Here is a 72,089-nt window from a genome sequence, read left to right as displayed (position 1 = left end):
ATAGACCCAAGGGAGCCCTACAAACTGACATCAGGAACCTGGACTGCTGAGTTTTCTTTCCCAGGAAAAATGGAAAAGGGATGTGCCCGGGGGCCCCTGGCCCCGACTTCAAAGAATCCTTATATCGAAGGATGGACCCCACACCGAAGTTGTCCCCACCTCAAACTTCTGCTGCCCTGATAGACTCAAGGGAGCCCTACAAACTGACATCAGGAACCTGGACTGCTGAGTTTTCTTTCCCAGGGAAAATGGAAAAAGGATGTGCCCAGGGGCCCCTGGCCCTCTGCTGAGACCTCACTGCAAAAAAATCCTTATATCGAAGGATGGACCCCACACCGAAGTTGTCCCCACCTCAAACTTGTGCTGCCCTGATAGACCCAAGGGAGCCCTACAAACTGACATCAGGAACCTGGACTGCTGAGTTTTCTTTCCCAGGGAAAATGGCCAAATGATGTGCCCAGTGGCCCGTGGCTGTGGGCTGGGACCTCGCTACAAAAAATCCTTATATCGAAGGATGGAGCCCACACCGAAGTTGTCCCATCCTCAAACTTGTGCTTCCATGATAGACCCAGGGGAGCCCTACAAACTGACATCAGGAACCTGGACTGCTGAGTTTTCTTTCCCAGGGAAAATGGCCAAATGATGTGCCCAGTGGCTTGTGGCCGTGGGCTGGGACCTCGCTACAAAAAATCCTTATATCGAAGGATGGAGCCCACACCGAAGTTGTCCCATCGTCAGACTTGTGCTGCCCTGATAGACCCAAGGGAGCCCTACAAACTGACATCAGGAACCTGGACTGCTGAGTTTTCTTTCCCAGGAAAAATGGAAAAGGGATGTGCCCAGGGGCTCCTGGCCCTGGGCTGAGACCTCACTGCAAAAAATCCTTATATCGAAGGCTGGACCCCACACCGAAGTTGTCCCCACCTCAAACTTCTGCTGCACTGATAGACCCAAGGGTGCCCTACAAACTGACATCAGGAACCTGGACTGCTGAGTTTTCTTTCCCAGGTAAAATGGAAAAAGGATGTGCCCAGGGGCCCCTGGCCCTGGGCTGGGACCTCACTGCAAAAAATCCTTATATCGAAGGATGGACCCCACACCGAAGTTGTCCCCACCTAAAACTTGTGCTGCCCTGATAGACCCAAGGGAGCCCTACAAACTGACATCAGGAACCTGGACTGCTGAGTTTTCTTTCCCAGGGAAAATGGAAAAAGGATGTGCCCAGGGGCCCCTGGCCCAGACTGCAAAGAATCCTTATATCGAAGGATGGACCCCACACCGAAGTTGTCCCCACCTCAAACTTGTGCTGCCCTGATAGACCCAGGGGAGCCCTACAAACTGACATCAGGAACCTGGACTGCTGAGTTTTCTTTCCCAGGGAAAATGGAAAAAGGATGTGCCCAGGGGACCCTGGCCCCGACTTCAAAGAATCCTTATATCGAAGGATGGACCCCACACCGAAGTTGTCCCCACCTCAAACTTGTGCTGCCCTGATAGACTCAAGGGAGCCCTACAAACTGACATTAGGAACCTGGACTGCTGAGTTTTCTTTCCCAGGAAAAATGGAAAAGGGATGTGCCCAGGGGCCCCTGGCCCAGACTGCAAAGAATCCTTATATCGAAGGATGGACCCCACACCAAAGTTGTCCCCACCTCAAAATTGTGCTGCCCTGATAGACCCAGGGGAGCCCTACAAACTGACATCAGGAACCTGGACTGCTGAGTTTTCTTTCCCAGGGAAAATGGAAAAAGGATGTGCCCAGGGGCCCCTGGCCCCGACTTCAAAGAATCCTTATATCGAAGGATGGACCCCACACCGAAGTTGTCCCCACCTCAAACTTGTGCTGCCCTGATAGACTCCAGGGAGCCCTACAAACTGACATTAGGAACCTGGACTGCTGAGTTTTCTTTCCCAGGGAAAATGGAAAAAGGATGTGCCCAGGGGCCCCTGGCCCTCTGCTGAGACCTCACTGCAAAAAATCCTTATATCGAAGGATGGACCCCACACCGAAGTTGTCCCCACCTCAAACTTGTGCTGCCCTGATACACCCAAGGGAGCCCTACAAACTGACATAAGCAACCTGGACTGCTGAGTTTTCATTCACAGGGAAAATGGAAAATGGATGTGCCCGGGGGCCCCTGGCCCTGGGAACGGACCTCACTGCAAAAAATCCTTATATCGAAGGCTGGACCCCACACCGAAGTTGTCCCCACCTCAAACTTCTGCTGCACTGATAGACCCAAGGGAGCCCTACAAACTGACATCAGGAACCTGGACTGCTGAGTTTTCTTTCCCAGGGAAAATGGAAAAAGGATGTGCCCAGGGGCTCCTGGCCCTGGGCTGAGACCTCACTGCAAAAAATCCTTATATCGAAGGATGGACCCCACACCGAAGTTGTCCCCACCTCAAACTTGTGCTGCCCGGATACACACAAGGGAGCCCTACAAACTGACATCAGGAACCTGGACTGCTGAGTTTTCTTTCCCAGGGAAAATGGAAAAAGGATGTGCCCAGGGGCCCCTGGCCCAGACTGCAAAGAATCCTTATATTGAAGGATGGACCCCACACCGAAGTTGTCCCCACCTCAAACTTGTGCTGCCCTGATAGACCCAGGGGAGCCCTACAAACTGACATCAGGAACCTGGACTGCTGAGTTTTCTTTCCCAGGGAAAATGGAAAAAGGATGTGCCCAGGGGCCCCTGGCCCCGACTTCAAAGAATCCTTATATCGAAGGATGGACCCCACACCGAAGTTGTCCCCACCTCAAACTTGTGCTGCCCTGATACACACAAGGGAGCCCTACAAACTGACATCAGGAACCTGGACTGCTGAGTTTTCTTTCCCAGGGAAAATGGAAAAAGGTTGTGCCCAGGGGCCCCTCACCCTGGGCTGGGACCTCACTGCAAAAAATCCTTATATCGAAGGATGGACCCCACACCGAAGTTGTCCCATCCTCAAACTTGTGCTGCCCTGATAGACCAAAGGGAGCCCTACAAACTGACATCAGGAACCTGGACTGCTGAGTTTTCTTTCCCAGGGAAAATGGAAAAAGGATGTGCCCAGGGGCTCCTGGCCCTGGGCTGAGACCTCACTGCAAAAAATCCTTATATCGAAGGATGGACCCCACACCAAAGTTGTCCCCACCTCAAACTTGTGCTGCCCTGATAGACCCAAGGGAGCCCTACAAACTGACATCAGGAACCTGGACTGCTGAGTTTTCTTTGCCAGGGAAAATGGAAAAAGGATGTGCCCAGGGGCCCCTGGCCCAGACTGCAAAGAATCCTTATATCGAAGGATGGACCCCACACCGAAGTTGTCCCCACCTCAAACTTGTGCTGCCCTGATAGACCCAGGGGAGCCCTACAAACTGACATCAGGAACCTGGACTGCTGAGTTTTCTTTCCCAGGGAAAATGGAAAAAGGATGTGCCCAGGGGCCCCTGGCCCCGACTTCAAAGAATCCTTATATCGAAGGATGAACCCCACACCGAAGTTGTCCCCACCTCAAACTTGTGCTGCCCTGATAGACCCAGGGGAGACCTACAAACTGACATCAGGAACCTGGACTGCTGAGTTTTCTTTCCCAGGGAAAATGGAAAAAGGATGTGCCCAGGGGCCCCTGTCCCCGACTTCAAAGAATCCTTATATCGAAGGATGGACCCCACACAGAAGTTGTCCCCACCTCAAACTTGTGCTGCCCTGATAGACTCAAGGGAGCCCTACAAACTGACATAAGCAACCTGGACTACTGAGTTTTCTTTCCCAGGGAAAATGGAAAAAGGATGTGCCCAGGGGCCCCTGGCCCTCTGCTGAGACCTCACTGCAAATTATCCGTATATCGAAGGATGGACCCCACACCGAAGTTGTCCCCACCTCAAACTTGTGCTGCCCTGATACACACAAGGGAGCCCTACAAACTGACATCAGGAACCTGGACTGCTGAGTTTTCTTTCCCAGGGAAAATGGAAAAAGGATGTGCCCAGGGGCCCCTGGCCCAGACTGCAAAGAATCCTTATATCGAAGGATGGACCCCACACCGAAGTTGTCCCCACCTCAAACTTGTGCTGCCCTGATAGACTCAAGGGAGCCCTACAAACTGACATCAGCAACCTGGACTGCTGAGTTTTCTTTCCCAGGGAAAATGGAAAAAGGATGTGCCCAGGGGCCCCTGGCCCTGGGCTGGGACCTCACTGCAAAAAATCCTTATATCGAAGGATGGACCCCACACCGAAGTTGTCCCATCCTCAAACTTGTGCTGCCCTGATAGACCCAGGGGAGCCCTACAAACTGACATCAGGAACCTGGACTGCTGAGTTTTCTTTCCCAGGGAAAATGGCCAAATGGTGTGCCCAGTGGCCCGTGGCCGTGGGCTGGGACCTCGCTACAAAAAATCCTTATATCGAAGGATGGAGCCCACACTGAAGTTGTCCAATCCTCAGACTTGTGCTGCCCTGATAGACCCAAGGGAGCCCTACAAACTGACATCAGGAACCTGGACTGCTGAGTTTTCTTTCCCAGGAAAAATGGAAAAGGGATGTGCCCAGGGGCTCCTGGCCCTGGGCTGAGACCTCACTGCAAAAAATCCTTATATCGAAGGCTGGACCCCACACCGAAGTTGTCCCCACCTAAAACTTGTGCTGCCCTGATAGACCCAAGGGAGCCCTACAAACTGACATCAGGAACCTGGACTGCTGAGTTTTCTTTCCCAGGGAAAATGGAAAAAGGATGTGCCCAGGGGCCCCTGTCCCAGACTGCAAAGAATCCTTATATCGAAGGATGGACCCCACACCGAAGTTGTCCCCACCTCAAACTTGTGCTGCCCTGATAGACCCAGGGGAGCCCTACAAACTGACATCAGGAACCTGGACTGCTGAGTTTTCTTTCCCAGGGAAAATGGAAAAAGGATGTGCCCAGGGGCCCCTGGCCCCGACTTCAAAGAATCCTTATATCGAAGGATGGACCCCACACCGAAGTTGTCCCCACCTCAAACTTCTGCTGCACTGATAGACCCAAGGGAGCCCTACAAACTGACATCAGGAACCTGGACTGCTGAGTTTTCTTTCCCAGGGAAAATGGAAAAAGGATGTGCCCAGGGGCTCCTGGCCCTGGGCTGAGACCTCACTGCAAAAAATCCTTATATCGAAGGATGGACTCCACACCGAAGTTGTCCCCACCTCAAACTTGTGCTGCCCTGATACACACAAGGGAGCCCTACAAACTGACATCAGGAACCTGGACTGCTGAGTTTTCTTTCCCAGGGAAAATGGAAAAAGGATGTGCCCAGGGGCCCCTGGCCCAGACTGCAAAGAATCCTTATATTAAAGGATGGACCCCACACCGAAGTTGTCCCCACCTCAAATCTGTGCTGCCCTGATAGACCCAGGGGAGCCCTACAAACTGACATCAGGAACCTGGACTGCTGAGTTTTCTTTCCCAGGGAAAATGGAAAAAGGATGTGCCCAGGGGCTGGGCCCCTGGCCCTGACTGCAAAGAATCTTTATATGGAAGGATGGACCCCACACCGAAGTTGTCCCCACCTCAAACTTCTGCTGCCCTGATAGACCCAAGGGAGCCCTACAAACTGACATCAGGAACCTGGACTGCTGAGTTTTCTTTCCCAGGGAAAATGGAAAAAGGATGTGCCCAGGGGGCCCTGGCCCCGACTGCAAAGAATCCTTATATCGAAGGATGGACCCCACACCGAAGTTGTCCCCACCTCAAACTTGTGCTGCCCTGATAGACCCAAGGGAGCCCTACAAACTGACATCAGGAACCTGGACTGCTGAGTTTTCTTTCCCAGGAAAAATGGAAAAGGGATGTGCCCGGGGGCCCCTGGCCCCGACTTCAAAGAATCCTTATATCGAAGGATGGACCCCACACCGAAGTTGTCCCCACCTCAAACTTCTGCTGCCCTGATAGACTCAAGGGAGCCCTACAAACTGACATCAGGAACCTGGACTGCTGAGTTTTCTTTCCCAGGGAAAATGGAAAAAGGATGTGCCCAGGGGCCCCTGGCCCTCTGCTGAGACCTCACTGCAAAAAAATCCTTATATCGAAGGATGGACCCCACACCGAAGTTGTCCCCACCTCAAACTTGTGCTGCCCTGATAGACCCAAGGGAGCCCTACAAACTGACATCAGGAACCTGGACTGCTGAGTTTTCTTTCCCAGGGAAAATGGCCAAATGATGTGCCCAGTGGCCCGTGGCTGTGGGCTGGGACCTCGCTACAAAAAATCCTTATATCGAAGGATGGAGCCCACACCGAAGTTGTCCCATCCTCAAACTTGTGCTTCCATGATAGACCCAGGGGAGCCCTACAAACTGACATCAGGAACCTGGACTGCTGAGTTTTCTTTCCCAGGGAAAATGGCCAAATGATGTGCCCAGTGGCTTGTGGCCGTGGGCTGGGACCTCGCTACAAAAAATCCTTATATCGAAGGATGGAGCCCACACCGAAGTTGTCCCATCCTCAGACTTGTGCTGCCCTGATAGACCCAAGGGAGCCCTACAAACTGACATCAGGAACCTGGACTGCTGAGTTTTCTTTCCCAGGAAAAATGGAAAAGGGATGTGCCCAGGGGCTCCTGGCCCTGGGCTGAGACCTCACTGCAAAAAATCCTTATATCGAAGGCTGGACCCCACACCGAAGTTGTCCCCACCTCAAACTTCTGCTGCACTGATAGACCCAAGGGTGCCCTACAAACTGACATCAGGAACCTGGACTGCTGAGTTTTCTTTCCCAGGTAAAATGGAAAAAGGATGTGCCCAGGGGCCCCTGGCCCTGGGCTGGGACCTCACTGCAAAAAATCCTTATATCGAAGGATGGACCCCACTCTGAAGTTGTCCCCACCTCAAACTTGTGCTGCCCTGATACACACAAGGGAGCCCTACAAACTGACATCAGGAACCTGGACTGCTGAGTTTTCTTTCCCAGGGAAAATGGAAAAAGGATGTGCCCAGGGGCCCCTGGCCCAGACTGCAAAGAATCCTTATATTAAAGGATGGACCCCACACCGAAGTTGTCCCCACCTCAAACTTGTGCTGCCCTGATAGACCCAGGGGAGCCCTACAAACTGACATCAGGAACCTGGACTGCTGAGTTTTCTTTCCCAGGGAAAATGGAAAAAGGATGTGCCCAGGGGCTGGGCCCCTGGCCCTGACTGCAAAGAATCTTTATATGGAAGGATGGACCCCACACCGAAGTTGTCCCCACCTCAAACTTCTGCTGCCCTGATAGACCCAAGGGAGCCCTACAAACTGACATCAGGAACCTGGACTGCTGAGTTTTCTTTCCCAGGGAAAATGGAAAAAGGATGTGCCCAGGGGGCCCTGGCCCCGACTGCAAAGAATCCTTATATCGAAGGATGGACCCCACACCGAAGTTGTCCCCACCTCAAACTTGTGCTGCCCTGATAGACCCAAGGGAGCCCTACAAACTGACATCAGGAACCTGGACTGCTGAGTTTTCTTTCCCAGGAAAAATGGAAAAGGGATGTGCCCGGGGGCCCCTGGCCCCGACTTCAAAGAATCCTTATATCGAAGGATGGACCCCACACCGAAGTTGTCCCCACCTCAAACTTCTGCTGCCCTGATAGACTCAAGGGAGCCCTACAAACTGACATCAGGAACCTGGACTGCTGAGTTTTCTTTCCCAGGGAAAATGGAAAAAGGATGTGCCCAGGGGCCCCTGGCCCTCTGCTGAGACCTCACTGCAAAAAAATCCTTATATCGAAGGATGGACCCCACACCGAAGTTGTCCCCACCTCAAACTTGTGCTGCCCTGATAGACCCAAGGGAGCCCTACAAACTGACATCAGGAACCTGGACTGCTGAGTTTTCTTTCCCAGGGAAAATGGCCAAATGATGTGCCCAGTGGCCCGTGGCTGTGGGCTGGGACCTCGCTACAAAAAATCCTTATATCGAAGGATGGAGCCCACACCGAAGTTGTCCCATCCTCAAACTTGTGCTTCCATGATAGACCCAGGGGAGCCCTACAAACTGACATCAGGAACCTGGACTGCTGAGTTTTCTTTCCCAGGGAAAAGGGCCAAATGATGTGCCCAGTGGCTTGTGGCCGTGGGCTGGGACCTCGCTACAAAAAATCCTTATATCGAAGGATGGAGCCCACACCGAAGTTGTCCCATCCTCAGACTTGTGCTGCCCTGATAGACCCAAGGGAGCCCTACAAACTGACATCAGGAACCTGGACTGCTGAGTTTTCTTTCCCAGGAAAAATGGAAAAGGGATGTGCCCAGGGGCTCCTGGCCCTGGGCTGAGACCTCACTGCAAAAAATCCTTATATCGAAGGCTGGACCCCACACCGAAGTTGTCCCCACCTCAAACTTCTGCTGCACTGATAGACCCAAGGGTGCCCTACAAACTGACATCAGGAACCTGGACTGCTGAGTTTTCTTTCCCAGGTAAAATGGAAAAAGGATGTGCCCAGGGGCCCCTGGCCCTGGGCTGGGACCTCACTGCAAAAAATCCTTATATCGAAGGATGGACCCCACACCGAAGTTGTCCCCACCTAAAACTTGTGCTGCCCTGATAGACCCAAGGGAGCCCTACAAACTGACATCAGGAACCTGGACTGCTGAGTTTTCTTTCCCAGGGAAAATGGAAAAAGGATGTGCCCAGGGGCCCCTGGCCCAGACTGCAAAGAATCCTTATATCGAAGGATGGACCCCACACCGAAGTTGTCCCCACCTCAAACTTGTGCTGCCCTGATAGACCCAGGGGAGCCCTACAAACTGACATCAGGAACCTGGACTGCTGAGTTTTCTTTCCCAGGGAAAATGGAAAAAGGATGTGCCCAGGGGACCCTGGCCCCGACTTCAAAGAATCCTTATATCGAAGGATGGACCCCACACCGAAGTTGTCCCCACCTCAAACTTGTGCTGCCCTGATAGACTCAAGGGAGCCCTACAAACTGACATTAGGAACCTGGACTGCTGAGTTTTCTTTCCCAGGGAAAATGGAAAAAGGATGTGCCCAGGGGCCCCTGGCCCTCTGCTGAGACCTCACTGCAAAAAATCCTTATATCGAAGGATGGACCCCACACCGAAGTTCTCCCCACCTCAAACTTGTGCTGCCCTGATACACCCAAGGGAGCCCTACAAACTGACATCAGGAACCTGGACTGCTGAGTTTTCTTTCACAGGGAAAATGGAAAAAGGATGTGCCCGGGGGCCCCTGGCCCTGGGAACGGACCTCACTGCAAAAAATCCTTATATCGAAGGCTGGACCCCACACCGAAGTTGTCCCCACCTCAAACTTCTGCTGCCCGGATACACCCAAGGGAGCCCTACAAACTGACATCAGGAACCATGACTGCTGAGTTTTCTTTCACAGGGAAAATGGAAAAAGGATGTGCCCGGGGGCCCCTGGCCCTGGGAACGGACCTCACTGCAAAAAATCCTTATATCGAAGGCTGGACCCCACACCGAAGTTGTCATCACCTCAAACTTCTGCTGCACTGATAGACCCAAGGGAGCCCTACAAACTGACATCAGGAACCTGGACTGCTGAGTTTTCTTTCCCAGGGAAAATGGAAAAAGGATGTGCCCAGGGGCTCCTTGCCCTGGGCTGAGACCTCACTGCAAAAAATCCTTATATCGAAGGATGGACTCCACACCGAAGTTGTCCCCACCTCAAACTTGTGCTGCCCTGATACACACAAGGGAGCCCTACAAACTGACATCAGGAACCTGGACTGCTGAGTTTTCTTTCCCAGGGAAAATGGAAAAAGGATGTGCCCAGGGGCCCCTGGCCCAGACTGCAAAGAATCCTTATATTGAAGGATGGACCCCACACCGAAGTTGTCCCCACCTCAAACTTGTGCTGCCCTGATAGACCCAGGGGAGCCCTACAAACTGACATCAGGAACCTGGACTGCTGAGTTTTCTTTCCCAGGGAAAATGGAAAAAGGATGTGCCCAGGGGGCCCTGGCCCCGACTGCAAAGAATCCTTATATCGAAGGATGGACCCCACACCGAAGTTGTCCCCACCTCAAACTTGTGCTGCCCTGATAGACTCAAGGGAGCCCTACAAACTGACATCAGGAACCTGGACTGCTGAGTTTTCTTTCCCAGGGAAAATGGAAAAAGGATGTGCCCAGGGGCCCGTGGCCCTGGGCTGGGACCTCGCTACAAAAAATCCTTATATCGAAGGATGGAGCCCACACCGAAGTTGTCCCATCCTCAGACTTGTGCTGCCCTGATAGACCCAAGGGAGCCCTACAAACTGACATCAGGAACATGGACTGCTGAGTTTTCTTTCCCAGGGAAAATGGAAAAAGGATGTGCCCAGGGGCCCCTGGCCCTCTGCTGAGACCTCACTGCAAAAAATCCTTATATCGAAGGATGGACCCCACACCGAAGTTGTCCCCACCTCAAACTTGTGCTGCCCTGATAGACCCAAGGGAGCCCTACAAACTGACATCAGGAACCTGGACTGCTGAGTTTTCTTTCCCAGGGAAAATGGCCAAATGATGTGCCCAGTGGCCCGTGGCCGTGGGCTGGGACCTCGCTACAAAAAATCCTTATATCGAAGGATGGAGCCCACACCGAAGTTGTCCCATCCTCAAACTTGTGCTGCCCTGATAGACCCAGGGGAGCCCTACAAACTGACATCAGGAACCTGGACTGCTGAGTTTTCTTTCCCAGGAAAAATGGAAAAGGGATGTGCCCAGTGGCCTGTGGCCGTGGGCTGGGGCCTCGCTACAAAAAATCCTTATATCGAAGGATGGAGCCCACACCGAAGTTGTCCCATCCTCAGACTTGTGCTGCCCTGATAGACCCAAGGGAGCCCTACAAACTGACATCAGGAACCTGGACTGCTGAGTTTTCTTTCCCAGGAAAAATGGAAAAGGGATGTGCCCAGGGGCTCCTGGCCCTGGGCTGAGACCTCACTGCAAAAAATCCTTATATCGAAGGCTGGACCCCACACCGAAGTTGTCCCCACCTCAAACTTCTGCTGCACTGATAGACCCAAGGGTGCCCTACAAACTGTCATCAGGAACCTGGACTGCTGAGTTTTCTTTCCCAGGGAAAATGGAAAAAGGATGTGCCCAGGGGCCCCTGGCCCTGGGCTGGGACCTCATTGCAAAAAATCCTTATATCGAAGGATGGACCCCACACCGAAGTTGTCCCCACCTACAACTTCTGCTGCACTGATAGACCCAAGGGAGCCCTACAAAGTGACATCAGGAACCTGGACTGCTGAGTTTTCTTTCCCAGGGAAAATGGAAAAAGGATGTGCCCAGGGGCCCCTGGCCCAGACTGCAAAGAATCCTTATATCGAAGGATGGACCCCACACCGAAGTTGTCCCCACCTCAAACTTGTGCTGCCCTGATACACCCAGGGGAGCCCTACAAATTGACATCAGGAACCTGGACTGCTGAATTTTCTTTCCCAGGGAAAATGGAAAAAGGATGTGCCCAGGGGCCCCTGGCCCCGACTTCAAAGAATCCTTATATCGAAGGATGGACCCCACACCGAAGTTGTCCCCACCTCAAACTTCTGCTGCCCTGATAGACTCAAGGGAGCCCTACAAACTGACATCAGGAACCTGGACTGCTGAGTTTTCTTTCCCAGGGAAAATGGAAAAAGGATGTGCCCAGGGGCTCCTGGCCCTGGGCTGAGACCTCACTGCAAAAAATCCTTATATCGAAGGATGGACCCCACACCGAAGTTGTCCCCACCTCAAACTTGTGCTGCCCTGATACACCCAAGGGAGCCCTACAAACTGACATCAGGAACCTGGACTGCTGAGTTTTCTTTCCCAGGGAAAATGGAAAAAGGATGTGCCCGGGGGCCCCTGGCCCTGGGAACGGACCTCACTGCAAAAAATCCTTATATCGAAGGCTGGACCCCACACCGAAGTTGTCCCCACCTCAAACTTGTGCTGCACTGATAGACCCAAGGGAGCCCTACAAACTGACATCAGGAACCTGGACTGCTGAGTTTTCTTTCCCAGGAAAAATGGAAAAGGGATGTGCCCAGTGGCCTGTGGCCGTGGGCTGGGGCCTCGCTACAAAAAATCCTTATATCGAAGGATGGAGCCCACACCGAAGTTGTCCCATCCTCAGACTTGTGCTGCCCTGATAGACCCAAGGGAGCCCTACAAACTGACATCAGGAACCTGGACTGCTGAGTTTTCTTTCCCAGGAAAAATGGAAAAGGGATGTGCCCAGGGGCTCCTGGCCCTGGGCTGAGACCTCACTGCAAAAAATCCTTATATCGAAGGCTGGACCCCACACCGAAGTTGTCCCCACCTCAAACTTCTGCTGCACTGATAGACCCAAGGGTGCCCTACAAACTGTCATCAGGAACCTGGACTGCTGAGTTTTCTTTCCCAGGGAAAATGGAAAAAGGATGTGCCCAGGGGCCCCTGGCCCTGGGCTGGGACCTCATTGCAAAAAATCCTTATATCGAAGGATGGACCCCACACCGAAGTTGTCCCCACCTACAACTTCTGCTGCACTGATAGACCCAAGGGAGCCCTACAAACTGACATCAGGAACCTGGACTGCTGAGTTTTCTTTCCCAGGGAAAATGGAAAAAGGATGTGCCCAGGGGCCCCTGGCCCAGACTGCAAAGAATCCTTATATCGAAGGATGGACCCCACACCGAAGTTGTCCCCACCTCAAACTTGTGCTGCCCTGATACACCCAGGGGAGCCCTACAAATTGACATCAGGAACCTGGACTGCTGAATTTTCTTTCCCAGGGAAAATGGAAAAAGGATGTGCCCAGGGGCCCCTGGCCCCGACTTCAAAGAATCCTTATATCGAAGGATGGACCCCACACCGAAGTTGTCCCCACCTCAAACTTCTGCTGCCCTGATAGACTCAAGGGAGCCCTACAAACTGACATCAGGAACCTGGACTGCTGAGTTTTCTTTCCCAGGGAAAATGGAAAAAGGATGTGCCCAGGGGCTCCTGGCCCTGGGCTGAGACCTCACTGCAAAAAATCCTTATATCGAAGGATGGACCCCACACCGAAGTTGTCCCCACCTCAAACTTGTGCTGCCCTGATACACCCAAGGGAGCCCTACAAACTGACATCAGGAACCTGGACTGCTGAGTTTTCTTTCCCAGGGAAAATGGAAAAAGGATGTGCCCGGGGGCCCCTGGCCCTGGGAACGGACCTCACTGCAAAAAATCCTTATATCGAAGGCTGGACCCCACACCGAAGTTGTCCCCACCTCAAACTTGTGCTGCACTGATAGACCCAAGGGAGCCCTACAAACTGACATCAGGAACCTGGACTGCTGAGTTTTCTTTCCCAGGGAAAATGGAAAAAGGATGTGCCCAGGGGCCCCTGGCCCAGACTGCAAAGAATCCTTATATAGAAGGATGGACCCCACACCGAAGTTGTCCCCACCTCAAACTTGTGCTGCCCTGATAGACCCAGGGGAGCCCTACAAACTGACATCAGGAACCTGGACTGCTGAGTTTTCTTTCCCAGGGAAAATGGAAAAAGGATGTGCCCAGGGGCTGGGCCCCTGGCCCTGACTACAAAGAATCTTTATATGGAAGGATGGACCCCACACCGAAGTTGTCCCCACCTCAAACTTCTGCTGCCCTGATAGACCCAAGGGAGCCCTACAAACTGACATCAGGAACCTGGACTGCTGTGTTTTCTTTCCCAAGGAAAATGGAAAAAGGATGTGCCCAGGGGGCCCTGGCCCCGACTGCAAAGAATCCTTATATAGAAGGATGGACCCCACACCGAAGTTGTCCCCACCTCAAACTTGTGCTGCCCTGATAGACCCAAGGGAGCCCTACAAACTGACATCAGGAACCTGGACTGCTGAGTTTTCTTTCCCAGGGAAAATGGAAAAAGGATGTGCCCAGTGGCCCGTGGCCCTGGGCTGGGAACTCGCTACAAAAAATCCTTATATCGAAGGATGGAGCCCACACCGAAGTTGTCCCATCCTCAAACTTGTGCTGCCCTGATAGACCCAGGGGAGCCCTACAAACTGACATCAGGAACCTGGACTGCTGAGTTTTCTTTCCCAGGGAAAATGGAAAAGGGATGTGCCCAGGGGCTCCTGGCCCTGGGCTGAGACCTCACTGCAAAAAATCCTTATATCGAAGGCTGGACCCCACACCGAAGTTGTCCCCACCTCAAACTTCTGCTGCACTGATAGACCCAAGGGTGCCCTACAAACTGACATCAGGAACCTGGACTGCTGAGTTTTCTTTCCCAGGGAAAATGGAAAAAGGATGTGCCCAGGGGCCCCTGGCCCCGACTTCAAAGAATCCTTATATCGAAGGATGGACCCCACACCGAAGTTGTCCCCACCTCAAACTTGTGCTGCCCTGATAGACTCAAGGGAGCCCTACAAACTGACATCAGGAACCTGGACTGCTGAGTTTTCTTTCCCAGGGAAAATGGAAAAAGGATGTGCCCAGGGGCCCCTGGCCCTCTGCTGGGACCTCACTGCAAAAAATCCTTATATCGAAGGTTGGAGCCCACACCGAAGTTGTCCCCACCTCAAACTTGTGCTGCCCTGATAGACCCAAGGGAGCCCTACAAACTGACATCAGGAACCTGGACTGCTGAGTTTTCTTTCCCAGGGAAAATGGCCAAATGATGTGCCCAGTGGCCCGTGGCCGTGGGCTGGGACCTCGCTACAAAAAATCCTTATATCGAAGGATGGAGCCCACACCGAAGTTGTCCCATCCTCAGACTTGTGCTGCCCTGATAGACCCAAGGGAGCCCTACAAACTGACATCAGGAACCTGGACTGCTGAGTTTTCTTTCCCAGGAAAAATGGAAAAGGGATGTGCCCAGGGGCTCCTGGCCCTGGGCTGAGACCTCACTGCAAAAAATCCTTATATCGAAGGCTGGACCCCACACCGAAGTTGTCCCCACCTCAAACTTCTGCTGCACTGATAGACCCAAGGGTGCCCTACAAACTGACATCAGGAACCTGGACTGCTGAGTTTTCTTTCCCAGGGAAAATGGAAAAAGGATGTGCCCAGGGGCCCCTGGCCCCGACTTCAAAGAATCCTTATATCGAAGGATGGACCCCACACCGAAGTTGTCCCCACCTCAAACTTGTGCTGCCCTGATAGACTCAAGGGAGCCCTACAAACTGACATTAGGAACCTGGACTGCTGAGTTTTCTTTCCCAGGGAAAATGGAAAAAGGATGTGCCCAGGGGCTCCTGGCCCTGGGCTGAGACCTCACTGCAAAAAATCCTTATATCGAAGGATGGACTCCACACCGAAGTTGTCCCCACCTCAAACTTCTGCTGCACTGATAGACCCAAGGGTGCCCTACAAACTGACATCAGGAACCTGGACTGCTGAGTTTTCTTTCCCAGGGAAAATGGAAAAAGGATGTGCCCAGGGGCCCCTGGCCCAGACTGCAAAGAATCCTTATATCGTAGGATGGACCCCACACCGAAGTTGTCCCCACCTCAAACTTGTGCTGCCCTGATAGACCCAGGGGAGCCCTACAAACTGACATCAGGAACCTGGACTGCTGAGTTTTCTTTCCCAGGGAAAATGGAAAAAGGATGTGCCCAGGGGCCCCTGGCCCCGACTTCAAAGAATCCTTATATCGAAGGATGGACCCCACACCGAAGTTGTCCCCACCTCAAACTTGTGCTGCCCTGATAGACTCAAGGGAGCCCTACAAACTGACATTAGGAACCTGGACTGCTGAGTTTTCTTTCCCAGGGAAAATGGAAAAAGGATGTGCCCAGGGGCCCCTGGCCCTCTGCTGAGACCTCACTGCAAAAAATCCTTATATCGAAGGATGGACCCCACACCGAAGTTGTCCCCACCTCAAACTTGTGCTGCCCTGATACACCCAAGGGAGCCCTACAAACTGACATCAGGAACCTGGACTGCTGAGTTTTCTTTCACAGGGAAAATGGAAAAAGGATGTGCCCGGGGGCCCCTGGCCCTGGGAACGGACCTCACTGCAAAAAATCCTTATATCGAAGGCTGGACCCCACACCGAAGTTGTCCCCACCTCAAACTTCTGCTGCACTGATAGACCCAAGGTAGCCCTACAAACTGACATCAGGAACCTGGACTGCTGAGTTTTCTTTCCCAGGGAAAATGGAAAAAGGATGTGCCCAGGGGCTCCTGGCCCTGGGCTGAGACCTCACTGCAAAAAATCCTTATATCGAAGGATGGACTCCACACCGAAGTTGTCCCCACCTCAAACTTCTGCTGCACTGATAGACCCAAGGGTGCCCTACAAACTGACATCAGGAACCTGGACTGCTGAGTTTTCTTTCCCAGGGAAAATGGAAAAAGGATGTGCCCAGGGGCCCCTGGCCCTGGGCTGGGACCTCACTGCAAAAAATCCTTATATCGAAGGATGGACCCCACACCGAAGTTGTCCCCACCTAAAACTTCTGCTGCACTGATAGACCCAAGGGAGCCCTACAAACTGACATCAGGAACCTGGACTGCTGAGTTTTCTTTCCCAGGGAAAATGGAAAAAGGATGTGCCCAGGGGCTCCTGGCCCTGGGCTGAGACCTCACTGCAAAAAATCCTTATATCGAAGGATGGACTCCACACCGAAGTTGTCCCCACCTCAAACTTGTGCTGCCCTGATACACACAAGGGAGCCCTACAAACTGACATCAGGAATCTGGACTGGTGAGTTTTCTTTCCCAGGGAAAATGGAAAAAGGATGTGCCCAGGGGCCCCTGGCCCAGACTGCAAAGAATCCTTATATCGAAGGATGGACCCCACACCGAAGTTTTCCCCACCTCAAACTTGTGCTGCCCTGATAGACCCAGGGGAGCCCTACAAACTGACATCAGGAACCTGGACTGCTGAGTTTTCTTTCCCAGGGAAAATGGAAAAAGGATGTGCCCAGGGGCTGGGTCCCTGGCCCTGACTGCAAAGAATCTTTATATGGAAGGATGGACCCCACACAGAAGTTGTCCCCACCTCAAACTTCTGCTGCCCTGATAGACCCAAGGGAGAACTACAAACTGACATCAGGAACCTGGACTGCTGTGTTTTCTTTCCCAAGGAAAATGGAAAAAGGATGTGCCCAGGGGGCCCTGGCCCCGACTGCAAAGAATCCTTATATAGAAGGATGGACCCCACACCGAAGTTGTCCCCACCTCAAACTTGTGCTGCCCTGATAGACCCAAGGGAGCCCTACAAACTGACATCAGGAACCTGGACTGCTGAGTTTTCTTTCCCAGGGAAAATGGAAAAAGGATGTGCCCAGTGGCCCGTGGCCCTGGGCTGGGAACTCGCTACAAAAAATCCTTATATCGAAGGATGGAGCCCACACCGAAGTTGTCCCATCCTCAAACTTGTGCTGCCCTGATAGACGCAGGGGAGCCCTACAAACTGACATCAGGAACCTGGACTGCTGAGTTTTCTTTCCCAGGAAAAATGGAAAAGGGATGTGCCCAGGGGCTCCTGGCCCTGGGCTGAGACCTCACTGCAAAAAATCCTTATATCGAAGGCTGGACCCCACACCGAAGTTGTCCCCACCTCAAACTTCTGCTGCACTGATAGACCCAAGGGTGCCCTACAAACTGACATCAGGAACCTGGACTGCTGAGTTTTCTTTCCCAGGGAAAATGGAAAAAGGATGTGCCCAGGGGCCCCTGGCCCCGACTTCAAAGAATCCTTATATCGAAGGATGGACCCCACACCGAAGTTGTCCCCACCTCAAACTTGTGCTGCCCTGATAGACTCAAGGGAGCCCTACAAACTGACATCAGGAACCTGGACTGCTGAGTTTTCTTTCCCAGGGAAAATGGAAAAAGGATGTGCCCAGGGGCCCCTGGCCCTCTGCGGAGACCTCACTGCAAAAAATCCTTATATCGAAGGATGGACCCCACACCGAAGTTGTCCCCACCTCAAACTTGTGCTGCCCTGATACACCCAAGGGAGCCCTACAGACTGACATCAGGAACCTGGACTGCTGAGTTTTCTTTCACAGGGAAAATGGAAAAAGGATGTGTCCGGGGGCCCCTGGCCCTGGGAACGGACCTCACTGCAAAAAATCCTTATATCGAAGGCTGGACCCCACACCGAAGTTGTCCCCACCTCAAACTTCTGCTGCCCTGATACACACAAGGGAGCCCTACAAACTGACATCAGGAACCTGGACTGGTGAGTTTTCTTTCCCAGGGAAAATGGAAAAAGGATGTGCCCAGGGGCCCCTGGCCCAGACTGCAAAGAATCCTTATATCGAAGGATGGACCCCACACCGAAGTTTTCCCCACCTCAAACTTGTGCTGCCCTGATAGACCCAGGGGAGCCCTACAAACTGACATCAGGAACCTGGACTGCTGAGTTTTCTTTCCCAGGGAAAATGGAAAAAGGATGTGCCCAGGGGCTGGGTCCCTGGCCCTGACTGCAAAGAATCTTTATATGGAAGGATGGACCCCACACTGAAGTTGTCCCCACCTCAAACTTCTGCTGCCCTGATAGACCCAAGGGAGAACTACAAACTGACATCAGGAACCTGGACTGCTGTGTTTTCTTTCCCAAGGAAAATGGAAAAAGGATGTGCCCAGGGGGCCCTGGCCCCGACTGCAAAGAATCCTTATATAGAAGGATGGACCCCACACCGAAGTTGTCCCCACCTCAAACTTGTGCTGCCCTGATAGACCCAAGGGAGCCCTACAAACTGACATCAGGAACCTGGACTGCTGAGTTTTCTTTCCCAGGGAAAATGGAAAAAGGATGTGCCCAGTGGCCCGTGGCCCTGGGCTGGGAACTCGCTACAAAAAATCCTTATATCGAAGGATGGAGCCCACACCGAAGTTGTCCCATCCTCAAACTTGTGCTGCCCTGATAGACCCAGGGGAGCCCTACAAACTGACATCAGGAACGTGGACTGCTGAGTTTTCTTTCCCAGGAAAAATGGAAAAGGGATGTGCCCAGGGGCTCCTGGCCCTGGGCTGAGACCTCACTGCAAAAAATCCTTATATCGAAGGCTGGACCCCACACCGAAGTTGTCCCCACCTCAAACTTCTCCTGCACTGATAGACCCAAGGGTGCCCTACAAACTGACATCAGGAACCTGGACTGCTGAGTTTTCTTTCCCAGGGAAAATGGAAAAAGGATGTGCCCAGGGGCCCCTGGCCCCGACTTCAAAGAATCCTTATATCGAAGGATGGACCCCACACCGAAGTTGTCCCCACCTCAAACTTGTGCTGCCCTGATAGACTCAAGGGAGCCCTACAAACTGACATCAGGAACCTGGACTGCTGAGTTTTCTTTCCCAGGGAAAATGGAAAAAGGATGTGCCCAGGGGCCCCTGGCCCTCTGCGGAGACCTCACTGCAAAAAATCCTTATATCGAAGGATGGACCCCACACCGAAGTTGTCCCCACCTCAAACTTGTGCTGCCCTGATACACCCAAGGGAGCCCTACAGACTGACATCAGGAACCTGGACTGCTGAGTTTTCTTTCACAGGGAAAATGGAAAAAGGATGTGTCCGGGGGCCCCTGGCCCTGGGAACGGACCTCACTGCAAAAAATCCTTATATCGAAGGCTGGACCCCACACCGAAGTTGTCCCCACCTCAAACTTCTGCTGCACTGATAGACCCAAGGTAGCCCTACAAACTGACATCAGGAACCTGGACTGCTGAGTTTTCTTTCCTAGGGAAAATGGAAAAAGGATGTGCCCAGGGGCTCCTGGCCCTGGGCTGAGACCTCACTGCAAAAAATCCTTATATCGAATGATGGACTCCACACCGAAGTTGTCCCCACCTCAAACTTCTGCTGCACTGATAGACCCAAGGGTGCCCTACAAACTGACATCAGGAACCTGGACTGCTGAGTTTTCTTTCCCAGGGAAAATGGAAAAAGGATGTGCCCAGGGGCCCCTGGCCCTGGGCTGGGACCTCACTGCAAAAAATCCTTATATCGAAGGATGGACCCCACACCGAAGTTGTCCCCACCTAAAACTTCTGCTGCACTGATAGACCCAAGGGAGCCCTACAAACTGACATCAGGAACCTGGACTGCTGAGTTTTCTTTCCCAGGGAAAATGGAAAAAGGATGTGCCCAGGGGCCCCTGGCCCAGACTGCAAAGAATCCTTATATCGAAGGATGGACCCCACACCGAAGTTGTCCCCACCTCAAACTTGTGCTGCCCTGATAGACCCAGGGGAGCCCTACAAACTGACATCAGGAACCTGGACTGCTGAGTTTTCTTTCCCAGGGAAAATGGAAAAAGGATGTGCCCAGGGGCCCCTGGCCCCGACTTCAAAGAATCCTTATATCGAAGGATGGACCCCACACCGAAGTTGTCCCCACCTCAAACTTGTGCTGCCCTGATAGACTCAAGGGAGCCCTACAAACTGACATTAGGAACCTGGACTGCTGAGTTTTCTTTCCCAGGGAAAATGGAAAAAGGATGTGCCCAGGGGCCCCTGGCCCTCTGCTGAGACCTCACTGCAAAAAATCCTTATATCGAAGGATGGACCCCACACCGAAGTTGTCCCCACCTGAAACTTGTGCTGCCCTGATACACCCAAGGGAGCCCTACAAACTGACATCAGGAACCTGGACTGCTGAGTTTTCTTTCACAGGGAAAATGGAAAAAGGATGTGCCCGGGGGCCCCTGGCCCTGGGAACGGACCTCACTGCAAAAAATCCTTATATCGAAGGCTGGACCCCACACCGAAGTTGTCCCCACCTCAAACTTCTGCTGCACTGATAGACCCAAGGTAGCCCTACAAACTGACATCAGGAACCTGGACTGCTGAGTTTTCTTTCCCAGGGAAAATGGAAAAAGGATGTGCCCAGGGGCTCCTGGCCCTGGGCTGAGACCTCACTGCAAAAAATCCTTATATCGAATGATGGACTCCACACCGAAGTTGTCCCCACCTCAAACTTCTGCTGCACTGATAGACCCAAGGGTGCCCTACAAACTGACATCAGGAACCTGGACTGCTGAGTTTTCTTTCCAAGGGAAAATGGAAAAAGGATGTGCCCAGGGGCCCCTGGCCCTGGGCTGGGACCTCACTGCAAAAAATCCTTATATGGAAGGATGGACCCCACACCGAAGTTGTCCCCACCTAAAACTTCTGCTGCACTGATAGACCCAAGGGAGCCCTACAAACTGACATCAGGAACCTGGACTGCTGAGTTTTCTTTCCCAGGGAAAATGGAAAAAGGATGTGCCCAGGGGCCCCTGGCCCAGACTGCAAAGAATCCTTATATCGAAGGATGGACCCCACACCGAAGTTGTCCCCACCTCAAACTTGTGCTGCCCTGATAGACCCAGGGGAGCCCTACAAACTGACATCAGGAACCTGGACTGCTGAGTTTTCTTTCCCAGGGAAAATGGAAAAAGGATGTGCCCAGGGGCCCCTGGCCCCGACTTCAAAGAATCCTTATATCGAAGGATGGACCCCACACCGAAGTTGTCCCCACCTCAAACTTGTGCTGCCCTGACAGACTCAAGGGAGCCCTACAAACTGACATTAGGAACCTGGAATGATGTGTTTTCTTTCCCAGGGAAAATGGAAAAAGGATGTGCCCAGGGGCCCCTGGCCCTCTGCTGAGACCTCACTGAAAAAAATCCTTATATCGAAGGATGGACCCCACACCGAAGTTGTCCCCACCTCAAACTTGTGCTGCCCTGATACACCCAAGGGAGCTCTACAAACTGACATCAGGAACCTGGACTGCTGAGTTTTCTTTCACAGGGAAAATGGAAAAAGGATGTGCCCGGGGGCCCCTGGCCCTGGGAACGGACCTCACTGCAAAAAATCCTTATATCGAAGGCTGGACCCCACACCGAAGTTGTCCCCACCTCAAACTTCTGCTGCACTGATAGACCCAAGGGAGCCCTACAAACTGACATCAGGAACCTGGACTGCTGAGTTTTCTTTCCCAGGGAAAATGGAAAAAGGATGTGCCCAGGGGCTCCTGGCCCTGGGCTGAGTCCTCACTGCAAAAAATCCTTATATCGAAGGATGGACTCCACACCGAAGTTGTCCCCACCTCAAACTTGTGCTGCCCTGATACACACAAGGGAGCCCTACAAACTGACATCAGGAACCTGGACTGCTGAGTTTTCTTTCCCAGGGAAAATGGAAAAAGGATGTGCCCAGGGGCCCCTGGCCCAGACTGCAAAGAATCTTTATGTGGAAGGATGGACCCCACACCGAAGTTGTCCCCACCTCAAACTTCTGCTGCCCTGATAGACCCAAGGGAGCCCTACAAACTGACATCAGGAACCTGGACTGCTGAGTTTTCTTTCCCAGGGAAAATGGAAAAAGGATGTGCCCAGGGGGCCCTGGCCCCGACTGCAAAGAATCCTTATATAGAAGGATGGACCCCACACCGAAGTTGTCCCCACCTCAAACTTGTGCTGCCCTGATAGACCCAAGGGAGCCCTACAAACTGACATCAGGAACCTGGACTGCTGAGGTTTCTTTCCCAGGGAAAATAGCCAAATGATGTGCCCAGTGGCCCGTGGCCCTGAGCTGGGACCTCGCTACAAAAAATCCTTATATCGAAGGATGGAGCCCACACCGAAGTTGTCCCATCCTCAAACTTTTGCTGCACTGATAGACCCAAGGTAGCCCTACAAACTGACATCAGGAACCTGGACTGCTGAGTTTTCTTTCCCAGGGAAAATGGAAAAAGGATGTGCCCAGGGGCCCCTGGCCCTCTGCTGAGACCTCACTGCAAAAAATCCTTATATCGAAGGATGGACCCCACACCGAAGTTGTCCCCACCTCAAACTTGTGCTGCCCTGATACACCCAAGGGAGCCCTACAGACTGACATCAGGAACCTGGACTGCTGAGTTTTCTTTCACAGGGAAAATGGAAAAAGGATGTGCCCGGGGGCCCCTGGCCCTGGGAACGGACCTCACTGCAAAAAATCCTTATATCGAAGGCTGGACCCCACACCGAAGTTGTCCCCACCTCAAACTTCTGCTGCACTGATAGACCCAAGGTAGCCCTACAAACTGACATCAGGAACCTGGACTGCTGAGTTTTCTTTCCCAGGGAAAATGGAAAAAGGATGTGCCCAGGGGCTCCTGGCCCTGGGCTGAGACCTCACTGCAAAAAATCCTTATATCGAATGATGGACTCCACACCGAAGTTGTCCCCACCTCAAACTTCTGCTGCACTGATAGACCCTAGGGTGCCTTACAAACTGACATCAGGAACCTGGACTGCTGAGTTTTCTTTCCCAGGGAAAATGGAAAAAGGATGTGCCCTGGGGCCCCTGGCCCTGGGCTGGGACCTCACTGCAAAAAATCCATATATCGAAGGATGGACTCCACACCGAAGTTGTCCCCACCTCAAACTTGTGCTGCCCTGATACACACAAGGGAGCCCTACAAACTGACATCAGGAACCTGGACTGGTGAGTTTTCTTTCCCAGGGAAAATGGAAAAAGGATGTGCCCAGGGGCCCCTGGCCCAGACTGCAAAGAATCCTTATATCGAAGGATGGACCCCACACCGAAGTTGTCCCCACCTCAAACTTGTGCTGCCCTGATAGACCCAGGGGAGCCCTACAAACTGACATCAGGAACCTGGACTGCTGAGTTTTCTTTCCCAGGGAAAATGGAAAAAGGATGTGCCCAGGGGCTGGGCCCTTGGCCCCGACTGCAAAGAATCCTTATATAGAAGGATGGACCCCACACCGAAGTTGTCCCCACCTCAAACTTGTGCTGCCCTGATAGACCCAAGGGAGCCCTACAAACTGACATCAGGAACCTGGACTGCTGAGGTTTCTTTCCCAGGGAAAATGGCCAAATGATGTGCCCAGTGGCCCGTGGCCCTGGGCTGGGACCTCGCTACAAAAAATCCTTATATCGAAGGATGGAGCCCACACCGAAGTTGTCCCATCCTCAAACTTGTGCTGCCCTGATAGACCCAGGGGAGCCCTACAAACTGACATCAGGAACCTGGACTGCTGAGTTTTCTTTCCCAGGGAAAATGGCCAAATGATGTGCCCAGTGGCCCGTGGCCGTGGGCTGGGACCTCGCTACAAAAAATCCTTATATCGAAGGATGGAGCCCACACCGAAGTTGTCCCATCCTCAGACTTGTGCTGCCCTGATAGACCCAAGGGAGCCCTACAAACTGACATCAGGAACCTGGACTGCTGAGTTTTCTTTCCCAGGAAAAATGGAAAAGGGATGTGCCCAGGGGCTCCTGGCCCTGGGCTGAGACCTCTCTGCAAAAAATCCTTATATCGAAGGCTGGACCCCACACCGAAGTTGTCCCCACCTCAAAATTCTGCTGCACTGATAGACCCAAGGGTGCCCTACAAACTGACATCAGGAACCTGGACTGCTGAGTTTTCTTTCCCAGGGAAAATGGAAAAAGGATGTGCCCAGGGGCCCCTGGCCCAGACTGCAAAGAATCCTTATATCGAAGGATGGACCCCACACCGAAGTTGTCCCCACCTCAAACTTGTGCTGCCCTGATAGACCCAGGGGAGCCCTACAAACTGACATCAGGAACCTGGACTGCTGAGTTTTCTTTCCCAGGGAAAATGGAAAAAGGATGTGCCCAGGGGCCCCTGGCCCCGACTTCAAAGAATCCTTATATCGAAGGATGGACCCCACACCGAAGTTGTCCCCACCTCAAACTTCTGCTGCCCTGATAGACTCAAGGGAGCCCTACAAACTGACATTAGGAACCTGGACTGCTGAGTTTTCTTTCCCAGGGAAAATGGAAAAAGGATGTGCCCAGGGGCCCCTGGCCCTCTGCTGAGACCTCACTGCAAAAAATCCTTATATTCAAGGATGGACCCCACACCGAAGTTGTCCCCACCTCAAACTTGTGCTGCCCTGATACACCCAAGGGAGCCCTACAAACTGACATCAGGAACCTGGACTGCTGAGTTTTCTTTCACAGGGAAAATGGAAAAAGGATGTGCCCGGGGGCCCCTGGCCCTGGGAACGGACCTCACTGCAAAAAATCCTTATATCGAAGGCTGGACCCCACACCGAAGTTGTCCCCACCTCAAACTTCTGCTGCACTGATAGACCCAAGGGAGCCCTACAAACTGACATCAGGAACCTGGACTGCTGAGTTTTCTTTCCCAGGGAAAATGGAAAAAGGATGTGCCCAGGGGCTCCTGGCCCTGGGCTGAGACCTCACTGCAAAAAATCCTTATATCGAAGGATGGACTCCACACCGAAGTTGTCCCCACCTCAAACTTGTGCTGCCCTGATACACACAAGGGAGCCCTACAAACTGACATCAGGAACCTGGACTGCTGAGTTTTCTTTCCCAGGGAAAATGGAAAAAGGATGTGCCCAGGGGCTGGGCCCCTGGCCCTGACTGCAAAGAATCTTTATATGGAAGGATGGACCCCACACCGAAGTTGTCCCCACCTCAAACTTGTGCTGCCCTGATAGACCCAAGGGAGCCCTACAAACTGACATCAGGAACCTGGACTGCTGAGTTTTCTTTCCCAGGGAAAATGGAAAAAGGATGTGCCCAGGGGGCCCTGGCCCCGACTGCAAAGAATCCTTATATCAAAGGATGGACCCCACACCGAAGTTGTCCCCACCTCAAACTTGTGCTGCCCTGATAGACCCAAGGGAGCCCTACAAACTGACATCAGGAACCTGGACTGCTGAGTTTTCTTTCCCAGGGAAAATGGCCAAATGATGTGCCCAGTGGCCCGTGGCCGTGGGCTGGGACCTCGCTACAAAAAATCCTTATATCGAAGGATGGAGCCCACACCGAAGTTGTCCCATCCTCAGACTTGTGCTGCCCTGATAGACCCAAGGGAGCCCTACAAACTGACATCAGGAACCTGGACTGCTGAGTTTTCTTTCCCAGGAAAAATGGAAAAGGGATGTGCCCGGGCGCCCCTGGCCCTGGGAACGGACCTCACTGCAAAAAATCCTTATATCGAAGGCTCGACCCCACAACGAAGTTGTCCCCACCTCAAACTTCTGCTGCACTGATAGACCCAAGGGTGCCCTACAAACTGACATCAGGAACCTGGACTGCTGAGTTTTCTTTCCCAGGGAAAATGGCCAAATGATGTGCCCAGTGGCCCGTGGCCGTGGGCTGGGACCTCGCTACAAAAAATCCTTATATCGAAGGATGGAGCCCACACCGAAGTTGTCCCATCCTCAGACTTGTGCTGCCCTGATAGACCCAAGGGAGCCCTACAAACTGACATCAGGAACCTGGACTGCTGAGTTTTCTTTCCCAGGGAAAATGGAAAAAGGATGTGCCCAGGGGCCCCTGGCCCCGACTTCAAAGAATCCTTATATCGAAGGATGGACCCCACACCGAAGTTGTCCCCACCTCAAACTTGTGCTGCCCTGATAGACCCAGGGGAGCCCTACAAACTGACATCAGGAACCTGGACTGCTGAGATTTCTTTCCCAGGGAAAATGGAAAAAGGATGTGCCCAGGGGCCCCTGGCCCCGACTTCAAAGAATCCTTATATCGAAGGATGGACCCCACACCGAAGTTGTCCCCACCTAAAACTTGTGCTGCCCTGATAGACTCAAGGGAGCCCTACAAACTGACATTAGGAACCTGGACTGCTGAGTTTTCTTTCCCAGGGAAAATGGAAAAAGGATGTGCCCAGGGGCCCCTGGCCCTCTGCTGAGACCTCACTGCAAAAAATCCTTATATTCAAGGATGGACCCCACACCGAAGTTGTCCCCACCTCAAACTTGTGCTGCCCTGATACACCCAAGGGAGCCCTACAAACTGACATCAGGAACCTGGACTGCTGAGTTTTCTTTCACAGGGAAAATGGAAAAAGGATGTGCCCGGGGGCCCCTGGCCCTGGGAACGGACCTCACTGCAAAAAATCCTTATATCGAAGGCTGGACCCCACACCGAAGTTGTCCCCACCTCAAACTTCTGCTGCACTGATAGACCCAAGGGAGCCCTACAAACTGACATCAGGAACCTGGACTGCTGAGTTTTCTTTCCCAGGGAAAATGGAAAAAGGATGTGCCCAGGGGCTCCTGGCCCTGGGCTGAGACCTCACTGCAAAAAATCCTTATATCGAAGGATGGACTCCACACCGAAGTTGTCCCCACCTCAAACTTGTGCTGCCCTGATACACACAAGGGAGCCCTACAAACTGACATCAGGAACCTGGACTGCTGAGTTTTCTTTCCCAGGGAAAATGGAAAAAGGATGTGCCCAGGGGCTGGGCCCCTGGCCCAGACTGCAAAGAATCTTTATATGGAAGGATGGACCCCACACCGAAGTTGTCCCCACCTCAAACTTGTGCTGCCCTGATAGACCCAGGGGAGCCCTACAAACTGACATCAGGAACCTGGACTGCTGAGTTTTCTTTCCCAGGGAAAATGGAAAAAGGATGTGCCCAGGGGCTGGGCCCTTGGCCCTGACTGCAAAGAATCTTTATGTGGAAGGATGGACCCCACACCGAAGTTGTCCCCACCTCAAACTTCTGCTGCCCTGATAGACCCAAGGGAGCCCTACAAACTGACATCAGGAACCTGGACTGCTGAGTTTTCTTTCCCAGGGAAAATGGAAAAAGGATGTGCCCAGGGGGCCCTGGCCCCGACTGCAAAGAATCCTTATATAGAAGGATGGACCCCACACCGAAGTTGTCCCCACTTCAAACTTGTGCTGCCCTGATAGACCCAAGGGAGCCCTACAAACTGACATCAGGAACCTGGACTGCTGAGGTTTCTTTCCCAGGGAAAATGGTCAAATGATGTGCCCAGTGGCCCGTGGCCCTGGGCTGGGACCTCGCTACAAAAAATCCTTATATCGAAGGATGGAGCCCACACCGAAGTTGTCCCATCCTCAAACTTGTGCTGCCCTGATAGACCCAGGGGAGCCCTACAAACTGACATCAGGAACCTGGACTGCTGAGTTTTCTTTCCCAGGGAAAATGGCCAAATGATGTGCCCAGTGGCCCGTGGCCGTGGGCTGGGACCTCGCTACAAAAAATCCTTATATCGAAGGATGGAGCCCACACCGAAGTTGTCCCATCCTCAAACTTGTGCTGCCCTGATAGACCCAAGGGTGCCCTACAAACTGACATCAGGAACCTGGACTGCTGAGTTTTCTTTCCCAGGGAAAATGGAATTAGGATGTGCCCAGGGGCCCCTGGCCCAGACTGCAAAGAATCCTTATATCGAAGGATGGACCCCACACCGAAGTTGTCCCCACCTCAAACTTGTGCTGCCCTGATAGACCCAGGGGAGCCCTACAAACTGACATCAGGAACCTGGACTGCTGAGTTTTCTTTCCCAGGGAAAATGGAAAAAGGATGTGCCCAGGGGCCCCTGGCCCCGACTTCAAAGAATCCTTATATCGAAGGATGGACCCCACACCGAAGTTGTCCCCACCTCAAACTTGTGCTGCCCTGATAGACTCAAGGGAGCCCTACAAACTGACATTAGGAACCTGGACTGCTGAGTTTTCTTTCCCAGGGAAAATGGAAAAAGGATGTGCCCAGGGGCCCCTGGCCCTCTGCTGAGACCTCACTGCAAAAAATCCTTATATTCAAGGATGGACCCCACACCGAAGTTGTCCCCACCTCAAACTTGTGCTGCCCTGATACACCCAAGGGAGCCCTACAAACTGACATCAGGAACCTGGACTGCTGAGTTTTCTTTCACAGGGAAAATGGAAAAAGGATGTGCCCGGGGGCCCCTGGCCCTGGGAACGGACCTCACTGCAAAAAATCCTTATATCGAAGGCTGGACCCCACACCGAAGTTGTCCCCACCTCAAACTTCTGCTGCACTGATAGACCCAAGGTAGCCCTACAAACTGACATCAGGAACCTGGACTGCTGAGTTTGCTTTCCCAGGGAAAATGGAAAAAGGATGTGCCCAGGGGCTCCTGGCCCTGGGCTGAGACCTCACTGCAAAAAATCCTTATATCGAAGGATGGACTCCACACCGAAGTTGTCCCCACCTCAAACTTGTGCTGCCCTGATACACACAAGGGAGCCCTACAAACTGACATCAGGAACCTGGACTGCTGAGTTTTCTTTCCCAGGGAAAATGGAAAAAGGATGTGCCCAGGGGCTGGGCCCCTGGCCCTGACTGCAAAGAATCTTTATATGGAAGGATGGACCCCACACCGAAGTTGTCCCCACCTCAAACTTGTGCTGCCCTGATAGACCCAAGGGAGCCCTACAAACTGACATCAGGAACCTGGACTGCTGAGTTTTCTTTCCCAGGGAAAATGGCCAAATGATGTGCCCAGTGGCCCGTGGCCCTGGGCTGGGACCTCGCTACAAAAAATCCTTATATCGAAGGATGGAGCCCACACCGAAGTTGTCCCATCCTCAGACTTGTGCTGCCCTGATAGACCCAAGGGAGCCCTACAAACTGACATCAGGAACCTGGACTGCTGAGTTTTCTTTCCCAGGAAAAATGGAAAAGGGATGTGCCCGGGCGCCCCTGGCCCTGGGAACGGACCTCACTGCAAAAAATCCTTATATCGAAGGCTGGACCCCACAACGAAGTTGTCCCCACCTCAAACTTCTGCTGCACTGATAGACCCAAGGGTGCCCTACAAACTGACATCAGGAACCTGGACTGCTGAGTTTTCTTTCCCAGGGAAAATGGCCAAATGATGTGCCCAGTGGCCCGTGGCCGTGGGCTGGGACCTCGCTACAAAAAATCCTTATATCGAAGGATGGAGCCCACACCGAAGTTGTCCCATCCTCAGACTTGTGCTGCCCTGATAGACCCAAGGGAGCCCTAAAAACTGACATCAGGAACCTGGACTGCTGAGTTTTCTTTCCCAGGGAAAATGGAAAAAGGATGTGCCCAGGGGCCCCTGGCCCCGACTTCAAAGAATCCTTATATCGAAGGATGGACCCCACACCGAAGTTGTCCCCACCTCAAACTTCTGCTGCCCTGATAGACTCAAGGGAGCCCTACAAACTGACATCAGGAACCTGGACTGCTGAGTTTTCTTTCCCAGGGAAAATGGAAAAAGGATGTGCCCAGGTGCTCCTGGCCCTGGGCTGAGACCTCACTGCAAAAAATCCTTATATCGAAGGATGGACTCCACACCGAAGTTGTCCCCACCTCAAACTTCTGCTGCACTGATAGACCCAAGGGTGCCCTACAAACTGACATCAGGAACCTGGACTGCTGAGTTTTCTTTCCCAGGGAAAATGGAAAAAGGATGTGCCCAGGGGCCCCTGGCCCAGACTGCAAAGAATCCTTATATCGAAGGATGGACCCCACACCGAAGTTGTCCCCACCTCAAACTTCTGCTGCCCTGATAGACCCAGGGGAGCCCTACAAACTGACATCAGGAACCTGGACTGCTGAGTTTTCTTTCCCAGGGAAAATGGAAAAAGGATGTGCCCAGGGGCCCCTGGCCCCGACTTCAAAGAATCCTTATATCGAAGGATGGACCCCACACCGAAGTTGTCCCCACCTCAAAATTGTGCTGCCCTGATAGACTCAAGGGAGCCCTACAAACTGACATTAGGAACCTGGACTGCTGAGTTTTCTTTCCCAGGGAAAATGGAAAAAGGATGTGCCCAGGAGCCCCTGGCCCTCTGCTGAGACCTCAGTGCAAAAAATCCTTATATCGAAGGATGGACCCCACACCGAAGTTGTCCCCACCTCAAACTTGTGCTGCCCTGATACACCCAAGGGAGCCCTACAAACTGACATCAGGAACCTGGACTGCTGAGTTTTCTTTCACAGGGAAAATGGAAAAAGGATGTGCCCGGGGGCCCCTGGCCCTGGGAACGGACCTCACTGCAAAAAATCCTTATATCGAAGGCTGGACCCCACACCGAAGTTGTCCCCACCTCAAACTTCTGCTGCACTGATAGACCCAAGGGAGCCCTACAAACTGACATCAGGAACCTGGACTGCTGAGTTTTCTTTCCCAGGGAAAATGGAAAAAGGATGTGCCCAGGGGCTCCTGGCCCTGGGCTGAGACCTCACTGCAAAAAATCCTTATATCGAAGGATGGACTCCACACCGAAGTTGTCCCCACCTCAAACTTGTGCTGCCCTGATACACACAAGGGAGCCCTACAAACTGACATCAGGAACCTGGACTGCTGAGTTTTCTTTCCCAGGGAAAATGGAAAAAGGATGTGCCCAGGGGCCCCTGGCCCAGACTGCAAAGAATCCTTATATCGAAGGATGGACCCCACACCGAAGTTGTCCCCACCTCAAACTTGTGCTGCCCTGATAGACCCAGGGGAGCCCTACAAACTGACATCAGGAACCTGGACTGCTGAGTTTTCTTTCCCAGGGAAAATGGAAAAAGGATGTGCCCAGGGGGCCCTGGCCCCGACTGCAAAGAATCCTTATATAGAAGGATGGACCCCACACCGAAGTTGTCCCCACCTCAAACTTGTGCTGCCCTGATAGACCCAAGGGAGCCCTACAAACTGACATCAGGAACCTGGACTGCTGAGTTTTCTTTCCCAGGGAAAATGGAAAAAGGATGTGCCCAGTGGCCCGTGGCCCTGGGCTGGGAACTCGCTACAAAAAATCCTTATATCGAAGGATGGAGCCCACACCGAAGTTGTCCCATCCTCAAACTTGTGCTGCCCTGATAGACCCAGGGGAGCCCTACAAACTGACATCAGGAACCTGGACTGCTGAGTTTTCTTTCCCAGGGAAAATGGAAAAAGGATGTGCCCAGGGGCTGGGCCCCTGGCCCTGACTGCAAAGAATCTTTATATGGAAGGATGGACCCCACACCGAAGTTGTCCCCACCTCAAACTTCTGCTGCCCTGATAGACCCAAGGGAGCCCTACAAACTGACATCAGGAACCTGGACTGCTGAGTTTTCTTTCCCAGGGAAAATGGAAAAAGGATGTGCCCAGGGGGCCCTGGCCCCGACTGCAAAGAATCCTTATATCGAAGGATGGACCCCACACCGAAGTTGTCCCCACCTCAAATTTGTGCTGCCCTGATAGACCCAAGGGAGCCCTACAAACTGACATCAGGAACCTGGACTGCTGAGTTTTCTTTCCCAGGGAAAATGGAAAAAGGATGTGCCCAGTGGCCCGTGGCCCTGGGCTGGGACCTCGCTACAAAAAATCCTTATATCGAAGGATGGAGCCCACACCGAAGTTGTCCCATCCTCAGACTTGTGCTGCCCTGATAGACCCAAGGGAGCCCTACAAACTGACATCAGGAACCTGGACTGCTGAGTTTTCTTTCCCAGGAAAAATGGAAAAGGGATGTGCCCGGGCGCCCCTGGCCCTGGGAACGGACCTCACTGCAAAAAATCCTTATATCGAAGGCTGGACCCCACAACGAAGTTGTCCCCACCTCAAACTTCTGCTGCACTGATAGACCCAAGGGTGCCCTACAAACTGACATCAGGAACCTGGACTGCTGAGTTTTCTTTCCCAGGGAAAATGGCCAAATGATGTGCCCAGTGGCCCGTGGCCGTGGGCTGGGACCTCGCTACAAAAAATCCTTATATCGAAGGATGGAGCCCACACCGAAGTTGTCCCATCCTCAGACTTGTGCTGCCCTGATAGACCCAAGGGAGCCCTAAAAACTGACATCAGGAACCTGGACTGCTGAGTTTTCTTTCCCAGGGAAAATGGAAAAAGGATGTGCCCAGGGGCCCCTGGCCCCGACTTCAAAGAATCCTTATATCGAAGGATGGACCCCACACCGAAGTTGTCCCCACCTCAAACTTCTGCTGCCCTGATAGACTCAAGGGAGCCCTACAAACTGACATCAGGAACCTGGACTGCTGAGTTTTCTTTCCCAGGGAAAATGGAAAAAGGATGTGCCCAGGGGCTCCTGGCCCTGGGCTGAGACCTCACTGCAAAAAATCCTTATATCGAAGGATGGACTCCACACCGAAGTTGTCCCCACCTCAAACTTCTGCTGCACTGATAGAGCAAAGGGTGCCCTACAAACTGACATCAGGAACCTGGACTGCTGAGTTTTCTTTCCCAGGGAAAATGGAAAAAGGATGTGCCCAGGGGCCCCTGGCCCAGACTGCAAAGAATCCTTATATCGAAGGATGGACCCCACACCGAAGTTGTCCCCACCTCAAACTTCTGCTGCCCTGATAGACCCAGGGGAGCCCTACAAACTGACATCAGGAACCTGGACTGCTGAGTTTTCTTTCCCAGGGAAAATGGAAAAAGGATGTGCCCAGGGGCCCCTGGCCCCGACTTCAAAGAATCCTTATATCGAAGGATGGACCCCACACCGAAGTTGTCCCCACCTCAAAATTGTGCTGCCCTGATAGACTCAAGGGAGCCCTACAAACTGACATTAGGATCTGGACTGCTGAGTTTTCTTTCCCAGGGAAAATGGAAAAAGGATGTGCCCAGGAGCCCCTGGCCCTCTGCTGAGACCTCACTGCAAAAAATCCTTATATCGAAGGATGGACCCCACACCGAAGTTGTCCCCACCTCAAACTTGTGCTGCCCTGATACACCCAAGGGAGCCCTACAAACTGACATCAGGAACCTGGACTGCTGAGTTTTCTTTCACAGGGAAAATGGAAAAAGGATGTGCCCGGGGGCCCCTGGCCCTGGGAACGGACCTCACTGCAAAAAATCCTTATATCGAAGGCTGGACCCCACACCGAAGTTGTCCCCACCTCAAACTTCTGCTGCACTGATAGACCCAAGGGAGCCCTACAAACTGACATCAGGAACCTGGACTGCTGAGTTTTCTTTCCCAGGGAAAATGGAAAAAGGATGTGCCCAGGGGCTCCTGGCCCTGGGCTGAGACCTCACTGCAAAAAATCCTTATATCGAAGGATGGACTCCACACCGAAGTTGTCCCCACCTCAAACTTGTGCTGCCCTGATACACACAAGGGAGCCCTACAAACTGACATCAGGAACCTGGACTGCTGAGTTTTCTTTCCCAGGGAAAATGGAAAAAGGATGTGCCCAGGGGCCCCTGGCCCAGACTGCAAAGAATCCTTATATCGAAGGATGGACCCCACACCGAAGTTGTCCCCACCTCAAACTTGTGCTGCCCTGATAGACCCAGGGGAGCCCTACAAACTGACATCAGGAACCTGGACTGCTGAGTTTTCTTTCCCAGGGAAAATGGAAAAAGGATGTGCCCAGGGGCTGGGCCCCTGGCCCTGACTGCAAAGAATCTTTATATGGAAGGATGGACCCCACACCGAAGTTGTCCCCACCTCAAACTTCTGCTGCCCTGATAGACCCAAGGGAGCCCTACAAACTGACATCAGGAACCTGGACTGCTGTGTTTTCTTTCCCAAGGAAAATGGAAAAAGGATGTGCCCAGGGGGCCCTGGCCCCGACTGCAAAGAATCCTTATATAGAAGGATGGACCCCACACCGAAGTTGTCCCCACCTCAAACTTGTGCTGCCCTGATAGACCCAAGGGAGCCCTACAAACTGACATCAGGAACCTGGACTGCTGAGTTTTCTTTCCCAGGGAAAATGGAAAAAGGATGTGCCCAGTGGCCCGTGGCCCTGGGCTGGGAACTCGCTACAAAAAATCCTTATATCGAAGGATGGAGCCCACACCGAAGTTGTCCCATCCTCAAACTTGTGCTGCCCTGATAGACCCAGGGGAGCCCTACAAACTGACATCAGGAACCTGGACTGCTGAGTTTTCTTTCCCAGGGAAAATGGAAAAGGGATGTGCCCAGGGGCTCCTGGCCCTGGGCTGAGACCTCACTGCAAAAAATCCTTATATCGAAGGCTGGACCCCACACCGAAGTTGTCCCCACCTCAAACTTCTGCTGCACTGATAGACCCAAGGGTGCCCCACAAACTGACATCAGGAACCTGGACTGCTGAGTTTTCTTTCCCAGGGAAAATGGAAAAAGGATGTGCCCAGGGGCCCCTGGCCCCGACTTCAAAGAATCCTTATATCGAAGGATGGACCCCACACCGAAGTTGTCCCAACCTCAAACTTGTGCTGCCCTGATAGACTCAAGGGAGCCCTACAAACTGACATCAGGAACCTGGACTGCTGAGTTTTCTTTCCCAGGGAAAATGGAAAAAGGATGTGCCCAGGGGCCCCTGGCCCTCTGCTGAGACCTCACTGCAAAAAATCCTTATATCGAAGGATGGACCCCACACCGAAGTTGTCCCCACCTCAAACTTGTGCTGCCCTGATACACCCAAGGGAGCCCTACAAACTGACATCAGGAACCTGGACTGCTGAGTTTTCTTTCCCAGGGAAAATGGCCAAATGATGTGCCCAGTGGCCCGTGGCCGTGGGCTGGGACCTCGCTACAAAAAATCCTTATATCGAAGGTTGGAGCCCACACCGAAGTTGTCCCATCCTCAAACTTGTGCTGCCCTGATAGACCCAGGGGAGCCCTACAAACTGACATCAGGAACCTGGACTGCTGAGTTTTCTTTCCCAGGGAAAATGGAAAAAGGATGTGCCCAGGGGCCCCTGGCCCTCTGCTGAGACCTCACTGCAAAAAATCCTTATATTCAAGGATGGACCCCACACCGAAGTTGTCCCCACCTCAAACTTGTGCTGCCCTGATACACCCAAGGGAGCCCTACAAACTGACATCAGGAACCTGGACTGCTGAGTTTTCTTTCCCAGGGAAAATGGAAAAAGGATGTGCCCAGGGGCCCCAGGCCCTCTGCTGAGACCTCACTGCAAAAAATCCTTATATCGAAGGATGGACCCCACACCGAAGTTGTCCCCACCTCAAACTTGTGCTGCCCTGATAGACCCAAGGGAGCCCTACAAACTGACATCAGGAACCTGGACTGCTGAGTTTTCTTTCCCAGGGAAAATGGCCAAATGATGTGCCCAGTGGCCCGTGGCCGTGGGCTGGGACCTCGCTACAAAAAATCCTTATATCGAAGGTTGGAGCCCACACCGAAGTTGTCCCATCCTCAAACTTGTGCTGGCCTGATAGACCCAGGGGAGCCCTTCAAACTGACATCAGGAACCTGGACTGCTGAGTTTTCTTTCCCAGGGAAAATGGAAAAAGGATGTGCCCAGGGGCCCCTGGCCCTCTGCTGAGACCTCACTGCAAAAAATCCTTATATTCAAGGATGGACCCCACACCGAAGTTGTCCCCACCTCAAACTTGTGCTGCCCTGATGCACCCAAGGGAGCCCTACAAACTGACATCAGGAACCTGGACTGCTGAGTTTTCTTTCACAGGGAAAATGGAAAAAGGATGTGCCCAGGGGCCCCTGGCCCCGACTTCAAAGAATCCTTATATCGAAGGATGGACCCCACACCGAAGTTGTCCCCACCTCAAACTTCTGCTGCCCTGATAGACTCAAGGGAGCCCTACAAACTGACATCAGGAACCTGGACTGCTGAGTTTTCTTTCCCAGGGAAAATGGAAAAAGGATGTGCCCAGGGGCTGGGCCCCTGGCCCTGACTGCAAAGAATCTTTATATGGAAGGATGGACCCCACACCGAAGTTGTCCCCACCTCAAACTTCTGCTGCCCTGATAGACCCAAGGGAGCCCTACAAACTGACATCAGGAACCTGGACTGCTGAATTTTCTTTCCCAGGGAAAATGGAAAAAGGATGTGCCCAGGGGGCCCTGGCCCCGACTGCAAAGAATCCTTATATCGAAGGATGGACCCCACACCAAAGTTGTCCCCACCTCAAACTTGTGCTGCCCTGATGCACCCAAGGGAGCCCTACAAACTGACATCAGGAACCTGGACTGCTGAGTTTTCTTTCACAGGGAAAATGGAAAAAGGATGTGCCCGGGGGCCCCTGGCCCTGGGAATGGACCTCACTGCAAAAAATCCTTATATCGAAGGCTGGACCCCACACCGAAGTTGTCCCCACCTCAAACTTCTGCTGCACTGATAGACCCAAGGGAGCCCTACAAACTGACATCAGGAACCTGGACTGCTGAGTTTTCTTTCCCAGGGAAAATGGAAAAAGGATGTGCCCAGGGGCTCCTGGCCCTGGGCTGAGACCTCACTGCAAAAAATCCTTATATCGAAGGATGGACTCCACACCGAAGTTGTCCCCACCTCAAACTTCTGCTGCCCGGATACACACAAGGGAGCCCTACAAACTGACATCAGGAACCTGGACTGCTGAGTTTTCTTTCCCAGGGAAAATGGAAAAAGGATGTGCCCAGGGGCTGGGCCCCTGGCCCTGACTGCAAAGAATCTTTATATGGAAGGATGGACCCCACACCGAAGTTGTCCCCACCTCAAACTTCTGCTGCCCTGATAGACCCAAGGGAGCCCTACAAACTGACATCAGGAACCTGGACTGCTGAATTTTCTTTCCCAGGGAAAATGGAAAAAGGATGTGCCCAGGGGGCCCTGGCCCCGACTGCAAAGAATCCTTATATCGAAGGATGGACCCCACACCGAAGTTGTCCCCACCTCAAACTTGTGCTGCCCTGATAGACCCAAGGGAGCCCTACAAACTGACATCAGGAACCTGGACTGCTGAGTTTTCTTTCCCAGGGAAAATGGCCAAATGATGTGCCCAGTGGCCCGTGGCCCTGGGCTGGGACCTCGCTACAAAAAATCCTTATATCGAAGGATGGAGCCCACACCGAAGTTGTCCCATCCTCAGACTTGTGCTGCCCTGATAGACCCAAGGGAGCCCTACAAACTGACATCAGGAACCTGGACTGCTGAGTTTTCTTTCCCAGGAAAAATGGAAAAGGGATGTGCCCGGGCGCCCCTGGCCCTGGGAACGGACCTCACTGCAAAAAATCCTTATATCGAAGGCTGGACCCCACAACGAAGTTGTCCCCACCTCAAACTTCTGCTGCACTGATAGACCCAAGGGTGCCCTACAAACTGACATCAGGAACCTGGACTGCTGAGTTTTCTTTCCCAGGGAAAATGGCCAAATGATGTGCCCAGTGGCCCGTGGCCGTGGGCTGGGACCTCGCTACAAAAAATCCTTATATCGAAGGATGGAGCCCACACCGAAGTTGTCCCATCCTCAGACTTGTGCTGCCCTGATAGACCCAAGGGAGCCCTAAAAACTGACATCAGGAACCTGGACTGCTGAGTTTTCTTTCCCAGGGAAAATGGAAAAAGGATGTGCCCAGGGGCCCCTGGCCCCGACTTCAAAGAATCCTTATATCGAAGGATGGACCCCACACCGAAGTTGTCCCCACCTCAAACTTCTGCTGCCCTGATAGACTCAAGGGAGCCCTACAAACTGACATCAGGAACCTGGACTGCTGAGTTTTCTTTCCCAGGGAAAATGGAAAAAGGATGTGCCCAGGAGCCCCTGGCCCTCTGCTGAGACCTCACTGCAAAAAATCCTTATATCGAAGGATGGACCCCACACCGAAGTTGTCCCCACCTCAAACTTGTGCTGCCCTGATACACCCAAGGGAGCCCTACAAACTGACATCAGGAACCTGGACTGCTGAGTTTTCTTTCACAGGGAAAATGGAAAAAGGATGTGCCCGGGGGCCCCTGGCCCTGGGAACGGACCTCACTGCAACAAATCCTTATATCGAAGGCTGGACCCCACACCGAAGTTGTCCCCACCTCAAACTTCTGCTGCACTGATAGACCCAAGGGAGCCCCACAAACTGACATCAGGAACCTGGACTGCTGAGTTTTCTTTCCCAGGGAAAATGGAAAAAGGATGTGCCCAGGGGCTCCTGGCCCTGGGCTGAGACCTCACTGCAAAAAATCCTTATATCGAAGGATGGACTCCACACCGAAGTTGTCCCCACCTCAAACTTGTGCTGCCCTGATACACACAAGGGAGCCCTACAAACTGACATCAGGAACCTGGACTGCTGAGTTTTCTTTCCCAGGGAAAATGGAAAAAGGATGTGCCCAGGGGCCCCTGGCCCAGACTGCAAAGAATCCTTATATCGAAGGATGGACCCCACACCGAAGTTGTCCCCACCTCAAACTTGTGCTGCCCTGATAGACCCAGGGGAGCCCTACAAACTGACATCAGGAACCTGGACTGCTGAGTTTTCTTTCCCAGGGAAAATGGAAAAAGGATGTGCCCAGGGGCTGGGCCCCTGGCCCTGACTGCAAAGAATCTTTATATGGAAGGATGGACCCCACACCGAAGTTGTCCCCACCTCAAACTTCTGCTGCCCTGATAGACCCAAGGGAGCCCTACAAACTGACATCAGGAACCTGGACTGCTGTGTTTTCTTTCCCAAGGAAAATGGAAAAAGGATGTGCCCAGGGGGCCCTGGCCCCGACTGCAAAGAATCCTTATATAGAAGGATGGACCCCACACCGAAGTTGTCCCCACCTCAAACTTGTGCTGCCCTGATAGACCCAAGGGAGCCCTACAAACTGACATCAGGAACCTGGACTGCTGAGTTTTCTTTCCCAGGGAAAATGGAAAAAGGATGTGCCCAGTGGCCCGTGGCCCTGGGCTGGGAACTCGCTACAAAAAATCCTTATATCGAAGGATGGAGCCCACACCGAAGTTGTCCCATCCTCAAACTTGTGCTGCCCTGATAGACCCAGGGGAGCCCTACAAACTGACATCAGGAACCTGGACTGCTGAGTTTTCTTTCCCAGGGAAAATGGAAAAGGGATGTGCCCAGGGGCTCCTGGCCCTGGGCTGAGACCTCACTGCAAAAAATCCTTATATCGAAGGCTGGACCCCACACCGAAGTTGTCCCCACCTCAAACTTCTGCTGCACTGATAGACCCAAGGGTGCCCTACAAACTGACATCAGGAACCTGGACTGCTGAGTTTTCTTTCCCAGGGAAAATGGAAAAAGGATGTGCCCAGGGGCCCCTGGCCCCGACTTCAAAGAATCCTTATATCGAAGGATGGACCCCACACCGAAGTTGTCCCCACCTCAAACTTGTGCTGCCCTGATAGACTCAAGGGAGCCCTACAAACTGACATCAGGAACCTGGACTGCTGAGTTTTCTTTCCCAGGGAAAATGGAAAAAGGATGTGCCCAGGGGCCCCTGGCCCTCTGCTGAGACCTCACTGCAAAAAATCCTTATATCGAAGGATGGACCCCACACCGAAGTTGTCCCCACCTCAAACTTGTGCTGCCCTGATACACCCAAGGGAGCCCTACAAACTGACATCAGGAACCTGGACTGCTGAGTTTTCTTTCCCAGGGAAAATGGCCAAATGATGTGCCCAGTGGCCCGTGGCCGTGGGCTGGGACCTCGCTACAAAAAATCCTTATATCGAAGGTTGGAGCCCACACCGAAGTTGTCCCATCCTCAAACTTGTGCTGCCCTGATAGACCCAAGGGAGCCCTACAAACTGACATCAGGAACCTGGACTGCTGAGTTTTCTTTCCCAGGGAAAATGGAAAAAGGATGTGCCCAGGGGCCCCTGGCCCTCTGCTGAGACCTCACTGCAAAAAATCCTTATATTCAAGGATGGACCCCACACCGAAGTTGTCCCCACCTCAAACTTGTGCTGCCCTGATACACCCAAGGGAGCCCTACAAACTGACATCAGGAACCTGGACTGCTGAGTTTTCTTTCCCAGGGAAAATGGAAAAAGGATGTGCCCAGGGGCCCCTGGCCCTCTGCTGAGACCTCACTGCAAAAAATACTTATATCGAAGGATGGACCCCACACCGAAGTTGTCCCCACCTCAAACTTGTGCTGCCCTGATAGACCCAAGGGAGCCCTACAAACTGACATCAGGAACCTGGACTGCTGAGTTTTCTTTCCCAGGGAAAATGGCCAAATGATGTGCCCAGTGGCCCGTGGCCGTGGGCTGGGACCTCGCTACAAAAAATCCTTATATCGAAGGTTGGAGCCCACACCGAAGTTGTCCCATCCTCAAACTTGTGCTGCCCTGATAGACCCAGGGGAGCCCTACAAACTGACATCAGGAACCTGGACTGCTGAGTTTTCTTTCCCAGGGAAAATGGAAAAAGGATGTGCCCAGGGGCCCCTGGCCCTCTGCTGAGACCTCACTGCAAAAAATCCTTATATTCAAGGATGGACCCCACACCGAAGTTGTCCCCACCTCAAACTTGTGCTGCCCTGATACACCCAAGGGAGCCCTACAAACTGACATCAGGAACCTGGACTGCTGAGTTTTCTTTCACAGGGAAAATGGAAAAAGGATGTGCCCGGGGGCCCCTGGCCCTGGGAACGGACCTCACTGCAAAAAATCCTTATATCGAAGGCTGGACCCCACACCGAAGTTGTCCCCACCTCAAACTTCTGCTGCACTGATAGACCCAAGGGAGCCCTACAAACTGACATCAGGAACCTGGACTGCTGAGTTTTCTTTCCCAGGGAAAATGGAAAAAGGATGTGCCCAGGGGCTCCTGGCCCTGGGCTGAGACCTCACTGCAAAAAATCCTTATATCGAAGGATGGACTCCACACCGAAGTTGTCCCCACCTCAAACTTGTGCTGCCCTGATACACACAAGGGAGCCCTACAAACTGACATCAGGAACCTGGACTGCTGAGTTTTCTTTCCCAGGGAAAATGGAAAAAGGATGTGCCCAGGGGCTGGGCCCCTGGCCCTGTCTGCAAAGAATCTTTATATGGAAGGATGGACCCCACACCGAAGTTGTCCCCACCTCAAACTTCTGCTGCCCTGATAGACCCAAGGGAGCCCTACAAACTGACATCAGGAACCTGGACTGCTGAGTTTTCTTTCCCAGGGAAAATGGAAAAAGGATGTGCCCAGGGGGCCCTGGCCCCGACTGCAAAGAATCCTTATATCGAAGGATGGACCCCACACCGAAGTTGTCCCCACCTCAAACTTGTGCTGCCCTGATAGACCCAAGGGAGCCCTACAAACTGACATCAGGAACCTGGACTGCTGAGTTTTCTTTCCCAGGGAAAATGGCCAAATGATGTGCCCAGTGGCCCGTGGCCCTGGGCTGGGACCTCGCTACAAAAAATCCTTATATCGAAGGATGGAGCCCACACCGAAGTTGTCCCATCCTCAGACTTGTGCTGCCCTGATAGACCCAAGGGAGCCCTACAAACTGACATCAGGAACCTGGACTGCTGAGTTTTCTTTCCCAGGAAAAATGGAAAAGGGATGTGCCCGGGCGCCCCTGGCCCTGGGAACGGACCTCACTGCAAAAAATCCTTATATCGAAGGCTGGACCCCACAACGAAGTTGTCCCCACCTCAAACTTCTGCTGCACTGATAGACCCAAGGGTGCCCTACAAACTGACATCAGGAACCTGGACTGCTGAGTTTTCTTTCCCAGGGAAAATGGCCAAATGATGTGCCCAGTGGCCCGTGGCCGTGGGCTGGGACCTCGCTACAAAAAATCCTTATATCGAAGGATGGAGCCCACACCGAAGTTGTCCCATCCTCAGACTTGTGCTGCCCTGATAGACCCAAGGGAGCCCTACAAACTGACATCAGGAACCTGGACTGCTGAGTTTTCTTTCCCAGGAAAAATGGAAAAGGGATGTGCCCAGGGGCTCCTGGCCCTGGGCTGAGACCTCACTGCAAAAAATCCTTATATCGAAGGCTGGACCCCACACCGAAGTTGTCCCCACCTCAAACTTCTGCTGCACTGATAGACCCAAGGGTGCCCTACAAACTGACATCAGGAACCTGGACTGCTGAGTTTTCTTTCCCAGGGAAAATGGAAAAAGGATGTGCCCAGTGGCCCGTGGCCCTGGGCTGGGAACTCGCTACAAAAAATCCTTATATCGAAGGATGGAGCCCACACCGAAGTTGTCCCATCCTCAAACTTGTGCTGCCCTGATAGACCCAGGGGAGCCCTACAAACTGACATCAGGAACCTGGACTGCTGAGTTTTCTTTCCCAGGGAAAATGGAAAAGGGATGTGCCCAGGGGCTCCTGGCCCTGGGCTGAGACCTCACTGCAAAAAATCCTTATATCGAAGGCTGGACCCCACACCGAAGTTGTCCCCACCTCAAACTTCGGCTGCACTGATAGACCCAAGGGAGCCCTACAAACTGACATCAGGAACCTGGACTGCTGAGTTTTCTTTCCCAGGGAAAATGGCCAAATGATGTGCCCAGTGGCCCGTGGCCGTGGGCTGGGACCTCGCTACAAAAAATCCTTATATCGAAGGTTGGAGCCCACACCGAAGTTGTCCCATCCTCAAACTTGTGCTGCCCTGATAGACCCAGGGGAGCCCTACAAACTGACATCAGGAACCTGGACTGCTGAGTTTTCTTTCCCAGGGAAAATGGCCAAATGATGTGCCCAGTGGCCCGTGGCCGTGGGCTGGGACCTCACTGCAAAAAATCCTTATATCGAAGGATGGAGCCCACACCGAAGTTGTCCCATCCTCAGACTTGTGCTGCCCTGATAGACCCAAGGGAGCCCTACAAACTGACATCAGGAACCTGGACTGCTGAGTTTTCTTTCCCAGGAAAAATGGAAAAGGGATGTGCCCAGGGGCTCCTGGCCCTGGGCTGAGACCTCACTGCAAAAAATCCTTATATCGAAGGCTGGACCCCACACCGAAGTTGTCCCCACCTCAAACTTCTGCTGCACTGATAGACCCAAGGGTGCCCTACAAACTGACATCAGGAACCTGGACTGCTGAGTTTTCTTTCCCAGGGAAAATGGAAAAAGGATGTGCCCAGGGGCCCCTGGCCCTGGGCTGGGAACCCCACTGCAAAAAATCCTTATATCGAAGGATGGACCCCACACCGAAGTTGTCCCCACCTAAAACTTCTGCTGCACTGATAGACCCAAGGGAGCCCTACAAACTGACATCAGGAACCTGGACTGCTGAGTTTTCTTTCCCAGGGAAAATGGAAAAAGGATGTGCCCAGGGGCCCCTGGCCCAGACTGCAAAGAATCCTTATATCGAAGGATGGACCCCACACCGAAGTTGTCCCCACCTCAAACTTGTGCTGCCCTGATAGACCCGGGGGAGCCCTACAAACTGACATCAGGAACCTGGACTGCTGAGTTTTCTTTCCCAGGGAAAATGGAAAAAGGATGTGCCCAGGGGCCCCTGGCCCCGACTTCAAAGAATCCTTATATCGAAGGATGGACCCCACACCGAAGTTGTCCCCACCTCAAACTTGTGCTGCCCTGATACACACAAGGGAGCCCTACAAACTGACATCAGGAACCTGGACTGCTGAGTTTTCTCTCACAGGGAAAATGGAAAAAGGATGTGCCCGGGGGCCCCTGGCCCTGGGAACGGACCTCACTGCAAAAAATCCTTATATGGAAGGATGGACCCCACACCGAAGTTGTCCCCACCTCAAACTTCTGCTGCACTGATAGACCCAAGGTAGCCCTACAAACTGACATCAGGAACCTGGACTGCTGAGTTTTCTTTCCCAGGGAAAATGGAAAAAGGATGTGCCCAGGGGCCCCTGGCCCAGACTGCAAAGAATCCTTATATCGAAGGATGGACCCCACACCGAAGTTGTCCCCACCTCAAACTTGTGCTGCCCTGATAGACCCAGGGGAGCCCTACAAACTGACATCAGGAACCTGGACTGCTGAGTTTTCTTTCCCAGGGAAAATGGAAAAAGGATGTGCCCAGGGGCTGGGCCCCTGGCCCTGACTGCAAAGAATCTTTATATGGAAGGATGGACCCCACACAGAAGTTGTCCCCACCTCAAACTTCTGCTGCCCTGATAGACCCAAGGGAGAACTACAAACTGACATCAGGAACCTGGACTGCTGTGTTTTCTTTCCCAAGGAAAATGGAAAAAGGATGTGCCCAGGGGGCCCTGGCCCCGACTGCAAAGAATCCTTATATAGAAGGATGGACCCCACACCGAAGTTGTCCCCACCTCAAACTTGTGCTGCCCTGATAGACCCAAGGGAGCCCTACAAACTGACATCAGGAACCTGGACTGCTGAGTTTTCTTTCCCAGGGAAAATGGAAAAAGGATGTGCCCAGTGGCCCGTGGCCCTGGGCTGGGAACTCGCTACAAAAAATCCTTATATCGAAGGATGGAGCCCACACCGAAGTTGTCCCATCATCAAACTTGTGCTGCCCTGATAGACCCAGGGGAGCCCTACAAACTGACATCAGGTACCTGGACTGCTGAGTTTTCTTTCCCAGGAAAAATGGAAAAGGGATGTGCCCAGGGGCTCCTGGCCCTGGGCTGAGACCTCACTGCAAAAAATCCTTATATCGAAGGCTGGACCCCACACCAAAGTTGTCCCCACCTCAAACTTCTGCTGCACTGATAGACCCAAGGGTGCCCTACAAACTGACATCAGGAACCTGGACTGCTGAGTTTTCTTTCCCAGGGAAAATGGAAAAAGGATGTGCCCAGGGGCCCCTGGCCCCGACTTCAAAGAATCCTTATATCGAAGGATGGACCCCACACCGAAGTTGTCCCCACCTCAAACTTGTGCTGCCCTGATAGACTCAAGGGAGCCCTACAAACTGACATCAGGAACCTGGACTGCTGAGTTTTCTTTCCCAGGGAAAATGGAAAAAGGATGTGCCCAGGGGCCCCTGGCCCTCTGCTGAGACCTCACTGCAAAAAATCCTTATATCGAAGGATGGACCCCACACCGAAGTTGTCCCCACCTCAAACTTGTGCTGCCCTGATACACCCAAGGGAGCCCTACAGACTGACATCAGGAACCTGGACTGCTGAGTTTTCTTTCACAGGGAAAATGGAAAAAGGATGTGCCCGGGGGCCCCTGGCCCTGGGAACGGACCTCACTGCAAAAAATCCTTATATCGAAGGCTGGACCCCACACCGAAGTTGTCCCCACCTCAAACTTCTGCTGCACTGATAGACCCAAGGTAGCCCTACAAACTGACATCAGGAACCTGGACTGCTGAGTTTTCTTTCCCAGGGAAAATGGAAAAAGGATGTGCCCAGGGGCTCCTGGCCCTGGGCTGAGACCTCACTGCAAAAAATCCTTATATCGAAGGATGGACTCCACACCGAAGTTGTCCCCACCTCAAACTTCTGCTGCACTGATAGACCCAAGGGTGCCCTACAAACTGACATCAGGAACCTGGACTGCTGAGTTTTCTTTCCCAGGGAAAATGGAAAAAGGATGTGCCCAGGGGCCCCTGGCCCTGGGCTGGGACCTCACTGCAAAAAATCCTTATATCGAAGGATGGACCCCACACCGAAGTTGTCCCCACCTAAAACTTCTGCTGCACTGATAGACCCAAGGGAGCCCTACAAACTGACATCAGGAACCTGGACTGCTGAGTTTTCTTTCCCAGGGAAAATGGCCAAATGATGTGCCCAGTGGCCCGTGGCCCAGACTGCAAAGAATCCTTATATCGAAGGATGGACCCCACACCGAAGTTGTCCCCACCTCAAACTTGTGCTGCCCTGATAGACCCAGGGGAGCCCTACAAACTGACATCAGGAACCTGGACTGCTGAGTTTTCTTTCCCAGGGAAAATGGAAAAAGGATGTGCCCAGGGGCCCCTGGCCCCGACTTCAAAGAATCCTTATATCGAAGGATGGACGCCACACCGAAGTTGTCCCCACCTCAAACTTGTGCTGCCCTGATAGACTCAAGGGAGCCCTACAAACTGACATTAGGAACCTGGACTGCTGAGTTTTCTTTCCCAGGGAAAATGGAAAAAGGATGTGCCCAGGGGCCCCTGGCCCTCTGCTGAGACCTCACTGCAAAAAATCCTTATATCGAAGGATGGACCCCACACCGAAGTTGTCCCCACCTCAAACTTGTGCTGCCCTGATACACCCAAGGGAGCCCTACAAACTGACATCAGGAACCTGGACTGCTGAGTTTTCTTTCCCAGGGAAAATGGAAAAAGGATGTGCCCAGGGGCCCCTGGCCCCGACTTCAAAGAATCCTTATATCGAAGGATGGACCCCACACAGAAGTTGTCCCCACCTCAAACTTGTGCTGCCCTGATAGACTCAAGGGAGCCCTACAAACTGACATAAGCAACCTGGACTGCTGAGTTTTCTTTCCCAGGGAAAATGGAAAAAGGATGTGCCCAGGGGCCCCTGGCCCTCTGCTGAGACCTCACTGCAAAAAATCCGTATATCGAAGGATGGACCCCACACCGAAGTTGTCCCCACCTCAAACTTGTGCTGCCCTGATACACACAAGGGAGCCCTACAAACTGACATCAGGAACCTGGACTGCTGAGTTTTCTTTCCCAGGGAAAATGGAAAAAGGATGTGCCCAGGGGCTGGGCCCCTCGCCCTGACTGCAAAGAATCTTTATATGGACGGATGGACCCCACACCGAAGTTGTCCCCACCTCAAACTTCTGCTGCCCTGATAGACCCAAGGGAGCCCTACAAACTGACATCAGGAACCTGGACTGCTGAGTTTTCTTTCCCAGGGAAAATGGAAAAAGGATGTGCCCAGGGGGCCCTGGCCCCGACTGCAAAGAATCCTTATATCGAAGGATGGACCCCACACCGAAGTTGTCCCCACCTCAAACTTGTGCTGCCCTGATAGACCCAAGGGAGCCCTACAAACTGACATCAGGAACCTGGACTGCTGAGTTTTCTTTCCCAGGGAAAATGGCCAAATGATGTGCCCAGTGGCCCGTGGCCCTGGGCTGGGACCTCGCTACAAAAAATCCTTATATCGAAGGATGGAGCCCACACCGAAGTTGTCCCATCCTCAGACTTGTGCTGCCCTGATAGACCCAAGGGAGCCCTACAAACTGACATCAGGAACCTGGACTGCTGAGTTTTCTTTCCCAGGAAAAATGGAAAAAGGATGTGCCCAGGGGCTCCTGGCCCTGGGCTGAGTCCTCACTGCAAAAAATCCTTATATCGAAGGATGGACTCCACACCGAAGTTGTCCCCACCTCAAACTTGTGCTGCCCTGATACACACAAGGGAGCCCTACAAACTGACATCAGGAACCTGGACTGGTGAGTTTTCTTTCCCAGGGAAAATGGAAAAAGGATGTGCCCAGGGGCCCCTGGCCCAGACTGCAAAGAATCCTTATATCGAAGGATGGACCCCACACCGAAGTTGTCCCCACCTCAAACTTGTGCTGCCCTGATAGACCCAGGGGAGCCCTACAAACTGACATCAGGAACCTGGACTGCTGAGTTTTCTTTCCCAGGGAAAATGGAAAAAGGATGTGCCCAGGGGCTGGGCCCCTGGCCCTGACTGCAAAGAATCTTTATGTGGAAGGATGGACCCCACACCGAAGTTGTCCCCACCTCAAACTTCTGCTGCCCTGATAGACCCAAGGGAGCCCTACAAACTGACATCAGGAACCTGGACTGCTGAGTTTTCTTTCCCAGGGAAAATGGAAAAAGGATGTGCCCAGGGGGCCCTGGCCCCGACTGCAAAGAATCCTTATATAGAAGGATGGACCCCACACCGAAGTTGTCCCCACCTCAAACTTGTGCTGCCCTGATAGACCCAAGGGAGCCCTACAAACTGACATCAGGAACCTGGACTGCTGAGGTTTCTTTCCCAGGGAAAATGGCCAAATGATGTGCCCAGTGGCCCGTGGCCCTGGGCTGGGACCTCGCTACAAAAAATCCTTATATCGAAGGATGGAGCCCACACCGAAGTTGTCCCATCCTCAAACTTGTGCTGCCCTGATAGACCCAGGGGAGCCCTACAAACTGACATCAGGAACCTGGACTGCTGAGTTTTCTTTCCCAGGGAAAATGGCCAAATGATGTGCCCAGTGGCCCGTGGCCGTGGGCTGGGACCTCTCTGCAAAAAATCCTTATATCGAAGGATGGACTCCACACTGAAGTTGTCCCCACCTCAAACTTGTGCTGCCCTGATAGACTCAAGGGAGCCCTACAAACTGACATTAGGAACCTGGACTGCTGAGTTTTCTTTCCCAGGGAAAATGGAAAAAGGATGTGCCCAGGGGCCCCTGGCCCTCTGCTGAGACCTCACTGCAAAAAATCCTTATATTCAAGGATGGACCCCACACCGAAGTTGTCCCCACCTCAAACTTGTGCTGCCCTGATACACCCAAGGGAGCTCTACAAACTGACATCAGGAACCTGGACTGCTGAGTTTTCTTTCACAGGGAAAATGGAAAAAGGATGTGCCCGGGGGCCCCTGGCCCTGGGAACGGACCTCACTGCAAAAAATCCTTATATTGAAGGCTGGACCCCACACCGAAGTTGTCCCCACCTCAAACTTCTGCTGCACTGATAGACCCAAGGGAGCCCTACAAACTGACATCAGGAACCTGGACTGCTGAGTTTTCTTTCCCAGGGAAAATGGAAAAAGGGTGTGCCCAGGGGCTCCTGGCCCTGGGCTGAGACCTCACTGCAAAAAATCCTTATATCGAAGGATGGACTCCACACTGAAGTTGTCCCCACCTCAAACTTGTGCTGCCCTGATACACACAAGGGAGCCCTACAAACTGACATCAGGAACCTGGACTGCTGAGTTTTCTTTCCCAGGGAAAATGGAAAAAGGATGTGCCCAGGGGCCCCTGGCCCAGACTGCAAAGAATCCTTATATCGAAGGATGGACCCCACACCGAAGTTGTCCCCACCTCAAACTTGTGCTGCTCTGATAGACCCAGGGGAGCCCTAAAAACTGACATCAGGAACCTGGACTGCTGAGTTTTCTTTCCCAGGGAAAATGGAAAAAGGATGTGCCCAGGGGCTGGGCCCCTGGCCCTGACTGCAAAGAATCTTTATATGGAAGGATGGACCCCACACCGAAGTTGTCCCCACCTCAAACTTCTGCTGCCCTGATAGACCCAAGGGAGCCCTACAAACTGACATCAGGAACCTGGACTGCTGAGTTTTCTTTCCCAGGGAAAATGGAAAAAGGATGTGCCCAGGGGGCCCTGGCCCCGACTGCAAAGAATCCTTATATCAAAGGATGGACCCCACACCGAAGTTGTCCCCACCTCAAACTTGTGCTGCCCTGATAGACCCAAGGGAGCCCTACAAACTGACATCAGGAACCTGGACTGCTGAGTTTTCTTTCCCAGGGAAAATGGAAAAAGGATGTGCCCAGGGGCCCCTGGCCCTGGGCTGGGACCTCACTGCAAAAAATCCTTATATGGAAGGATGGACCCCACACCGAAGTTGTCCCCACCTCAAACTTCTGCTGCCCTGATAGACCCAAGGGAGCCCTACAAACTGACATCAGGAACCTGGACTGCTGAGTTTTCTTTCCCAGGGAAAATGGAAAAAGGATGTGCCCAGGGGCCCCTGGCCCAGACTGCAAAGAATCCTTATATCGAAGGATGGAGCCCACACCGAAGTTGTCCCCACCTCAAACTTGTGCTGCCCTGATAGACCCAAGGGAGCCCTACAAACTGACATCAGGAACCTGGACTGCTGAGTTTTCTTTCCCAGGGAAAATGGAAAAAGGATGTGCCCAGGGGCTCCTGGCCCTGGGCTGAGACCTCACTGCAAAAAATCCTTATATCGAAGGATGGACTCCACACCGAAGTTGTCCCCACCTCAAACTTCTGCTGCACTGATAGACCCAAGGGTGCCCTACAAACTGACATCAGGAACCTGGACTGCTGAGTTTTCTTTCCCAGGGAAAATGGAAAAAGGATGTGCCCAGGGGCCCCTGGCCCTGGGCTGGGACCTCACTGCAAAAAATCCTTATATCGAAGGATGGACCCCACATCGAAGTTGTCCCCACCTAAAACTTCTGCTGCACTGATAGACCCAAGGGAGCCCTACAAACTGACATCAGGAACCTGGACTGCTGAGTTTTCTTTCCCAGGGAAAATGGAAAAAGGATGTGCCCAGGGGCCCCTGGCCCAGACTGCAAAGAATCCTTATATCGAAGGATGGACCCCACACCGAAGTTGTCCCCACCTCAAACTTGTGCTGCCCTGATAGACCCAGGGGAGCCCTACAAACTGACATCAGGAACCTGGACTGCTGAGTTTTCTTTCCCAGGGAAAATGGAAAAAGGATGTGCCCAGGGGCCCCTGGCCCAGACTGCAAAGAATCCTTATATCGAAGGATGGACCCCACACCGAAGTTGTCCCCACCTCAAACTTGTGCTGCTCTGATAGACCCAGGGGAGCCCTAAAAACTGACATCAGGAACCTGGACTGCTGAGTTTTCTTTCCCAGGGAAAATGGAAAAAGGATGTGCCCAGGGGCTGGGCCCCTGGCCCTGACTGCAAAGAATCTTTATATGGAAGGATGGACCCCACACCGAAGTTGTCCCCACCTCAAACTTCTGCTGCCCTGATAGACCCAAGGGAGCCCTACAAACTGACATCAGGAACCTGGACTGCTGACTTTTCTTTCCCAGGGAAAATGGAAAAAGGATGTGCCCAGGGGGCCCTGGCCCCGACTGCAAAGAATCCTTATATCGAAGGATGGACCCCACACCGAAGTTGTCCCCACCTCAAACTTGTGCTGCCCTGATAGACCCAAGGGAGCCCTACAAACTGACATCAGGAACCTGGACTGCTGAGTTTTCTTTCCCAGGGAAAATGGAAAAAGGATGTGCCCAGGGGCCCCTGGCCCTGGGCTGGGACCTCACTGCAAAAAATCCTTATATGGAAGGATGGACCCCACACCGAAGTTGTCCCCACCTCAAACTTCTGCTGCCCTGATAGACCCAAGGGAGCCCTACAAACTGACATCAGGAACCTGGACTGCTGAGTTTTCTTTCCCAGGGAAAATGGAAAAAGGATGTGCCCAGGGGGCCCTGGCCCCGACTGCAAAGAATCCTTATATCGAAGGATGGACCCCACACCGAAGTTGTCCCCACCTCAAACTTGTGCTGCCCTGATAGACCCAAGGGAGCCCTACAAACTGACATCAGGAACCTGGACTGCTGAGTTTTCTTTCCCAGGGAAAATGGCCAAATGATGTGCCCAGTGGCCCGTGGCCGTGGGCTGGGACCTCTCTGCAAAAAATCCTTATATCGAAGGCTGGACCCCACACCGAAGTTGTCCCCACCTCAAAATTCTGCTGCACTGATAGACCCAGGGGAGCCCTACAAACTGACATCAGGAACCTGGACTGCTGAGTTTTCTTTCCCAGGGAAAATGGAAAAAGGATGTGCCCAGGGGCCCCTGGCCCCGACTTCAAAGAATCCTTATATCGAAGGATGGACCCCACACCGAAGTTGTCCCCACCTCAAACTTGTGCTGCCCTGATAGACTCAAGGGAGCCCTACAAACTGACATTAGGAACCTGGACTGCTGAGTTTTCTTTCCCAGGGAAAATGGAAAAAGGATGTGCCCAGGGGCCCCTGGCCCTCTGCTGAGACCTCACTGCAAAAAATCCTTATATTCAAGGATGGACCCCACACCGAAGTTGTCCCCACCTCAAACTTGTGCTGCCCTGATACACCCAAGGGAGCTCTACAAACTGACATCAGGAACCTGGACTGCTGAGTTTTCTTTCCCAGGGAAAATGGAAAAAGGATGTGCCCAGGGGCTGGGCCCCTCGCCCTGACTGCAAAGAATCTTTATATGGACGGATGGACCCCACACCGAAGTTGTCCCCACCTCAAACTTCTGCTGCCCTGATAGACCCAAGGGAGCCCTACAAACTGACATCAGGAACCTGGACTGCTGAGTTTTCTTTCCCAGGGAAAATGGAAAAAGGATGTGCCCAGGGGGCCCTGGCCCCGACTGCAAAGAATCCTTATATCGAAGGATGGACCCCACACCGAAGTTGTCCCCACCTCAAACTTGTGCTGCCCTGATAGACCCAAGGGAGCCCTACAAACTGACATCAGGAACCTGGACTGCTGAGTTTTCTTTCCCAGGGAAAATGGCCAAATGATGTGCCCAGTGGCCCGTGGCCCTGGGCTGGGACCTCGCTACAAAAAATCCTTATATCGAAGGATGGAGCCCACACCGAAGTTGTCCCATCCTCAGACTTGTGCTGCCCTGATAGACCCAAGGGAGCCCTACAAACTGACATCAGGAACCTGGACTGCTGAGTTTTCTTTCCCAGGAAAAATGGAAAAAGGATGTGCCCAGGGGCTCCTGGCCCTGGGCTGAGTCCTCACTGCAAAAAATCCTTATATCGAAGGATGGACTCCACACCGAAGTTGTCCCCACCTCAAACTTGTGCTGCCCTGATACACACAAGGGAGCCCTACAAACTGACATCAGGAACCTGGACTGGTGAGTTTTCTTTCCCAGGGAAAATGGAAAAAGGATGTGCCCAGGGGCCCCTGGCCCAGACTGCAAAGAATCCTTATATCGAAGGATGGACCCCACACCGAAGTTGTCCCCACCTCAAACTTGTGCTGCCCTGATAGACCCAGGGGAGCCCTACAAACTGACATCAGGAACCTGGACTGCTGAGTTTTCTTTCCCAGGGAAAATGGAAAAAGGATGTGCCCAGGGGCTGGGCCCCTGGCCCTGACTGCAAAGAATCTTTATGTGGAAGGATGGACCCCACACCGAAGTTGTCCCCACCTCAAACTTCTGCTGCCCTGATAGACCCAAGGGAGCCCTACAAACTGACATCAGGAACCTGGACTGCTGACTTTTCTTTCCCAGGGAAAATGGAAAAAGGATGTGCCCAGGGGGCCCTGGCCCCGACTGCAAAGAATCCTTATATAGAAGGATGGACCCCACACCGAAGTTGTCCCCACCTCAAACTTGTGCTGCCCTGATAGACCCAAGGGAGCCCTACAAACTGACATCAGGAACCTGGACTGCTGAGGTTTCTTTCCCAGGGAAAATGGCCAAATGATGTGCCCAGTGGCCCGTGGCCCTGGGCTGGGACCTCGCTACAAAAAATCCTTATATCGAAGGATGGAGCCCACACCGAAGTTGTCCCATCCTCAAACTTGTGCTGCCCTGATAGACCCAGGGGAGCCCTACAAACTGACATCAGGAACCTGGACTGCTGAGTTTTCTTTCCCAGGGAAAATGGCCAAATGATGTGCCCAGTGGCCCGTGGCCGTGGGCTGGGACCTCTCTGCAAAAAATCCTTATATCGAAGGCTGGACCCCACACCGAAGTTGTCCCCACCTCAAAATTCTGCTGCACTGATAGACCCAGGGGAGCCCTACAAACTGACATCAGGAACCTGGACTGCTGAGTTTTCTTTCCCAGGGAAAATGGAAAAAGGATGTGCCCAGGGGCCCCTGGCCCCGACTTCAAAGAATCCTTATATCGAAGGATGGACCCCACACCGAAGTTGTCCCCACCTCAAACTTGTGCTGCCCTGATAGACTCAAGGGAGCCCTACAAACTGACATTAGGAACCTGGACTGCTGAGTTTTCTTTCCCAGGGAAAATGGAAAAAGGATGTGCCCAGGGGCCCCTGGCCCTCTGCTGAGACCTCACTGCAAAAAATCCTTATATTCAAGGATGGACCCCACACCGAAGTTGTCCCCACCTCAAACTTGTGCTGCCCTGATACACCCAAGGGAGCTCTACAAACTGACATCAGGAACCTGGACTGCTGAGTTTTCTTTCACAGGGAAAATGGAAAAAGGATGTGCCCGGGGGCCCCTGGCCCTGGGAACGGACCTCACTGCAAAAAATCCTTATATTGAAGGCTGGACCCCACACCGAAGTTGTCCCCACCTCAAACTTCTGCTGCACTGATAGACCCAAGGGAGCCCTACAAACTGACATCAGGAACCTGGACTGCTGAGTTTTCTTTCCCAGGGAAAATGGAAAAAGGGTGTGCCCAGGGGCTCCTGGCCCTGGGCTGAGACCTCACTGCAAAAAATCCTTATATCGAAGGATGGACTCCACACTGAAGTTGTCCCCACCTCAAACTTGTGCTGCCCTGATACACACAAGGGAGCCCTACAAACTGACATCAGGAACCTGGACTGCTGAGTTTTCTTTCCCAGGGAAAATGGAAAAAGGATGTGCCCAGGGGCCCCTGGCCCAGACTGCAAAGAATCCTTATATCGAAGGATGGACCCCACACCGAAGTTGTCCCCACCTCAAACTTGTGCTGCTCTGATAGACCCAGGGGAGCCCTAAAAACTGACATCAGGAACCTGGACTGCTGAGTTTTCTTTCCCAGGGAAAATGGAAAAAGGATGTGCCCAGGGGCTGGGCCCCTGGCCCTGACTGCAAAGAATCTTTATATGGAAGGATGGACCCCACACCGAAGTTGTCCCCACCTCAAACTTCTGCTGCCCTGATAGACCCAAGGGAGCCCTACAAACTGACATCAGGAACCTGGACTGCTGACTTTTCTTTCCCAGGGAAAATGGAAAAAGGATGTGCCCAGGGGGCCCTGGCCCCGACTGCAAAGAATCCTTATATCGAAGGATGGACCCCACACCGAAGTTGTCCCCACCTCAAACTTGTGCTGCCCTGATAGACCCAAGGGAGCCCTACAAACTGACATCAGGAACCTGGACTGCTGAGTTTTCTTTCCCAGGGAAAATGGAAAAAGGATGTGCCCAGGGGCCCCTGGCCCTGGGCTGGGACCTCACTGCAAAAAATCCTTATATGGAAGGATGGACCCCACACCGAAGTTGTCCCCACCTCAAACTTCTGCTGCCCTGATAGACCCAAGGGAGCCCTACAAACTGACATCAGGAACCTGGACTGCTGAGTTTTCTTTCCCAGGGAAAATGGAAAAAGGATGTGCCCAGGGGGCCCTGGCCCCGACTGCAAAGAATCCTTATATCGAAGGATGGACTCCACACCGAAGTTGTCCCCACCTCAAACTTGTGCTGCCCTGATAGACCCAAGGGAGCCCTACAAACTGACATCAGGAACCTGGACTGCTGAGTTTTCTTTCCCAGGGAAAATGGAAAAAGGATGTGCCCAGGGGCTCCTGGCCCTGGGCTGAGACCTCACTGCAAAAAATCCTTATATCGAAGGATGGACTCCACACCGAAGTTGTCCCCACCTCAAACTTCTGCTGCACTGATAGACCCAAGGGTGCCCTACAAACTGACATCAGGAACCTGGAGTGCTGAGTTTTCTTTCCCAGGGAAAATGGAAAAAGGATGTGCCCAGGGGCCCCTGGCCCTGGGCTGGGACCTCACTGCAAAAAATCCTTATATTGAAGGCTGGACCCCACACCGAAGTTGTCCCCACCTCAAACTTCTGCTGCACTGATAGACCCAAGGGAGCCCTACAAACTGACATCAGGAACCTGGACTGCTGAGTTTTCTTTCCCAGGGAAAATGGAAAAAGGGTGTGCCCAGGGGCTCCTGGCCCTGGGCTGAGACCTCACTGCAAAAAATCCTTATATCGAAGGATGGACTCCACACTGAAGTTGTCCCCACCTCAAACTTGTGCTGCCCTGATACACACAAGGGAGCCCTACAAACTGACATCAGGAACCTGGACTGCTGAGTTTTCTTTCCCAGGGAAAATGGAAAAAGGATGTGCCCAGGGGCCCCTGGCCCAGACTGCAAAGAATCCTTATATCGAAGGATGGACCCCACACCGAAGTTGTCCCCACCTCAAACTTGTGCTGCTCTGATAGACCCAGGGGAGCCCTAAAAACTGACATCAGGAACCTGGACTGCTGAGTTTTCTTTCCCAGGGAAAATGGAAAAAGGATGTGCCCAGGGGCTGGGCCCCTGGCCCTGACTGCAAAGAATCTTTATATGGAAGGATGGACCCCACACCGAAGTTGTCCCCACCTCAAACTTCTGCTGCCCTGATAGACCCAAGGGAGCCCTACAAACTGACATCAGGAACCTGGACTGCTGAGTTTTCTTTCCCAGGGAAAATGGAAAAAGGATGTGCCCAGGGGGCCCTGGCCCCGACTGCAAAGAATCCTTATATCGAAGGATGGACCCCACACCGAAGTTGTCCCCACCTCAAACTTGTGCTGCCCTGATAGACCCAAGGGAGCCCTACAAACTGACATCAGGAACCTGGACTGCTGAGTTTTCTTTCCCAGGGAAAATGGAAAAAGGATGTGCCCAGGGGCCCCTGGCCCTGGGCTGGGACCTCACTGCAAAAAATCCTTATATGGAAGGATGGACCCCACACCGAAGTTGTCCCCACCTCAAACTTCTGCTGCCCTGATAGACCCAAGGGAGCCCTACAAACTGACATCAGGAACCTGGACTGCTGAGTTTTCTTTCCCAGGGAAAATGGAAAAAGGATGTGCCCAGGGGGCCCTGGCCCCGACTGCAAAGAATCCTTATATCGAAGGATGGACCCCACACCGAAGTTGTCCCCACCTCAAACTTGTGCTGCCCTGATAGACCCAAGGGAGCCCTACAAACTGACATCAGGAACCTGGACTGCTGAGTTTTCTTTCCCAGGGAAAATGGAAAAAGGATGTGCCCAGGGGCTCCTGGCCCTGGGCTGAGACCTCACTGCAAAAAATCCTTATATCGAAGGATGGACTCCACACCGAAGTTGTCCCCACCTCAAACTTCTGCTGCACTGATAGACCCAAGGGTGCCCTACAAACTGACATCAGGAACCTGGAGTGCTGAGTTTTCTTTCCCAGGGAAAATGGAAAAAGGATGTGCCCAGGGGCCCCTGGCCCTGGGCTGGGACCTCACTGCAAAAAATCCTTATATCGAAGGATGGACCCCACATCGAAGTTGTCCCCACCTAAAACTTCTGCTGCACTGATAGACCCAAGGGAGCCCTACAAACTGACATCAGGAACCTGGACTGCTGAGTTTTCTTTCCCAGGGAAAATGGAAAAAGGATGTGCCCAGGGGCCCCTGGCCCAGACTGCAAAGAATCCTTATATCGAAGGATGGACCCCACACCGAAGTTGTCCCCACCTCAAACTTGTGCTGCCCTGATAGACCCAGGGGAGCCCTACAAACTGACATCAGGAACCTGGACTGCTGAGTTTTCTTTCCCAGGGAAAATGGAAAAAGGATGTGCCCAGGGGCCCCTGGCCCAGACTGCAAAGAATCCTTATATCGAAGGATGGACCCCACACCGAAGTTGTCCCCACCTCAAACTTGTGCTGCTCTGATAGACCCAGGGGAGCCCTAAAAACTGACATCAGGAACCTGGACTGCTGAGTTTTCTTTCCCAGGGAAAATGGAAAAAGGATGTGCCCAGGGGCTGGGCCCCTGGCCCTGACTGCAAAGAATCTTTATATGGAAGGATGGACCCCACACCGAAGTTGTCCCCACCTCAAACTTCTGCTGCCCTGATAGACCCAAGGGAGCCCTACAAACTGACATCAGGAACCTGGACTGCTGACTTTTCTTTCCCAGGGAAAATGGAAAAAGGATGTGCCCAGGGGGCCCTGGCCCCGACTGCAAAGAATCCTTATATCGAAGGATGGACCCCACACCGAAGTTGTCCCCACCTCAAACTTGTGCTGCCCTGATAGACCCAAGGGAGCCCTACAAACTGACATCAGGAACCTGGACTGCTGAGTTTTCTTTCCCAGGGAAAATGGAAAAAGGATGTGCCCAGGGGCCCCTGGCCCTGGGCTGGGACCTCACTGCAAAAAATCCTTATATGGAAGGATGGACCCCACACCGAAGTTGTCCCCACCTCAAACTTCTGCTGCCCTGATAGACCCAAGGGAGCCCTACAAACTGACATCAGGAACCTGGACTGCTGAGTTTTCTTTCCCAGGGAAAATGGAAAAAGGATGTGCCCAGGGGGCCCTGGCCCCGACTGCAAAGAATCCTTATATCGAAGGATGGACCCCACACCGAAGTTGTCCCCACCTCAAACTTGTGCTGCCCTGATAGACCCAAGGGAGCCCTACAAACTGACATCAGGAACCTGGACTGCTGAGTTTTCTTTCCCAGGGAAAATGGAAAAAGGATGTGCCCAGGGGCTCCTGGCCCTGGGCTGAGACCTCACTGCAAAAAATCCTTATATCGAAGGATGGACTCCACACCGAAGTTGTCCCCACCTCAAACTTCTGCTGCACTGATAGACCCAAGGGTGCCCTACAAACTGACATCAGGAACCTGGACTGCTGAGTTTTCTTTCCCAGGGAAAATGGAAAAAGGATGTGCCCAGGGGCCCCTGGCCCTGGGCTGGGACCTCACTGCAAAAAATCCTTATATCGAAGGATGGACCCCACACCGAAGTTGTCCCCACCTCAAACTTCTGCTGCACTGATAGACCCAAGGGAGCCCTACAAACTGACATCAGGAACCTGGACTGCTGAGATTTCTTTCCCAGGGAAAATGGAAAAAGGATGTGCCCAGGGGCCCCTGGCCCAGACTGCAAAGAATCCTTATATCGAAGGATGGACCCCACACCGAAGTTGTCCCCACCTCAAACTTGTGCTGCCCTGATAGACCCAGGGGAGCCCTACAAACTGACATCAGGAACCTGGACTGCTGAGTTTTCTTTCCCAGGGAAAATGGAAAAAGGATGTGCCCAGGGGCCCCTGGCCCAGACTGCAAAGAATCCTTATATCGAAGGATGGACCCCACACCGAAGTTGTCCCCACCTCAAACTTGTGCTGCCCTGATGGACTCAAGGGAGCCCTACAAACTGACATTAGGAACCTGGAATGATGTGTTTTCTTTCCCAGGGAAAATGGAAAAAGGATGTGCCCAGGGGCCCCTGGCCCTCTGCTGAGACCTCACTGAAAAAAATCCTTATATCGAAGGATGGACCCCACACCGAAGTTGTCCCCACCTCAAACTTGTGCTGCCCTGATACACCCAAGGGAGCTCTACAAACTGACATCAGGAACCTGGACTGCTGAGTTTTCTTTCACAGGGAAAATGGAAAAAGGATGTGCCCGGGGGCCCCTGGCCCTGGGAAAGGACCTCACTGCAAAAAATCCTTATATCGAAGGCTGGACCCCACACCGAAGTTGTCCCCACCTCAAACTTCTGCTGCACTGATAGACCCAAGGGAGCCCTACAAACTGACATCAGGAACCTGGACTGCTGAGTTTTCTTTCCCAGGGAAAATGGAAAAAGGATGTGCCCAGGGGCTCCTGGCCCTGGGCTGAGTCCTCACTGCAAAAAATCCTTATATCGAAGGATGGACTCCACACCGAAGTTGTCCCCACCTCAAACTTGTGCTGCCCTGATACACACAAGGGAGCCCTACAAACTGACATCAGGAACCTGGACTGGTGAGTTTTCTTTCCCAGGGAAAATGGAAAAAGGATGTGCCCAGGGGCCCCTGGCCCAGACTGCAAAGAATCCTTATATCGAAGGATGGACCCCACACCGAAGTTGTCCCCACCTCAAACTTGTGCTGCCCTGATAGACCCAGGGGAGCCCTACAAACTGACATCAGGAACCTGGACTGCTGAGTTTTCTTTCCCAGGGAAAATGGAAAAAGGATGTGCCCAGGGGCTGGGCCCCTGGCCCTGACTGCAAAGAATCTTTATGTGGAAGGATGGACCCCACACCGAAGTTGTCCCCACCTCAAACTTCTGCTGCCCTGATAGACCCAAGGGAGCCCTACAAACTGACATCAGGAACCTGGACTGCTGAGTTTTCTTTCCCAGGGAAAATGGAAAAAGGATGTGCCCAGGGGGCCCTGGCCCCGACTGCAAAGAATCCTTATATAGAAGGATGGACCCCACACCGAAGTTGTCCCCACCTCAAACTTGTGCTGCCCTGATAGACCCAAGGGAGCCCTACAAACTGACATCAGGAACCTGGACTGCTGAGGTTTCTTTCACAGGGAAAATGGAAAAAGGATGTGCCCAGTGGCCCGTGGCCCTGGGCTGGGACCTCGCTACAAAAAATCCTTATATCGAAGGATGGAGCCCACACCGAAGTTGTCCCATCCTCAAACTTGTGCTGCCCTGATAGACCCAGGGGAGCCCTACAAACTGACATCAGGAACCTGGACTGCTGAGTTTTCTTTCCCAGGGAAAATGGCCAAATGATGTGCCCAGTGGCCCGTGGCCGTGGGCTGGGACCTCGCTACAAAAAATCCTTATATCGAAGGATGGAGCCCACACCGAAGTTGTCCCATCCTCAGACTTGTGCTGCCCTGATAGACCCAAGGGAGCCCTACAAACTGACATCAGGAACCTGGACTGCTGAGTTTTCTTTCCCAGGAAAAATGGAAAAGGGATGTGCCCAGGGGCTCCTGGCCCTGGGCTGAGACCTCTCTGCAAAAAATCCTTATATCGAAGGCTGGACCCCACACCAAAGTTGTCCCCACCTCAAACTTGTGCTGCACTGATAGACCCAAGGGTGCCCTACAAACTGACATCAGGAACCTGGACTGCTGAGTTTTCTTTCCCAGGGAAAATGGAAAAAGGATGTGCCCAGGGGCCCCTGGCCCAGACTGCAAAGAATCCTTATATCGAAGGATGGACCCCACACCGAAGTTGTCCCCACCTCAAACTTGTGCTGCCCTGATAGACCCAGGGGAGCCCTACAAACTGACATCAGGAACCTGGACTGCTGAGTTTTCTTTCCCAGGGAAAATGGAAAAAGGATGTGCCCAGGGGCCCCTGGCCCTCTGCTGAGACCTCACTGCAAAAAATCCTTATATTCAAGGATGGACCCCACACCGAAGTTGTCCCCACCTCAAACTTGTGCTGCCCTGATACACCCAAGGGAGCCCTACAAACTGACATCAGGAACCTGGACTGCTGAGTTTTCTTTCACAGGGAAAATGGAAAAAGGATGTGCCCAGGGGCCCCTGGCCCAGACTGCAAAGAATCCTTATATCGAAGGATGGACCCCACACCGAAGTTGTCCCCACCTCAAACTTGTGCTGCTCTGATAGACCCAGGGGAGCCCTAAAAACTGACATCAGGAACCTGGACTGCTGAGTTTTCTTTCCCAGGGAAAATGGAAAAAGGATGTGCCCAGGGGCTGGGCCCCTGGCCCTGACTGCAAAGAATCTTTATATGGAAGGATGGACCCCACACCGAAGTTGTCCCCACCTCAAACTTCTGCTGCCCTGATAGACCCAAGGGAGCCCTACAAACTGACATCAGGAACCTGGACTGCTGACTTTTCTTTCCCAGGGAAAATGGAAAAAGGATGTGCCCAGGGGGCCCTGGCCCCGACTGCAAAGAATCCTTATATCGAAGGATGGACCCCACACCGAAGTTGTCCCCACCTCAAACTTGTGCTGCCCTGATAGACCCAAGGGAGCCCTACAAACTGACATCAGGAACCTGGACTGCTGAGTTTTCTTTCCCAGGGAAAATGGAAAAAGGATGTGCCCAGGGGCCCCTGGCCCTGGGCTGGGACCTCACTGCAAAAAATCCTTATATGGAAGGATGGACCCCACACCGAAGTTGTCCCCACCTCAAACTTCTGCTGCCCTGATAGACCCAAGGGAGCCCTACAAACTGACATCAGGAACCTGGACTGCTGAGTTTTCTTTCCCAGGGAAAATGGAAAAAGGATGTGCCCAGGGGGCCCTGGCCCCGACTGCAAAGAATCCTTATATCGAAGGATGGACCCCACACCGAAGTTGTCCCCACCTCAAACTTGTGCTGCCCTGATAGACCCAAGGGAGCCCTACAAACTGACATCAGGAACCTGGACTGCTGAGTTTTCTTTCCCAGGGAAAATGGCCAAATGATGTGCCCAGTGGCCCGTGGCCGTGGGCTGGGACCTCTCTGCAAAAAATCCTTATATCGAAGGCTGGACCCCACACCGAAGTTGTCCCCACCTCAAAATTCTGCTGCACTGATAGACCCAGGGGAGCCCTACAAACTGACATCAGGAACCTGGACTGCTGAGTTTTCTTTCCCAGGGAAAATGGAAAAAGGATGTGCCCAGGGGCCCCTGGCCCCGACTTCAAAGAATCCTTATATCGAAGGATGGACCCCACACCGAAGTTGTCCCCACCTCAAACTTGTGCTGCCCTGATAGACTCAAGGGAGCCCTACAAACTGACATTAGGAACCTGGACTGCTGAGTTTTCTTTCCCAGGGAAAATGGAAAAAGGATGTGCCCAGGGGCCCCTGGCCCTCTGCTGAGACCTCACTGCAAAAAATCCTTATATTCAAGGATGGACCCCACACCGAAGTTGTCCCCACCTCAAACTTGTGCTGCCCTGATACACCCAAGGGAGCTCTACAAACTGACATCAGGAACCTGGACTGCTGAGTTTTCTTTCCCAGGGAAAATGGAAAAAGGATGTGCCCAGGGGCTGGGCCCCTCGCCCTGACTGCAAAGAATCTTTATATGGACGGATGGACCCCACACCGAAGTTGTCCCCACCTCAAACTTCTGCTGCCCTGATAGACCCAAGGGAGCCCTACAAACTGACATCAGGAACCTGGACTGCTGAGTTTTCTTTCCCAGGGAAAATGGAAAAAGGATGTGCCCAGGGGGCCCTGGCCCCGACTGCAAAGAATCCTTATATCGAAGGATGGACCCCACACCGAAGTTGTCCCCACCTCAAACTTGTGCTGCCCTGATAGACCCAAGGGAGCCCTACAAACTGACATCAGGAACCTGGACTGCTGAGTTTTCTTTCCCAGGGAAAATGGCCAAATGATGTGCCCAGTGGCCCGTGGCCCTGGGCTGGGACCTCGCTACAAAAAATCCTTATATCGAAGGATGGAGCCCACACCGAAGTTGTCCCATCCTCAGACTTGTGCTGCCCTGATAGACCCAAGGGAGCCCTACAAACTGACATCAGGAACCTGGACTGCTGAGTTTTCTTTCCCAGGAAAAATGGAAAAAGGATGTGCCCAGGGGCTCCTGGCCCTGGGCTGAGTCCTCACTGCAAAAAATCCTTATATCGAAGGATGGACTCCACACCGAAGTTGTCCCCACCTCAAACTTGTGCTGCCCTGATACACACAAGGGAGCCCTACAAACTGACATCAGGAACCTGGACTGGTGAGTTTTCTTTCCCAGGGAAAATGGAAAAAGGATGTGCCCAGGGGCCCCTGGCCCAGACTGCAAAGAATCCTTATATCGAAGGATGGACCCCACACCGAAGTTGTCCCCACCTCAAACTTGTGCTGCCCTGATAGACCCAGGGGAGCCCTACAAACTGACATCAGGAACCTGGACTGCTGAGTTTTCTTTCCCAGGGAAAATGGAAAAAGGATGTGCCCAGGGGCTGGGCCCCTGGCCCTGACTGCAAAGAATCTTTATGTGGAAGGATGGACCCCACACCGAAGTTGTCCCCACCTCAAACTTCTGCTGCCCTGATAGACCCAAGGGAGCCCTACAAACTGACATCAGGAACCTGGACTGCTGAGTTTTCTTTCCCAGGGAAAATGGAAAAAGGATGTGCCCAGGGGGCCCTGGCCCCGACTGCAAAGAATCCTTATATAGAAGGATGGACCCCACACCGAAGTTGTCCCCACCTCAAACTTGTGCTGCCCTGATAGACCCAAGGGAGCCCTACAAACTGACATCAGGAACCTGGACTGCTGAGGTTTCTTTCCCAGGGAAAATGGCCAAATGATGTGCCCAGTGGCCCGTGGCCCTGGGCTGGGACCTCGCTACAAAAAATCCTTATATCGAAGGATGGAGCCCACACCGAAGTTGTCCCATCCTCAAACTTGTGCTGCCCTGATAGACCCAGGGGAGCCCTACAAACTGACATCAGGAACCTGGACTGCTGAGTTTTCTTTCCCAGGGAAAATGGCCAAATGATGTGCCCAGTGGCCCGTGGCCGTGGGCTGGGACCTCTCTGCAAAAAATCCTTATATCGAAGGCTGGACCCCACACCGAAGTTGTCCCCACCTCAAAATTCTGCTGCACTGATAGACCCAGGGGAGCCCTACAAACTGACATCAGGAACCTGGACTGCTGAGTTTTCTTTCCCAGGGAAAATGGAAAAAGGATGTGCCCAGGGGCCCCTGGCCCCGACTTCAAAGAATCCTTATATCGAAGGATGGACCCCACACCGAAGTTGTCCCCACCTCAAACTTGTGCTGCCCTGATAGACTCAAGGGAGCCCTACAAACTGACATTAGGAACCTGGACTGCTGAGTTTTCTTTCCCAGGGAAAATGGAAAAAGGATGTGCCCAGGGGCCCCTGGCCCTCTGCTGAGACCTCACTGCAAAAAATCCTTATATTCAAGGATGGACCCCACACCGAAGTTGTCCCCACCTCAAACTTGTGCTGCCCTGATACACCCAAGGGAGCTCTACAAACTGACATCAGGAACCTGGACTGCTGAGTTTTCTTTCACAGGGAAAATGGAAAAAGGATGTGCCCGGGGGCCCCTGGCCCTGGGAACGGACCTCACTGCAAAAAATCCTTATATTGAAGGCTGGACCCCACACCGAAGTTGTCCCCACCTCAAACTTCTGCTGCACTGATAGACCCAAGGGAGCCCTACAAACTGACATCAGGAACCTGGACTGCTGAGTTTTCTTTCCCAGGGAAAATGGAAAAAGGGTGTGCCCAGGGGCTCCTGGCCCTGGGCTGAGACCTCACTGCAAAAAATCCTTATATCGAAGGATGGACTCCACACTGAAGTTGTCCCCACCTCAAACTTGTGCTGCCCTGATACACACAAGGGAGCCCTACAAACTGACATCAGGAACCTGGACTGCTGAGTTTTCTTTCCCAGGGAAAATGGAAAAAGGATGTGCCCAGGGGCCCCTGGCCCAGACTGCAAAGAATCCTTATATCGAAGGATGGACCCCACACCGAAGTTGTCCCCACCTCAAACTTGTGCTGCTCTGATAGACCCAGGGGAGCCCTAAAAACTGACATCAGGAACCTGGACTGCTGAGTTTTCTTTCCCAGGGAAAATGGAAAAAGGATGTGCCCAGGGGCTGGGCCCCTGGCCCTGACTGCAAAGAATCTTTATATGGAAGGATGGACCCCACACCGAAGTTGTCCCCACCTCAAACTTGTGCTGCCCTGATAGACCCAAGGGAGCCCTACAAACTGACATCAGGAACCTGGACTGCTGAGTTTTCTTTCCCAGGGAAAATGGAAAAAGGATGTGCCCAGGGGGCCCTGGCCCCGACTGCAAAGAATCCTTATATCGAAGGATGGACCCCACACCGAAGTTGTCCCCACCTCAAACTTGTGCTGCCCTGATAGACCCAAGGGAGCCCTACAAACTGACATCAGGAACCTGGACTGCTGAGTTTTCTTTCCCAGGGAAAATGGAAAAAGGATGTGCCCAGGGGCCCCTGGCCCTGGGCTGGGACCTCACTGCAAAAAATCCTTATATGGAAGGATGGACCCCACACCGAAGTTGTCCCCACCTCAAACTTCTGCTGCCCTGATAGACCCAAGGGAGCCCTACAAACTGACATCAGGAACCTGGACTGCTGAGTTTTCTTTCCCAGGGAAAATGGAAAAAGGATGTGCCCAGGGGGCCCTGGCCCCGACTGCAAAGAATCCTTATATCGAAGGATGGACCCCACACCGAAGTTGTCCCCACCTCAAACTTGTGCTGCCCTGATAGACCCAAGGGAGCCCTACAAACTGACATCAGGAACCTGGACTGCTGAGTTTTCTTTCCCAGGGAAAATGGAAAAAGGATGTGCCCAGGGGCTCCTGGCCCTGGGCTGAGACCTCACTGCAAAAAATCCTTATATCGAAGGATGGACTCCACACCGAAGTTGTCCCCACCTCAAACTTCTGCTGCACTGATAGACCCAAGGGTGCCCTACAAACTGACATCAGGAACCTGGACTGCTGAGTTTTCTTTCCCAGGGAAAATGGAAAAAGGATGTGCCCAGGGGCCCCTGGCCCTGGGCTGGGACCTCACTGCAAAAAATCCTTATATCGAAGGATGGACCCCACATCGAAGTTGTCCCCACCTAAAACTTCTGCTGCACTGATAGACCCAAGGGAGCCCTACAAACTGACATCAGGAACCTGGACTGCTGAGTTTTCTTTCCCAGGGAAAATGGAAAAAGGATGTGCCCAGGGGCCCCTGGCCCAGACTGCAAAGAATCCTTATATCGAAGGATGGACCCCACACCGAAGTTGTCCCCACCTCAAACTTGTGCTGCCCTGATAGACCCAGGGGAGCCCTACAAACTGACATCAGGAACCTGGACTGCTGAGTTTTCTTTCCCAGGGAAAATGGAAAAAGGATGTGCCCAGGGGCCCCTGGCCCAGACTGCAAAGAATCCTTATATCGAAGGATGGACCCCACACCGAAGTTGTCCCCACCTCAAACTTGTGCTGCTCTGATAGACCCAGGGGAGCCCTAAAAACTGACATCAGGAACCTGGACTGCTGAGTTTTCTTTCCCAGGGAAAATGGAAAAAGGATGTGCCCAGGGGCTGGGCCCCTGGCCCTGACTGCAAAGAATCTTTATATGGAAGGATGGACCCCACACCGAAGTTGTCCCCACCTCAAACTTCTGCTGCCCTGATAGACCCAAGGGAGCCCTACAAACTGACATCAGGAACCTGGACTGCTGACTTTTCTTTCCCAGGGAAAATGGAAAAAGGATGTGCCCAGGGGGCCCTGGCCCCGACTGCAAAGAATCCTTATATCGAAGGATGGACCCCACACCGAAGTTGTCCCCACCTCAAACTTGTGCTGCCCTGATAGACCCAAGGGAGCCCTACAAACTGACATCAGGAACCTGGACTGCTGAGTTTTCTTTCCCAGGGAAAATGGAAAAAGGATGTGCCCAGGGGCCCCTGGCCCTGGGCTGGGACCTCACTGCAAAAAATCCTTATATGGAAGGATGGACCCCACACCGAAGTTGTCCCCACCTCAAACTTCTGCTGCCCTGATAGACCCAAGGGAGCCCTACAAACTGACATCAGGAACCTGGACTGCTGAGTTTTCTTTCCCAGGGAAAATGGAAAAAGGATGTGCCCAGGGGGCCCTGGCCCCGACTGCAAAGAATCCTTATATCGAAGGATGGACCCCACACCGAAGTTGTCCCCACCTCAAACTTGTGCTGCCCTGATAGACCCAAGGGAGCCCTACAAACTGACATCAGGAACCTGGACTGCTGAGTTTTCTTTCCCAGGGAAAATGGAAAAAGGATGTGCCCAGGGGCTCCTGGCCCTGGGCTGAGACCTCACTGCAAAAAATCCTTATATCGAAGGATGGACTCCACACCGAAGTTGTCCCCACCTCAAACTTCTGCTGCACTGATAGACCCAAGGGTGCCCTACAAACTGACATCAGGAACCTGGACTGCTGAGTTTTCTTTCCCAGGGAAAATGGAAAAAGGATGTGCCCAGGGGCCCCTGGCCCTGGGCTGGGACCTCACTGCAAAAAATCCTTATATCGAAGGATGGACCCCACACCGAAGTTGTCCCCACCTCAAACTTCTGCTGCACTGATAGACCCAAGGGAGCCCTACAAACTGACATCAGGAACCTGGACTGCTGAGATTTCTTTCCCAGGGAAAATGGAAAAAGGATGTGCCCAGGGGCCCCTGGCCCAGACTGCAAAGAATCCTTATATCGAAGGATGGACCCCACACCGAAGTTGTCCCCACCTCAAACTTGTGCTGCCCTGATAGACCCAGGGGAGCCCTACAAACTGACATCAGGAACCTGGACTGCTGAGTTTTCTTTCCCAGGGAAAATGGAAAAAGGATGTGCCCAGGGGCCCCTGGCCCAGACTGCAAAGAATCCTTATATCGAAGGATGGACCCCACACCGAAGTTGTCCCCACCTCAAACTTGTGCTGCCCTGATGGACTCAAGGGAGCCCTACAAACTGACATTAGGAACCTGGAATGATGTGTTTTCTTTCCCAGGGAAAATGGAAAAAGGATGTGCCCAGGGGCCCCTGGCCCTCTGCTGAGACCTCACTGAAAAAAATCCTTATATCGAAGGATGGACCCCACACCGAAGTTGTCCCCACCTCAAACTTGTGCTGCCCTGATACACCCAAGGGAGCTCTACAAACTGACATCAGGAACCTGGACTGCTGAGTTTTCTTTCACAGGGAAAATGGAAAAAGGATGTGCCCGGGGGCCCCTGGCCCTGGGAAAGGACCTCACTGCAAAAAATCCTTATATCGAAGGCTGGACCCCACACCGAAGTTGTCCCCACCTCAAACTTCTGCTGCACTGATAGACCCAAGGGAGCCCTACAAACTGACATCAGGAACCTGGACTGCTGAGTTTTCTTTCCCAGGGAAAATGGAAAAAGGATGTGCCCAGGGGCTCCTGGCCCTGGGCTGAGTCCTCACTGCAAAAAATCCTTATATCGAAGGATGGACTCCACACCGAAGTTGTCCCCACCTCAAACTTGTGCTGCCCTGATACACACAAGGGAGCCCTACAAACTGACATCAGGAACCTGGACTGGTGAGTTTTCTTTCCCAGGGAAAATGGAAAAAGGATGTGCCCAGGGGCCCCTGGCCCAGACTGCAAAGAATCCTTATATCGAAGGATGGACCCCACACCGAAGTTGTCCCCACCTCAAACTTGTGCTGCCCTGATAGACCCAGGGGAGCCCTACAAACTGACATCAGGAACCTGGACTGCTGAGTTTTCTTTCCCAGGGAAAATGGAAAAAGGATGTGCCCAGGGGCTGGGCCCCTGGCCCTGACTGCAAAGAATCTTTATGTGGAAGGATGGACCCCACACCGAAGTTGTCCCCACCTCAAACTTCTGCTGCCCTGATAGACCCAAGGGAGCCCTACAAACTGACATCAGGAACCTGGACTGCTGAGTTTTCTTTCCCAGGGAAAATGGAAAAAGGATGTGCCCAGGGGGCCCTGGCCCCGACTGCAAAGAATCCTTATATAGAAGGATGGACCCCACACCGAAGTTGTCCCCACCTCAAACTTGTGCTGCCCTGATAGACCCAAGGGAGCCCTACAAACTGACATCAGGAACCTGGACTGCTGAGGTTTCTTTCACAGGGAAAATGGAAAAAGGATGTGCCCAGTGGCCCGTGGCCCTGGGCTGGGACCTCGCTACAAAAAATCCTTATATCGAAGGATGGAGCCCACACCGAAGTTGTCCCATCCTCAAACTTGTGCTGCCCTGATAGACCCAGGGGAGCCCTACAAACTGACATCAGGAACCTGGACTGCTGAGTTTTCTTTCCCAGGGAAAATGGCCAAATGATGTGCCCAGTGGCCCGTGGCCGTGGGCTGGGACCTCGCTACAAAAAATCCTTATATCGAAGGATGGAGCCCACACCGAAGTTGTCCCATCCTCAGACTTGTGCTGCCCTGATAGACCCAAGGGAGCCCTACAAACTGACATCAGGAACCTGGACTGCTGAGTTTTCTTTCCCAGGGAAAATGGAAAAAGGATGTGCCCAGGGGCCCCTGGCCCCGACTTCAAAGAATCCTTATATCGAAGGATGGACCCCACACCGAAGTGGTCCCCACCTCAAACTTGTGCTGCCCTGATAGACTCCAGGGAGCCCTACAAACTGAAATAAGCAACCTGGACTGCTGAGTTTTCTTTCCCAGGGAAAATGGAAAAAGGATGTGCCCAGGGGCTGGGCCCCTGGCCCTGACTGCAAAGAATCTTTATGTGGAAGGATGGACCCCACACCGAAGTTGTCCCCACCTCAAACTTCTGCTGCCCTGATAGACCCAAGGGAGCCCTACAAACTGACATCAGGAACCTGGACTGCTGAGTTTTCTTTCCCAGGGAAAATGGAAAAAGGATGTGCCCAGGGGGCCCTGGCCCCGACTGCAAAGAATCCTTATATAGAAGGATGGACCCCACACCGAAGTTGTCCCCACCTCAAACTTGTGCTGCCCTGATAGACCCAAGGGAGCCCTACAAACTGACATCAGGAACCTGGACTGCTGAGGTTTCTTTCACAGGGAAAATGGAAAAAGGATGTGCCCAGTGGCCCGTGGCCCTGGGCTGGGACCTCGCTACAAAAAATCCTTATATCGAAGGATGGAGCCCACACCGAAGTTGTCCCATCCTCAAACTTGTGCTGCCCTGATAGACCCAGGGGAGCCCTACAAACTGACATCAGGAACCTGGACTGCTGAGTTTTCTTTCCCAGGGAAAATGGCCAAATGATGTGCCCAGTGGCCCGTGGCCGTGGGCTGGGACCTCGCTACAAAAAATCCTTATATCGAAGGATGGAGCCCACACCGAAGTTGTCCCATCCTCAGACTTGTGCTGCCCTGATAGACCCAAGGGAGCCCTACAAACTGACATCAGGAACCTGGACTGCTGAGTTTTCTTTCCCAGGAAAAATGGAAAAGGGATGTGCCCAGGGGCTCCTGGCCCTGGGCTGAGACCTCTCTGCAAAAAATCCTTATATCGAAGGCTGGACCCCACACCGAAGTTGTCCCCACCTCAAAATTCTGCTGCACTGATAGACCCAAGGGTGCCCTACAAACTGACATCAGGAACCTGGACTGCTGAGTTTTCTTTCCCAGGGAAAATGGAAAAAGGATGTGCCCAGGGGCCCCTGGCCCAGACTGCAAAGAATCCTTATATCGAAGGATGGACCCCACACCGAAGTTGTCCCCACCTCAAACTTGTGCTGCCCTGATAGACCCAGGGGAGCCCTACAAACTGACATCAGGAACCTGGACTGCTGAGTTTTCTTTCCCAGGGAAAATGGAAAAAGGATGTGCCCAGGGGCCCCTGGCCCTCTGCTGAGACCTCACTGCAAAAAATCCTTATATTCAAGGATGGACCCCACACCGAAGTTGTCCCCACCTCAAACTTGTGCTGCCCTGATACACCCAAGGGAGCCCTACAAACTGACATCAGGAACCTGGACTGCTGAGTTTTCTTTCACAGGGAAAATGGAAAAAGGATGTGCCCGGGGGCCCCTGGCCCTGGGAACGGACCTCACTGCAAAAAATCCTTATATCGAAGGCTGGACCCCACACCGAAGTTGTCCCCACCTCAAACTTCTGCTGCACTGATAGACCCAAGGGAGCCCTACAAACTGACATCAGGAACCTGGACTGCTGAGTTTTCTTTCCCAGGGAAAATGGAAAAAGGATGTGCCCAGGGGCTCCTGGCCCTGGGCTGAGACCTCACTGCAAAAAATCCTTATATCGAAGGATGGACTCCACACCGAAGTTGTCCCCACCTCAAACTTGTGCTGCCCTGATACACACAAGGGAGCCCTACAAACTGACATCAGGAACCTGGACTGCTGAGTTTTCTTTCCCAGGGAAAATGGAAAAAGGATGTGCCCAGGGGCTGGGCCCCTGGCCCTGATTGCAAAGAATCTTTATATGGAAGGATGGACCCCACACCGAAGTTGTCCCCACCTCAAACTTCTGCTGCCCTGATAGACCCAAGGGAGCCCTACAAACTGACATCAGGAACCTGGACTGCTGAGTTTTCTTTCCCAGGGAAAATGGAAAAAGGATGTGCCCAGGGGGCCCTGGCCCCGACTGCAAAGAATCCTTATATCGAAGGATGGACCCCACACCGAAGTTGTCCCCACCTCAAACTTGTGCTGCCCTGATAGACCCAAGGGAGCCCTACAAACTGACATCAGGAACCTGGACTGCTGAGTTTTCTTTCCCAGGGAAAATGGCCAAATGATGTGCCCAGTGGCCCGTGGCCCTGGGCTGGGACCTCTCTACAAAAAATCCTTATATCGAAGGATGGAGCCCACACCGAAGTTGTCCCATCCTCAGACTTGTGCTGCCCTGATAGACCCAAGGGAGCCCTACAAACTGACATCAG

The sequence above is a fragment of the Lonchura striata genome, chromosome W (genome assembly GCF_050655825.1).
Source record: "Lonchura striata isolate lonStrDom1 chromosome W, ASM5065582v1, whole genome shotgun sequence".
Classification (NCBI taxonomy): domain Eukaryota; kingdom Metazoa; phylum Chordata; class Aves; order Passeriformes; family Estrildidae; genus Lonchura; species Lonchura striata.
Note: the sequence above shows the minus strand (reverse complement) of the source record.